Here is a 72,089-nt window from a genome sequence, read left to right as displayed (position 1 = left end):
AAGATAACATTGAATACAGTGTTTGATGAAATATGTCTCACATGGCTTCTGTTTTTTAAAGGTGGGGTTTCTAAGAAATTAGTCCTGTGGTGTCGTTCTAAGTGTATATTAAAGCCTACTGGACTGTCTTTCTTTATCATTTAATGGAAAATTTTAGCAAAATTTATCAACTTGTATTGATATAAATTTGTCGGGGATAGGTTGGAAGAGCTCTCATATTTTCTAAATTGTGGAAATAGGCACTCATTATTAGAAAAAAAGTGGTAAAATTACCTTAGCTGAAGAAATAGTTACAGTAAAAACTCTACTTCTTGTTTGACACCATAGAACCTACATGAAAGCAAAGCCTTAGGAAAGCTCTAAATGCACAAAATGGGGCACGAACTGGGGTACAGCTTCCTCCTCCTTAGGTGTCAAAGCCAACAAACCTTTAGACAAACAGCAGCAAGAAGCCAGACTTCCTCAGTTCCAACGTTCATCAACCACCTCAAGCTACTTCCCAGACATGAAAGAAAAAGAGAGGCCAAGAAGTCAGTGGAGGGAGTTACAAAATACTTGGTAGCATACAGCCTAAATTCTTTAATGACATTTTTAGTAAATGTTCTTGCTGCCAAATGCGGTTTGCTTCACCATCACATCTGTCTCCATTAATAATGCGTAACTCCACTTCAAAATTATTGCTATAAAGCACTTTCTTAATAGCAGGCATTAGCTCTGTGAATTGCTGCAAAAGTCAGTAGAACTTGGTTTTTGTGAATGTATGGAGTTCTTTATCTGAACATTTGCAATTTAAAACATTGCTAAGAACTACGAGAATTCCTGACAGAAATCCATCCCGAGAGAGGCTAAAGTCAAATCACTGGAGACACATTTCTATGATCCTGACCTGTGAAGAACATTGCCCAATCTAGTCTATGATGGGAAAATATTTGAAACAGGGACAAATTTCTCATTGACCTCCTCTTCCCCCACTGAGCTCACATTCTTCACCTCCACTTCATAATTTTTCATGGAACCAGAAGAACAACACGTATTTTCTCCATATGTTTCTGCTCAACCTCTAGTTGCATTCTCAGAGAGGTTAACTTTCCAAATAAGAAGGGGCAAGAGTATAAGCTCTACATTTGTGTAAGAAATAGGAAGAGGCAAGAGTATAAGCATTCAGATGCCTGCAGGAGTAGAAGGTCTGAAAAAAATTGAGATATTTTCAAGAACACACTTTTAATGAGATTTCCAGGAGATCCTTCAACTGCACCCCAAATAAAGTGAAATATTTTTGCCTATCAACTTAATCATGTGTCACTGGGTATCTACTTTCTGCTGAAATTATGTGAAGTTTTGGAAGTTAATATCTGGGAGGAAAAAAATAACGTGTGAGGAAAAAAACAGACAAAAGAATTTGTTTCACCCACTCATTAACATCCCAGGAATGGTCAGTGAACCACCTTTATTATCACTGCAAACTAATACTAATTATTATATATGTTGTTATAGATTAAATATCAGAAAATAAAACTTGGCTCCTACTGGGCGTTTTAGAAAAAGTTATATTTAAACGTCAGCTATCTCTCTCTCTCTTTTTGCATTTAATTTATCTGCTAAACACTAAAAACATTAATTATGTGGTTATTATAACATCATTATGTAAAAGGAACCAAGACGAGCACTAAGCTCATTCATGTATAAAGTAAACAAACCGCAAACAGGCAGATAGCACATTTGGGACCTGACTCTGCCCTGTGAAGTCACTTACTGTTTTAAAACTGAAAGAGCAATGTCTACATGGTCCTTGTCACTGGTTTCTCAAAATCATTTTTAAACTACCTTTTTGCTCAAACTGGTACAACCCTGCTTGCAATGGTCGTGCTTCACAAGCTCTGTACATAAATTTATGAACCACAGCTTTCAACTGATGCTGATTTAACATTCAGGTAACTCCTTTACCTTTAATGTGTTTCCTCCCAATTCCCGCCTGCAACTATAAGGAATAAGGAAGCCCATTGCGTTCATTTAATATTTTATTAATTGCATTTTAAGTCCACAGTATAACCACGCACTGCTACTGGGAGGACAAAAGGAAACACTGTATTAAGATAATATTGATTCATTTAACCAGCATAAAATGAAGAAAAGGTCAAATTGGGGCAAAGCTGGAGCAAGCAAATACATCCCTGGTAACTAACTGTTGTGATTTGGGAAGGGCAACTTCCTGAACAACAACTGCAGGAAGGGCATGGGAAGAGACTCTCCAATGCTCGCTAAAGTGTGCCATTAGTCTGTTCTTCAGAGTCATCAGACTGCCTCGAGTTGGTTTTTGCCCCCTAGGCAATCATCACAATTAATTGGGCATGCAATTTATCATAGACTAATTAAGTGGCTTCAACTGCATTTATCACTGCTTGTAAAGTGAAGGAACTCATTCGGGTTTTTTATTTGTCTCACTCGCAAGGCAATTTAAAGCACATGGATTCATCACTTCTAGATGGGTATTAGATTCCCAGCAACTGAGCACCCTTGCACCCAGGAGGGAATGGCAGTCCATCCAGTGGTCTGGGGCAGATGGGTTTGCATTTCCAAGAGTATTAGGGTGGTTTCTGCAGGAAAAGGCCTTGATACACTTACGGGTGTGTGGAGGTGCGCGTGTGCATGCAATTATCTCTACTCTCCACTGACTTTTGGTCAATTGCAATAAAAATTTGAGAGAAGGAGAAAGATCTCAAAAGAAAGAAAATCTGCTAAGGCTCCCACTGAAAAGGCAACTTTAGAGTGAGTTTAGCCTGGATTGGACATGAAGGGATCTTCTTGGGAACTCTATCTTGAGACACAAATCAATAGGACATCCTTGGTTCTTGTGCCCACAGAGTTGGGTGTACTCACCACTGCTCCTCTGTGATGTTATAGCTTTCTACTGCCAGAAGAATATTTGCTCATGCTGATCTGGGAGTCAATTTATAGCCATTAAAGAAGATGGAAATTTCAAAGGATATCTCCTTTGAACCAGACTCCATATTTACAACTATGTCACTTTTAAAGACAAGGCAGATCAGTGATACCTGTATAGTCATGGTGGGGTACAGTTGCTTCTGAAAGGTGTTTTTTTCACCCGAATGCTTTTGAGCAGAAGCTCTGATGGCTTATTCCTGCTGAAATTGCTAGTTAAGCCAAGAGCATTCACATTTGTCTGCCTTTGCTGGTGCAACACATCCTACAACATTGAGCCACTGTAGATATCACAGTCCCCCCACCATTGTCTAAGGAAATAAGACCTAAACCACTCCAAGGTCAATGTTGATGTAGCCAGTCAGACACCTGAAAAGCTCCAGGGAAGTGTATACAATATTTTTTATTATTCCAGAGTTTAGCTGTGTGGAATTGTCTATAGAGGAATGAATTATATAAGGTGATGAAGGATGGAAAAATTTGAATCTAAACGATAAGAAAAAAAAAAGTTCAGCATTGTTTCTGTAATTGGCATAAGAAAGCAATCTATTCTTCAGCAAGATAAGGCAGCTTAGCTACTTTATTTGATTATTAGGCCATTTTAGCAAATACTCCTGAGTCCTCATAACGACTACTCCCATATGCCTCAAAGGGCTGTGTGGTCTCTTCTCTTAGTCTGCGCACTGAAAAGTTGACTTTGCACACAGAAAATCAAGATTGCAAAAACATTCCTCAACAAGGAGACATTTCCCATTTGGTCTTCAGCTCCTCATTGTGTTTCCCACCCACTTAGCCACAACATTTATTTTTATAAACCAAACTGCCAGGAGCACGCCTGCACCACCCTTTTGCATTTTTAACATGGACTAAATAGAAGGAAACTGTCTTGTGCTATGCCAGCTTCAAATCTCTGCATTTACCTCCCTGATCAAATAGATTTTAAGTTATCATTAGGGGTGAAGGATGTATTTAATGGTATAGCTATACTGTGCACAGCTATACTGCTGAGTGGTGATAAGTTATCTTTAAGCCAAGTACATGTGGGCACTGGAAATTGTCTAACCATAGCTGCGTTGCGCTCTTCAAAGCATTTTTTCCCCTCACTTTTTGATGTGCCAAAAGTTTCTCCCTTTTGCAGCAGAAGAGGAGCTGAATGGGTACTAGCAGGAGCAAAGCAGAAGAGTCCTTGACCTTCACTCCACCCCAAGATGTGTCCCTAAAGAAATGTAAGACATAAAGATATCACACAGGCTAATGTGGCTGAAAAACTTTCTCACAGTCTAGGGGCCAATATGCAGTATCTGCTCCATGTCTGCTCTTTGCCAAAATCCAATAGTCCATTCCTACTCAAGAAAGCATTCAAACTTACATTCAATGAGGGGCAAGTGGCCAGTTCCCACCAGAGGGATTTCTGCATCGCAGTTTCTGAAAATTGTTCCTAGTCTCAGCAGTGGAGCTTAGCTTTCTTTAGGTAGTATACTACAACATCATCTTAATAAAGCAAAAAGCATTAAAACGTCTGCAAACTATGAAAATCACTGCCTCAGAGTCGAATTGAAACTAAGTACTTGACAAGAGTTTAACATAATGTTTGACATTGAGTAACTGATGAAGACATCCTATATATATATAAAAAATATTATATATAATTATTTATATATATATATAAAGAAATATATATTAAGGGGTTATTTTAAAGGAGATACTAGTTTTTATATGTCAGAACTGTATGCCTTTATATTAGCTCTCAAGTTAAGGTTTCTACCACTATCTATTACTGTATTTCTTCCTGTAATGGACAATTTCTGAGAAATCCCTGAGCAGAGAGGACTTTCAGAGGAATGAATGTAATGTATCATGTTGCTGTTTTTTCCCATCAATAAAGTAGGTAGAGGCTGGATGAGAGAAGGTGGAGGGAGAAGCAACACGGAAAGCACTGCAGAGCAGTGTGGACCTGCCTGGGAGCACACATACTGCGTGTGTGGTGTTACCCGACAGCAACGTTTAAGGAAGTCTCCCCTCCTACCTTAAAGACATTCAAGCAGCAGCAAAATACATTTGAAATTGGAATTCTCTTCTGGATTTTGTAGAAAGTTATATGGGTGTTCATGATTGTACTCACAAACTTAAAGGCTACGATCTTCTAAAGGGCAGACATTTTAGGCCAGATGATTGTCCCCATCCCTAACAGATTTATTTATCTATGTGATGTTTCAATCTACAATGGTCATCTTTCTGTAAAGAAAAGCTGAGCACAATAGCTGAAACACCTTCAGGATTCTGTTAAAGAGTATATGCAAAACCAGCAACCATTATACCTCTGCTAAATGAAAAATTGTCTGTACGGACACTAGCCATGCAAAGGAAAGATTGCATGCTCCTCACACAGCTCCTTCCCTTTCTCCTGAATATTCTTACCTGTCAAGTCTTACCCGTCAAGTCTTACCCAAAATGCTAATCTAATAAATCTTTTTAGGGTCCTTGTAAAAAATTTGGAAACACACTCCCTGACTTGTGAAATATTCTGGATTTAGACTACGTGCCAGTCTGCATGTTCATAAAAACCATCATGGTGAGTGACAGAGGTCCATTCTGGTTTTTCTTTTCATGATTGAACCAGACAGAGCTGTGCTCTCTTACCAGTGCATATATGCTTCATACTGGCAATTAGGTTTTGGTGGAATTCTTACATATAAACATATATTTCTACATGATGAAGTGATATAAAAAGGACATGAAATGGTCCTTAGTAGAATTTGCCAGTATGCTTTAAAAGATGAGATCCTCGAGTATCACCTAACCCCAGGGTATTTGAAGACTACAGATTTCTTAGTTTTGTTAGTAAAGTTCTCCTACACACCTTCTTCTGTCTATGCAAGAATTGTACCAAAAAATAGCCCCTATGTTGCAAATTGTTCTATTGCGCACTTGGGATCCAACTAGAGTTGGTATGAAGACGTTTGCATTTGAGGTAGTCATCTCATAGCTAATGGAGAGAAACACATGCAATTTTGGGACAATCTATCCTATTTCAAAGCAGCCGTGAAGCAGACCTCTAGTTTAGACGGATAATGACTTGAAAGTGCCTAATTTCCTGCATTAGCTATAAATTAGAGCTATTATCTTGGTTGCACATATTTACATTAAAGTCTAGTGATGAAGACCTCCACAGGTACTCCACCTCTTCACATGTCCAGTCAGGTAAGTGTATTCAACACACTTCACAGAATCACAGAACCAGAGAATTGTAGGGGTTGGAAGGGACCTTCAGAAATCATCTAGTCCACCCTCCCTGACAAAGCAGGTTCACCTAGAGCAGGTTGCACAGGAACGCATCCGGGCAGGTTTTGAATGTCTCCAGAGAAGGAGACTCCACAACCTCTCTGGGCAGCCTGTGCCAGTGCTCTGGCACCCTCAAAGTAAAGAAGTTTTTCCTCATGTTGAGATGGAATTTCCTGTGTTCCAGCTTGTGGCCGTTGCCCCTTGTCCTGTCACCAGGCATCACTGAAAAGAATCTGGCCCCATCTTCTTGTCACATACCCTTTAGATACTTACAACCATTGATGAGATCCCCTCTCAGTCTTCACTTGAATAAGAGTGAGCAAACCCCTGAAAACAGAAAGCATAGCCATGATATAACGTTCTATCTTTTGTCTTTTTTAATTGAAAACATATTTTTACAAAATGTGTAAGAAGTATCAAGTAGCTTACCCAGAATGGCTTAGTGATCAGAAAATGGTCCATTTAGAGGGGAATATGTGACCAAAGAACTTTTCATGGAGGAAAGAGCTGAACACGTAGCAGCTGTACTGTAAAAGTTGGGCCATTGAAGATAGGGCTCTGCCTTCTTTAGAGGGGTTTTCAATGCAAGTTGACACAGCCACTGGAGTTTTTCGGATAAGCAACATGATTGCTGACTGGAACAAGCCTTTCAGGGGAGGTAGTCAGAGGAAAATCCAATTTGTGAGTCCTAGCAGATACTGAAATAGGAGCCGTACCCCTGAGTATGCTAAGGCTGATGCTTTTGGGCACGCCAACAAGTAGACGTTTGAGTGAGCATTATTAACATCAGAAGCAAAGTAACCTGCATACTTTTGGTACACAGATTGGAGTAGCTGAGCAAGGGTTCTGAGATTTTAAAATTTGGATTTGTCCGGTTTTTGCCTGAGCTGGCTGATCAGAAGGGATGATAAAACCAGCCTTATCCATGTCTGATAATCCTTACCACTAATACTTCATACTAACTCCTGTGCAGTACAGTTTCTTAATTTCTCCTTGAAGTTTGTAGCATATTTTTGTTTAGACTGGGTATCACTTTCTTTGGACTGCACAGGAGATAAAGTATTCTCCAAGGCTGAGTAGCAGCCATACCGTCCAGTCCTCCAATAGAGAAGCTATTTGGTTTAAAAGTTACCTTCTCCCTGAATTATACTCATGTACAAAAATGTGTTGCCTGTATTCCTTTCTTTGTACATGTACATGATCTATCTCCCAGAGGTTTACTCTTTCTATAGTGTAAAGGTTTTTATTTGGCAGTTTGATTTTTTAGTAGATTTATGGACTATTTCATAACTACATTTGTGACTGACATTAAGGTTGACTGAGACATCCAAGGTATGACTTAATAATGTTCATTTGAATACTGGGTTACGTGGTTAAAATATATATTTAGCTGAAATATTATTACAGATATACAATGCTACTTAATGTCAGTGTAAGAGCTATGCCATCTTATTTTTGTTTTAGTTAGTGGTACGTTGCTTTCTACAATCTATTGCTGCATACTTGTCTGTGATTTTTATCTATGAAACTTTATTTTCTGATGACAAATGTTATCTTTATTCCTGTTAAAGATGAATAAAGCAGTGAATTCTGAAGTCATTTTTTATTAATCTGACTTACATGGGTTTCACCAGTCTACTCATCGTTAATCATGTATTATTGCTATCAGCTGCATTAGCTGTTACATGTGTAGCTTTAATAGAAATACTCATTTTAAAGTGGATCACTGCTATTGCACCTAAACTAATACCACTGTGCAACTGAGGGAGCAGGCTACAGTAAGCCATGGATGTACCTGAATGAAGAATAAGCAGAGGGCTTTTTCAGCTAGCCTACTAGTCACTGATAGCCAAGCGAAAGTTAATGGAAATACGTGCTAGAAGAAATCACATTGGTTTCCCTGTGGTTGAAGAAGCCAACCTCCATGCACAGCCTTAAAAATCCTTTAGCTGTTTCAGCAGCCAGTGTGCTGGAAGGACCACCAGCAAGTTGTTAGGAGGCACCTCACGCCCGCTTATGTAGATTCACAAGAAAACTTTATCCTCATCACTACAACATCTTTTTTTTTAACGCCCTGCTGCTTAGGGGAATTCAAAACTCATGTTAAATACCTGCTCACAATATAGAGGGCATGTCACTCAGTGCAAAATTCACTGGGACGTGCAGACACTATGTGGTGGGCTGGTTGCCAAGTGCCCACCGTGCCACTCTCTCGCTCTTCCTCCTCAGCAAGACGGGCAAAGAAAGGTAAGATGGAAAAGTTCGTGGGTCGAGATAAGGACATCAATTACCGTCACAGGCAAAACAGACTTAACTTGGGGACATTAATTTAATTTATTGCCAATTAAAAAAAGAGTAAGGTAGTAAGAAAGAAAAACCAAACCAAGAACACCTTCCCCCCCACCCTCCTTCCTCCTAGATTCAGCTTCACTCCTGACTCTTCTATCTCCTTCCCCTGAGCAGCGCAGGGAGACAGGGAATGGAGGTTGTGATTAGTCCATAACACTTAATCTCTGGTGTTTCTTCTCCTCACACTGTTCCCTTGCTCCAGAGCGGGGTCCCTCCCATGGGATACAGTCCATCAGGAACAGACTGCTCCAGTGTGGGTCCCCAGGTTCTGCCGTAGCTACTTGAGCTTTGCTGCTGGGCACGCACAGCGCTACTTGCTCTGCAGCAGGGCAAGCATCACAAACTTTTCATGCCCCATCACAGAACCCATCAAGCTCTGCCAGAAAACCTGATCCTGCGTGGACTCTCCATGGGCCACAGGTCCTGCTAAGAGCTGCTCCTGTGCAGGCTCTCCACGGAGTCAGAGCTTCCTTCAGGACACATCCACCTGCTCCAATGTGGGGTCCTCCATGGGCTGCAGATGGATATCTGCTCCGTCATGATCCTCCATTGTCTGCAGAGGGTCAACCTGTGTCACCATGGCCTTCACCATGGGCTGCTGGGGGATCTCTGTTCCAGTGCCTGGAGCACCTCCTCCCCTTCCTTTTTCACAGACCTTGGTGTCTGCAGGGCTGTTTCTTTCTCATATTCTCACTCATCTCTCTCACAGCTGCTGCACATTTTTTTAACCCTTTCTTAAATATGTTATCACAGAGGCACCACCAGCATTGCTTTATTGCAAGCAATCAAGAATAGCATTAAAATTAGGGAAGAGAGTTGCAGATGAGAAGTAGGTGCAGGTACACTCTCCTGCGGAGCTGAACTACCCATCTTTGAAGTCAATGGTGTAAAGGAGACCCCTGAGTGTGGGGCAGCCACTGCCCTGCATGGGTAATGCAGCACAGAGCCTGCCTTATCTACCTGGGCTCAGCAGCAGAAGGACACAATAAGCAAAACTAATTTGGGATGTTCACGTGATGGGGTGTGAAAGGGTCGTGATGCTTGCCCTGCTACAGAGCAAGTAGTGCTGTGTGTGTCCAGCAGCAAAGCTCAAGTAGCTACGGCACATCGCTGGCTGTAATTTAGCAAACACAAAGCCTTCAAAGTTAGGCAGCCTTTACTTACTGAATTTCCATGCCAAAAGTTACAGTTATGTTCTTAAAGTTTCTTGTAAATTTATCCCTTAAACTCTTCAAGGTTTAATTTCTAATTATTGCAACACTGCTGGTATTTTTATACATGTAGCTGTAGGACAAATGGTGGTACCCAGCATATATTGCATTGCATGTTTTACATTCAATAGTCTGAGGCTGCACAGTGACTTTTTAATGAGAAATTAGCCGTTTTGCATTATGGCAGGAAAAAACCTTTCCTTAAAACAGTAAAATAAATCTAATACTGTAATTTAAGACTTTTACCTGCTCATTCAAAATACTAATTACTAATGAGGTAGAGAAGATGAACAAGCCTGTTTTTCACACACTAAATCACAGTTCCTAAAAGGGAAAGAATAGAAATTAGAAAGATCTTCCTCAAAACATAACTGGGTACAAGGTGTAAAATTAAGTTTCCATCCTGCAGGATACTGATATTTCAGAATTGTGCTTCTGTGTGAATCCTGACTTAGACAGAAAGGAATGTTCCAGTCCCTCTTCCTTGTAAATTTCATTGAATTACTATTTTTTAAACAAAAAAATATAATCCTAAAAATGCTTAATCAGATTCAGCGTAGAGCAATGCCAGTACTAATTGCATGAAAATAAAGAATATGTATCTTGTGGCAGAGAGGGAAAACTGAAAGGTATGCATGTGCATTACATTACTGAGTGCACAAAAATATTCAAGTTACATTTTGAAAGAAGGAAATTAAAAACAATATCAGCATCCACAATCACTATTCTTTTAACTTTATTGTTGTAGATATAACCCCTTAGAGAAATATTTAACTTCCAGGTATCTTCTCACATTATTTAAAATAATCCCTGATAACAAAGATTAGTTACAGACATATACTGATAATTGTTGTGGTTTAACCCCAGCTGGCAACTAGGACCACGCAACCCCTCGCTCGCTCACTCCCCTAGTTGGCATAGGGGAGAGAATCAGAAAAGGGAGAAAACTCATGGGTTGAGATAAAGACAGTTTAATAAGTAAAGCAGAAGCCACACACGCAAGCAAAACAAAACAAGAAATTAATTCCCTGCTTCCTATCAGCAGGCGGGTGTTCAGCCATCTCCAGGAAAGCAGGGCTCCATCACGCGTAATGGCTACTTGGGAGAGAAAAAAAACAACCTCCATAACCCCAAACATCTCCCACTACCTTCTTCTTCCCCCAGCTTTATATATGGAGCATGACATCATATGGTATGGAATAGCCCCCTGGTCAGTTGGTGTCAGCTGTCCTGGCTGTGCCCCCTCCCAATTTTTTGTGCACTCCCGGCCTACCCTCTGTCAAGGTGATGTGAGGAGCAGAAAAGGCCTTGACTGCTTAGCAACAACAAAAACCACCTGTGTGCTGTCAATACCGTTCTCATCCCAAACCCAAAACACGGCACTACACCAGCTGCTAATAAGAAAGTCAAGTCTATCCCAGCTGAAACCATGACAATGACTTTTTTGTTGTTGTTCTTGCCTCCTTTTGAAGTTAGGACCTATATACAGAAATTACAGCTGTATTTCAAAGAGATATATATGTAAATTTAGAAAAATATTTTTAAAATGCTACAGCCCTTTCCATAATCCAGTTCCACATAGACACAGACACTGCAGTAGCAAGCACCTGCCAAGAATTCCTATATTTAAATAATTTGCCTATTCAGTGCTATGACCACACCTCGACAGCTGGCCTTATGTGCAATTAATATCTCTGAACAGGGTGGGAAAGCAGTGTTACGCTTCCAAGCTCTGCCTGTAAAGGCAGTCTGGGTCAGTCCTGCTGTTACAATGAAATGCTTACTGACGGTGTGCTGCAGAGACGCTCGGCCTCTTCCCTTATACCACCATGGCAACACTGACACTAGTGCTGATGTACCAGTGTGACACTGGTGGCCTCTGGGAGCCAGGTAGGAGCTGCCAAACTGGGAGGAAATCCCCCATTCATCACGCACTCATTTAAGCAGACCTGGGGCCGGAAATGACATGGGCACCAAAAAGCCCCTGCAGAGAAGCCCTTCGTCTGGTGTCCCCCTGCAAGTGACTGGACATTAGGAAAAAATTCTTCACAGAAAGAGTGGTCAGACACTGGAATAGGCTGCCCAGGGAGGTGGTGGAGTCACCATCCCTGGATGTGTTTAAGGCTCGTTTAGATGTGGTGTTAAGAGATATGGTGTAGGGGAGAACTTTGTAGAGTGGGGTCGATGGTTGGACTCAATGATCCCAAGGGTCTTTTCCAACCTAAATGATTCTATGATTCTATGAGTGGCTGGAAGCAGCACACCTCCTTGCTCATGCCCAGCTGCCCCATCAAGGAAGCTGATGCGAAGCCCTTTGGCAGCAGGATTTTAGCCTACACGATGTCAGAAAAGACAAGCGTCAAACAGGATCTCTCCTCTGACACACCGTGAAGACAAAGACAGCAGAGGAAGTACACTGCAACCTCGCCATCCACTCCTTTTACACTGTGGTAGCTTTAAAAGACAGATTGTACACAGTGAAGGAAGACAGCGTGAGAGTACCTCTGGCAGGGGCGTTGTAAAAAGGTGTATCAGCTTCGGCTCACATTTCCATCCGAGCCACTCGAATGGCTCCGTTCTCTGTTGTTCCTCATCTCCCGAAGGCTGAATCTTCAGTGCTTCAATGCTGCGGGGGGGGATGCCCACCCATCACAGAGATCTTCCAGTCTGTCTGCAGGCATCGTCACAGACACATACAGCCTTTCCTCATTTTGATGGCTGCTTTCGTAACAGCTAAAGACATCTCTGGCTTGTTTTTGAATTGCAGTGCAATACTAGAGTGATGGACACAAAGAAATGGCAGTGGCTTGGCAAACTCTGCTCGACAGCTGGTTCGCAGGACTTCAAAACAGACTGTAATATTGTTTTGGAGCGCTTCCCTTTAGCTGCTAAACTGAGGCATGAAAAGGAGAACTGTATAAACACTATGAAAAATGATCGCAGGAAGAGCTTCTATTAGTCAGGGATTTTGACACTTAAAGTTTTGTTTTCAGGCAATTAGCTTAAGACACTTTTCTTTTCTATCTTTAGGAAAATAAAGATGCGCCTTCCTATATGTGGGTGGCCCTAGACTGGAACCTCACTTTGTTACAGGAGACGAAGATGTCAACAGCTGCAAACTTTTCTGCCTTTGTTTATTATTGTTATTTTTGATCTAAAATTTCTTTATGAATGGAACAAACAGATCCAAAGCTTCTCTGCTATACTGCATGCATACAATTTGTACTTTATCTCCTGATATTTTTTGTATGTATTCTGGATTTTTTTCTGCGATGTGAATATAGAAGAAATTGTACATATGACATATCGTTACATATGAATTGTACCTATGAAATTGTACATAAGCAGACCTTTCTCTTTGCTCTCTATGCTTGTAATGTTAGTTAGATTTGCATGGTTTGACTTGTTGGCAAGATTCATTGCTGGCAGAGCGATGAGGTCTGGAGAGTTGGCAGGTCAGAACGTTTATTAATGGAATTGCTTTGCGTGGAAAAAGTTTGGCTCCATTGTAGAGAAGAATCCCTCTGAAATGAACATGGAGACTAGGAAATTAATTATTAAGGAAGATGTTACAAAAACATACGTCAATACCGTTCAATATGTGGTTGGAAGGTAATTGAAAAAAATTATGTAGACTCTGACTTAAAAGGAGAAGGAGTCTCATGAACACACACTGTAATTCCTGACGTCTGGCTGCTGAACCTGTCATGCTCCAAAGTAGCGCTGGAAAATGGCCAAGTCCAGTTTGTAAGGCACGGTTTAGGCATAATGGAGACTTACAGGGAACTTTGGTTGGTTTTCACTTGTTTCCTATGTTACTTGTACTTCAGCTGTAGGAGGGTATGTTTTGCTAAAGCATTCCGATCCCTCTTTCTATTCAGAAAATATTTAATATGCTCCTAACTTCATATTCCATTAAACCCACCACATGAGCATCTTCCAGAAAGGTGCATGAGAGAGCTCATCACGATGTTCATTTTTGCTTATTAATTACAGACCTGCATACAATTGCTTAAATTTCACCATCATTTGAAATCCTTTTAACCATATTATAGTTGTGGGGTGGGTTAGTTTTGTGTGGGTTTTTTTTTTAACAAAACTTTCTGATGTTAAACGCACATTTCTTGATTGAAAGAAATATTGAAGAAGATTTATGTAACTCAGTTAAGGACACAAATTCAATGCTTTCTCTCCCAGATAAATGTAGAACTGAGTCTATATTAATTTGAAATAAGAATGGAAAGGTGGTACTAATTTTGGTTGTATTGCTTTGGTTGGGTTTTGACCAATTCCTTCCTTCCTTCCTTCCTTCCTTCCTCAAAGCACCAATAAAGATATCCTAAATCTAATCTAAACTCAAAGGGATTTTTGAGAGCCACCCAGGCAATTCTGGCAGTCTTTTCCACCTCCAAGAAACTGAAAACTGAAGAGTTTATCTTATGAAAAAAGGAAGTAGTTCCAGAAGACTGGGGCATACCTTTTCCCAAGCCTCATAGTGGCTTCAATACACGTTAATACATCCCATCTATACAGGCTGTTGCATGTGAACTAGCAAAAGTCTGATCTTAACGTTCTCTCCTCTGGACACCTCTTCATGTGGATGAGGTAGAGAGACACAAGGAGGCCACTCTTGCTCCATTATACCCATTTCAAATTATTGGTATAGTAGTATAGAGTACTAGTTTTTCAAACTCTCTCAAGCATAACACATTTTCACAATCTTCCCAGAAAATCATCTTTCCCCGGCCTTGACTGCCATCTCCTATTTCAACTCAAGACTCAAGGAAAGAAGTGGATTTTCTGCACGGTCATTCTGTTTTGCATTTCAACTTGCTCAGGTGTACTATGATTACTTAACAAAACTCTAAATAGCCCTGTGAGAATCTAGGAAATACTTACAGAAAGCATCTTTCAAAGTGCGCAAGACATTATGTGTATAAAAAAAGCAGCTAATAGCTAGCAATTTTGGATATTGTTTTGATTTTTTTAGCTTTACCACTGTTTTCGCAGGATGGTGGCTTCAAAAAAATGACCACAGAAAGCAGCAGTAATACCTATTACTGGAAACAAAGCCTGGAGCTGCATCTCTTGCTTACTTATCTGACATATTTAGGATTCAGGGTTTCTTTAACTTGGCAAGCCTGGGCAAGGAACACTTATCCATGTGCATGCAGTACATTCACTCCCACATAATTACTTTTTGTTAATTTTATGAAACTGTTTTCTTTTATTTTTACAGAGTCTCCAGTCCTGCAGACGTTCAAACACATGAATAACAGACTCCTAACTTCAATCAGATTACAACTGGGAATAAGGTACTTAGGCATGTGCAGCATCTGGTTGCAGAATTAAGATCATTCATCTCTTGGGTCAGGCAATTATAGTATGAGATACGTGCACATGGACTATAGGATTCATGCAATGTGAGCTTCTTTACCTAAGATGAGCAAAAAGGTTTTTAGAAATCAGGGGGTAATCTAGACAGCCAGCACAGCTTCTGCAATAAGTATATCAGCTCCAAACAATCACCCTATTCACACACTGCAGCATCTAGGTGAGGAAATACTGTGAGTATATAGAGTTCATTAACCAGTTCCAGCCAAAAGGAAGTGTGGGCCTATGCGCTTCATCAAAATTAAGGACATTTTTTTGGATCCACCCCTAAAAAAACCGCTACATCTGATGTCTGAGAGAGGACAGCATCTTGCAAGACCGCCCTTCACCTAGCTTTACCCAACTATCTTGGAAAAAAGTTCATTATTTTTTTCATGTCTACAAATTCCGTTAACAACCACATGGACTCAAAAGAGTGCATGATGTTAAAACCTTAGTGTAATATGTCACATTTTAACCTAAATTCTGCAGGAATTATCTCATGTATTTTTCTACGTCATAGGATGTGTGTGCTTCCAGCAGTAATTGTAAAGATTGGATATTATGACTCGTTGCAACAGAGTTTACTTTCCAAACATTTTTCTTGATTTGATGGGCCTACTCACGGTGCAAGAGATTTCAAAAGAGTGAGGCTGTGTGATGCTTATGAGCAGCTCTTCCAACTTATTCAGATGCAGATTTATTTCCAAATTCCTAATGATTTTATTTTTCTGTCTGAAGTCAATGCTTGTATCACATAATGGATTTTAAAAAATCTTTGTGAGCTGTGTTAGGAGACTTAATGAACTGAACTTAATGTGCTAAAATAATGTAAAAAGGGGAAAGAAAATAGTTTTCTGAATGTTTATGAAAGTTTTTTTCGGTGTATAGTCATTAATGTGTTAAGACATGTACAAAAATGCATTAAAGGATCAGGAATATTTTCCTGCAGGTACTTAGAACCTAATAAATAATGAATGTGATGATTAACTACATGGGCAGAAGTACAGAGCATTAGCAAGAAAAAAAACTACATATAACATGGCCTTTGAATGGGTGTGCACCATTGTTTTTAATATATAAAACCACTTGGACATACTCAGTTGTGTGTGAAGAGAAAACAAAAGAAGTAAGCACGCCTGAATTAACATTTCAAATGAAACAGATTTAAATATCGCCAAGAGCAGCGAGGGCGTCTGGAGTCGGGTGGAAGGGCAGCAGAGCCAGGTGAGCAGAGCACCATGACGCCCTTCAGCGCTGCTTGAGCAGCCACAGGGGTTTGTGCAGGTCTAGAGAGCTGAAGTAAGACCACCACCAGGGCTTCTCCCTGCTCGGCGGTGACCCTCCTCGAGCCTCGGGCTGCCCGTGTTGGGCATGAGGGTCAAAAAGTTCCAGCGGGTCATATGGGTCGTACGTGTCTTCCATAGACCGGCGGAGGAGCTTGTTGGGCCAAGCCTCAACCGGTCGCAATACAAAGTCAACTCGCCCAGCCTGTTTCATCTTGGCAGGAAGGGTGACCCTCTTCATCACCCGGCTGTATCCCACCGCTTGGGCGCTGATTATGTATGTCCCCGGAGGCAAGAGTCGCCAGTAGTCTCCATCAGCAGCTTAGGAAAGGTAAAGGCACAACAAAACTGAGCTTAGATATACTCTTGCATCCTTTATAGTTAATGTACTCGTATACACATGTACGCACAGACAGCACAAGCACTTAGGGAGCAGGTTTTGAAAGGAGCTCAGATTTTGATTCAGATTTTGAAAAAACTTCACATGCAAACTCTTGAATGACAAAAAGAGACTCCTCCAAAATCTGACCTTTGGGAGCTAATGGAGTAAAATTCACCTACAAAATGTCAGTAACTGCTGTGCTTGTATCCCAGGGAAGGGAAGCTTTTCTTCATGATGCTTTCCCGGGGGTACAAGGAATAACTCCAAAGAAATCAAATGAATTTAAAACTATGTGAAACTTAAGAAAGTGAAAGCAGAATCCAGGCTGATATAGATAGATAGATAGATAGATAGATAGATAGATAGATAGATAGATAGATAGATAGATAGATAGATAGATATACACACATATATATATTCCATGTCTAAGGAGCTAAGAAATCCCTGCTTTTATTATATTACATTGAACTACTTCGCAGACATTATAGCACGTAAGACTATGGAGTCAGAGCTGCAGCTGGTATAAATTGCCATTAGTGTAAAATGGGTGTAAATTTCCTCCAGCTGAAGGTTATAGCCTGCAGGCAAAAGCAGGGAGTTTTAAAACAGAATATTTATTTTTCATTTTATATTCCCTTTATTTTGAATGGTAAGTTTCTCAACTCAGTAAATATTGCATTAATGCTATTTTCTCTGGGAATTTCTCAGTCTTTTTTAACACTGAAATTAAAAGACATTTTAATCATATGACATTCTTAACCCCACCTAACTCAAGAACAAATACTCCTTTTTCCTTCAATGTAAACACATTTTTTATTTAATTCTTAATTCTTTAAAGGTCCACTGCCAATGGAAAGCCATTGTCTGGGAAGAAGTTTGAAAAAGACCCTAATTCATGCCAGAGTCTCCCACCAGCCTCAAGAATCTGCATCATCTCCACTATTGTATCCCCTCTAATGTTAGTTTTTTTGAAGCTGGAAAGCATCCACTGCATTATAAACCATTCTGGCTTTCTGAATTGATTCAACAACTATCATTAGAGCAAAATGTTACCATTCATGCCTTCTATTTTGCACTCCTCTGGCCTACCCTGTTCTCACTGAAATCAATAATAAAATGAGAGCATTGATCTCAGTGAGAGCCTAAAAGCTCAGAACTTTATGACTGTGAAAATTAACAGTTGCATATGCCTCGATGCATGTTTACCAGCTGGAGACAGGTATAAAGTGAACATAATTCAGCGTTCCAGGGTTTTTTTTGCATTTGATATAACTATTGTCAAAAAATTGCATATATTTATGCTTTTCTAAATGAACAAAAAATGTTGCCCACCCTTCAGTCACTGCAGTTATTCCAGCTGTTAAAGTCAGTGTGGATCCTACTCTAATGTCTACATCTCACACTCACAATATTTCAACTCACTCATTCTACCAGGGCTCCAAGCCTCCACGTGCTGAGTTACAGCCCCTGAGCCAGGCTATTGCCATATTCCCCCAAAACATGAAACACAAAGATGGATTTCTGAATCTCATCAAAGACACATTGGCTTTGATGGACAGTAGACAGTTCCAGGTGGAAGTTTTTTTAGCAGCAAGGACTGCGTCATCCCAGAAACACGACAGACTCAACAGACATGTCTTCTCTCCTGTTATTCTAGAAACAAACCCACAGCTGAGCCTTCAGTTCTCCACTGAGGTGCCATTTCTATCAAATACGACAAGACTTTTGCAGGTTAAGCTCTCAGTGCTTTCACCCTGCCTCAGGAAAAAGCTCAAACTAAAAATATTACCTGTGGTGACATCATGCTGGATGCCCCTGACTGAAATACGTGCATTTTTTATTGGGTTTCCAAACTTATCAGACACGATTCCTTTTATCCCCCGATGAACCTGGCAAAGCAAAGCAAAGTTAGATGGGAGTCATGTACTACCGTACCACCTCCTCATCTTCTACAAGGAAACCCCTGTAAAGAGGAAACAACTTTCTAGAGGTTCAACCCATTATAGACGCTCTTGAGTGCTGATGCCCCTTCAAATCACATCCTCTGTTTTGGGAGCTCCAAGAGCACAGAGGGAAAAGGATAACTGAACAAGAGCTTTTTTGGGCTAAGTATGTGGCTCTGCATTGAGCGTCCCTTCTCTGCACAGATCACCGGCACCTTATGATCTGACCACAGTATTTAAAGACTGTTTCTGAATGTCTGCCCTAGATCCGGAACTAAAAAGAAATGAAAAGTTAAGGCTTTACAATACAATTTGATGCTCTATACACAATGAGAAGGCATCACTGGTCTTAAAAGTGAAGTTAATTTAGCACAAAGAAATGGCCCTTTAATCTATTCAAAGTGCAGCACTAAAAGATGTGTGAAATAAATCAGAATCAAGCACAATTATTAGCTTTCAGACAGTACCACCTACCAAAAAATATACTGCCATCCTGGCAGTAGAATCAATTCATGCAGGTTATACCAATAAACCAGGTCTTTAGTATTACTTGAAATATATAGTTTTCATTTTCTTTCACTGCATCTAAAAGGGTCCAAAGCTGCTTAGAGATAATGAACCACAACTGAACAACTGTTCTGTGATAGACACACTATTACTAATTTAAAGTAGAGCAGAAGCATATGAATAAAATGATAGATACTTCTATATTAGTATTATTTAATGTACAATCTTTAACACATTATTTCTTAATAATTCTCAAATACACTGATGCACATTAATCGGTATATGATATTAAATATAATTATCAATTTTTTAATATTCTTATTTAATATCAGGGAACAGGAATAGGTGAGGGAATTCTTTAGCTACTTGGGACTCATCATCGCTCTTCTGCCTACACTTCATTGCATGTCAGAATGTCATGATAGCAGTGTGTGTAATATCCCTTTTCCATTCTCCACAAGCACAGAACCCAGCTGCTTGCGCTGATGAGAAGCGAACGTGCTTGGTGACAAACTAAAGGGCGATGTGAATTCTGTCATACAAGGAGGTGCACAAACAGATCATTACATTTAAAGTTCAGTAAAAGAAAACAGGAAAAAATACAAGTATTTAAACATTAAACCTCTTAAGGTTCTTTTTTTGCAACATCCTGAAATGAAAACATTTTTTATTGGAAATTCTATATGACCATTTTAAATGAAAAGTAATGCCATTTTGATTTTTCCTCTAAACTCCTATCATCAACTTGAGCTGTTCTTTACTTCACTTCCCCCCACCCTTCTTTCTCTTCCTCTCATTTTCCCCTCCCCACTATCCTTTGTCACAAAATAAGAATAGAAATAAAGTACAAAGCATCAAAACAATGGAAAAAAATACATTTGCTTTTCTGTTGGAATATAGAGATGCTAAAAATAAACATGAAAATATCCAACTTTACAATAATTCTTAATACAAATCTGGAAAAAAAAAGTCTAGTCTAGCGACAGCAGTTTTTTATTTAAGGTGAGACTGGTTGTCACTGTTCTTGCTGTTAAATAGCTGTTCCGTACTGAGTGGAGCTATTCACTGGAGGGTTTAGGGACGACTCAGTATAAGGACTTGAAAACTGTCCCTTAAAAACTATTATGATGAAGCACTGCAATTTGCTTTTCAGCACGGACTTGAGGATTTATCATATGGATAGTGGGTAAATCTGGTCAGAAGAGTCATCTCAGACCCAAATTTAATTTACAATGTAGACATACTCAAAGCCGTATGACCTCATCCAACTTCAGTAATAATTTTGCAATTACAACATGACGGGATAGAAATGTCAAAATTGAAATGTCTTTAACCATGTTGATTTGTTTTGCTATACTAAATATACTGGTTTTGGTTTTGCCTCAAGTCTGTGCCACATAAGTTTGGGAGAGTGTTTTGATACCAATTCTGATGTGGAGAAGAGATTGGCGTTTATGAAAATGAATTCTACTTCTGCGTGTTAAGCCAAGTAGATTTGTACACACACCAAACAGCCTGGTATATATCAGAATAAGAAAAGTTTGAATTGGTTATGGCAGACTTAATCCTTATCGGGAGTAATTCAGTCATCCTTATCTACAAAGTTGTTTTGCTTACTGTCCTGCATTTACTCAAAAAGCTTTTCCAGCATAGACTTCTACAGTATCTCACACTATAAAAATCTTTACATCTTGAAGACTTCAACTGCAATATATATGGATTTAACCCAGCTCCATTTGGATTCACTAAAACTCATTTTCATCAGACAGCTGTAAAATGAAATGAGTTTGGTGGTCTGTACTGTAGACTTTATTGAATGATAATACTTACCACAAGTAGCAAGAGGTTGCTTAGAAAGGCCATAAAAACACTCCTAACAATTTTAAATTACTGCGTAATCTATCAAAATAAGGCATGACAGAAAGCTAATCTACTAATGGCTGAGTGAAAGATGAGCAACTTCTGCTTCTGTGTTCACTTACTTATTGTCAGGGAGGTATTTGTTTTTCTGAGCTTAAACTTATTATTAAAAATGACTTTTAAATGGCATGTTTTAATGCTCACAGACCTACAGTTGTTCCTTTAGAAGATCAGGCTTCAGATGTTTTTTAACTACTTTGACCATCAAATCAAGCTGAAAAGTGAGGAAACAGCATTTCTAGCAAGATACTTAGAATGTCCCCATTTCAGCTGAATCTAAATCTTCTGCTGCTGTAGGGTTTGTGCCACAAAAATGGAATATGGAAAGGAAGAAGTTCCAAGAAACTCTCTGGAAAGCAGAGCTTGTTGGTCTATTCTTCAAGAGAAAGGCTGATCTCAAAAGTCTTTTCCAACCTAAATGATTCTATGAGTCTATGATTCAATTTTTTTCTGAATATGCAGCTTTTCTCCAGCATTAAATTTTGGGCAGTTGATTTATAATGTTGCACAAATTATTTACAAACAATTCCCTTTTTCACTGTTTTCAAGGCCTTTACAGTCCTCAATCTCCATCCTTCCTGCAATACAGGCAAAATATTATGTGTGTGTCCTGCTGGACAAACTAAGGCATCGAGGCCCCTTGTGGAGTTTGATGGTTGATTTGGTGCCATCTCGACAACTAACTGGGGAAACAGTAAAGAAATTAATATTGACAAAGAATGAAGAAAAAACACTGTAAGCACACAAAGATCTGTAAAAGCAGAGCTGTACCATTTCCATGTAATTCAGAAGGGCGTCTCTGTTTTCATGCCAGATTGTAAACAGTTCTTCCTCCAAAGGAAACTTTTCGCATCCTACCTCCACAGTAACTTCAAAGCAATTTGTATGAAGATAATTAAAATCTGCCATACCTATAGGTTTAAAAAGAAGAGATCATGAACAAGCCATTTAAACCTTAACTGGAGTTTGCTGTTGCAGTCAGCTGAATGCAGTCCCTGTGGGTATGGATTAACATATTGTAAAGAGTGTGCACGGCCAATACATAAAAAGTATTCAACAAATTCAGAATTCTACAACTCGTTTCAACTACGAATTAACTAATGACAATGACACTTCTTTCAGGCAAAAAAACATCATTTAAAATTATTGTTCACCTGACCAAGAAGTAGCGATAGAGAGATAAGGATTGGTTAATCATGGTAATTGGATAATCGGCTGTATCAGAGGTGATTGCCAAGGGTCACCAGCAAAGAGATGACCTTTTGCCATTAGTATGTTCAAAACTGTTTCTGTACAAAAGACATTGGATATAATTTTCAGAAGAATGTGAGCCAAAGATACTCAAACCTAATTCTCACTCATGCCCCAGAGCTTTCTAGATGCCTAGTTTCAACATAATTATTTGGGGATCCAGCTGAGTCCTGTTTGATCACACAACTAAAGCACTGATGAAAATTTTATGAACACTGATATTTCATCCATGCCAGTATTTCAGGAATCCTGAAGAAAACTAAATACTATGATCGGGGAAATCAAATTAGCAACCTAAGCACAAATGAATGGGATGTTTGTCTCTGTTGTAGTTTTCCCTGAAAAAGAGTTTGTTTGAACTGCACTTGCATAGTCTGCGGGATGGATTCAAACTCATGCACTAAGGAATGAGAGCATAGCATTAAGCATTTATTTCTACATTTCAGATTTTAAAACTAGAAGGATTTTATGTGCAATAACAAATTTGACCCTTGTACAACTTGATAACTTTTCTCAGGTCATATCAGGGCTGAATGTGTCCCATGGCATCCGAATATAAATTTTACCAACATGCATTTTGTTACTTAAATCCCTCACAAGTTACTTTTTGCAGGGGTCTGACCTAACGCAAACTGAAATGAATAAAAATGTTTCTTTCAAACCCTTGTGTCTCATAAAGGTCATATAGAGGTTTTACCTCACTTGATATGATGGTAAAGTGGTTTTACCTCCAGTGAAGCTGTACCACTCAGCACCATTTATAATACCTCCGCGTTTTACAAAATTTCCACCGCATCGAAGTTCAGATCGGTCCGAGATGACTGGATGTGCATCTGCATAGGCTTTAGCCAGCATTTTAAACATCTGTAATGAAAGAGTTTGAAATACATTTGCTTTTACAAACTGTAAACACTGTCATTGCTGCTAGTAGCTAGTGGTGTTGTGAGCCCAGACAATGAGCCCTCTTGAATCCTCGAGGCTGATGGAGGATGCACCTCCGTGCAAGGATATTCTGCCAGGAAGTTTTCACTTGTCTTCTTCTCCAAGGCCCTTCTCTGCAATCCAATATATTTAGCCAGAGATAACATTAAATATCAGTGGATTTTGTGATACTTGACTTCAACCTATCATCTGGGGCAGAAGCAGAGGGCTTGTTTGGTTGTACTTCAAGTCCCAGGTTTGAAAGCTGAAATTAGCTCTCCCCATTGTGTTTTAGCTTATGCTATTTTTACCCTTTCAAAAATACCTACAGCAGCCTCAGCCCAACCAGATCTTTGCATTGGCTGCTGCAGTTTAAAATAGACAGTGTCGATTTGCTTTGCACTTATCACTCACACAGGACAACCTGCCAATTTGATCTCAATGACAGTTGCTTCTTTATGGGGCAGAAACCATTCCTAAAAAGTGAAGGATAGGATGTGGTGATGGTGGATGTCACCACTGATTTCCTAAGAGTGTTGATACTGATGAAGAGCAGAAGAGTCACCACTCAGAAAGGAAAAGTGACAGGTAGATGTAGTGAAGACAGAAGAAAAAGCAGTGATCTGCAGAAACCACTTCTTTGAATCGGGTTGCTGCCATTTTTCTCCAATGTTTATTCCAACTTTGTACAGAAATACCCCCTCTCCCTTTTGTTTATTTGATCCTTATCTAGAACAGCTATAGTTTCAGATTTCAACCTTGAAATGTCAGCAATTATCAGATGCTACTTGATCCTACTCTTGAGTTTCGTTGCATATTACTTAAGACAACACGTGCAAGAAGTTGCGTGGCTAAAATCCCGTTTTTAGAAGTGATCCTAAAACTACATCCTTGATGTTGTCACCAAGGATAAAGACCAAAATGACCAAGCACACAACTTTGATCTAATATTTACAAATGTTTCTAATAATCACAAAGCTGAGCCAATTATGGGATCAGGTAGCTGACTATGTAAAGGTGGAAAGAGAGTGTTATCTAAGTGTAAAGACAAATTACCAAAATACTTCCGATAAGCAGGTACTGAGAATCCTGACTTAATATAAAATGCTTTTGCATCTCCCTTGAGTTTCTATATGTCTAAGTATTGCTCAGCACGGACAGTTAAGTCTCCTTCAAAGTTCTGCTGGAAAGAAATGCACTGTCAATAGTCTTTAATTTCTACAGAAATTTGGGTCCCAGTTCTGAACCTTCTATGAAAGATATTTGCTAATAATTTACAAGGTGCCTATGTGACTTCTGACTATGTTCCTCGCCTTGCCCAAAGACATCTGCAGATGTTTTATTTCCCGTGACCAAGACTTTCTTCTCTTGTTTCTCATCAAGAAGCATAAGGCTTTTGCCTGGCCACTAGTGCACGTGAATGAATATGGGTGGTAGTGAGAAGAGAATGTGAGAAATCCAAAATCAAGTGAATTTGATTTAAAAAAAAAAAGTTAAACCTTTTTAATAAAAAACATTAAAATGTGCTCAGATAGCAATACATTTTTTGTCACATAGCAGATAATGCGTGACTAGTCATGGACCTCAAAAAAAACTTAGACATTTAAGTGTAATGCAGGTGGAACAAAAAGGGAAAAAACACAGAGGAACCCTTGTGACTTCGGAAGTGTCATGCTTCATTTGGTGAAACGAGGTCAGTGCTGTTACCTTGGCCAGCACTTGTACCCCACTGACTGCCACAGGTTGGGTTTTTCGGGAGGGAAGGGAGTGTTTCCATTCACCCAAGGGAGTGAATTTGACTTGGTGTGCACCTTTCTGCTCCAGTGAGCACAGGCATCAGTGCTACTTCTTGTGCAACACAAAGCAACAGGAGCCTGCAAAAAACATCCATCACCCCAAAAGCCAAAAAAATGGAAAAGTTCTGGATTAGGTGGGCTGAAACAGATGCAAGAATGTGAGTGTAAGGACATGGTCTCAGCAGGTACCAGCCCAGGCTGTGATGCAGGATAAAGAGGTTTGAAATCCGCTGTGTCTCAGAGCAGGTGCCAGGAGGATCCTTGGGCTACCACACAAAAAACATGAGGGACACAGGGAGGTGGTAGCACCCAGGCAACCTGGTCAGGGCAACCTGGTTTGAATATACTTCGCAGAATTTGACTTTTTAATCTCTGGCCATCATCTGCACTGCAGCATTTCACCCTGGGCTTGCGCCAAGGGTGCAAACTTGCCTTGTTTCCCCTTCCATGGCAAACTTGACAGGTCAGAACAAGGGTTATGGCTAATGTATGGCAGCTAAAACAAGCTGCTATATTTCAGGATGCAGATTCCCCAGCAGCAGCAGCTGCAGATGACATTACTTAAATGCAGGTCACTTCACAGGTACAGGTTTTATAACTTTCTGGGCAAAATTTAAAGTGATACTGGTAGTGTTGTTAAGGTTGCTGTGCTGATTCATTTGAAAAATTGATATTAATTGAGGACATCCCCAGCCCTCCCTTGTATGTTTGAAATTTCCAAGTCTGTAGCTATCTTCCCAGGCTTTGCAGCCGTTGACTATGCAGAAGCCACTGGTGTGAGGTCCTCTGTCGAACACTGTCGCAAATCAGGGATGCCAGTAGGGCTTGCCCAGCTGTGAACTGCATCGGGATGGAGTACTTTGTACGTGTGACTGCATCATTTCACTCAAAACTCACGTGCTGTCCCTGAGTGGAGATGATGGAGGGACTGCTGTCCTTCCAGCCCACAGGTGAACTGCTTGATAAGGCACACTTGGCCAATTCTCCACCATTCCTCCACCACCTACATGTAAATCAGGCTAGCCCTGGCCCAGGCGATAAGATATAAGTGCACAGATTTATGATTTCCTCTAATCCTCACCAAGAGCTTCTGTAGGTTTCATTACTACCCACCAGACATTTCTTACGTGGGCTTTTTACTGTGCAGTGCCTGATCTATTTTAATGCCAAATCATCATTGCACACGTGTAGTCAGTAGGTATGGTACAGCTCAGAAAAAATGGATTGATATAGAAAATGTTTAATAGTTATAAATATTTAAATATTTGACAGGTGCTGTTGAGAACTGTCACTTTAGAAGAAGTCAGCGCAGAGATATATTCTCAAAGATAACGGATGCTTCAAGTCAAAGATCAACTTCTGACTATTTTCAAGCTGTTCGTTATATAAAGAAGCGCTTTTTCTTAAGAGACCAGGGACATTTTTAACATACGCTGAAAGGCTGAAAAAATAGCTGTTCTCCTAGTGGGCATGTCGGCAATGAATACTAGATTGAGGAAACCAAAGGGAAATAGGAAAGATGGCAAAAAATTTCACAGAAGATTTACAGTGAGTCCCAGATGGGGAACTTTCCAGGGACAGAGAGGGAAAACCATTCCTGTTCATCTGACCTGGAATAAATGTTACAAGGCTGCCACCATATGGCAGCCAGCCTTTTGTTTTCCTACAGATTTCAAGAGAAAATAATGCTCAGGTCAGGCTTTTTTTTGGGAAATCAATCATAAAAATACCATAGCCTTCACCCTTTAAATAGTAAAAGCCTGGCTTTTCCTAACCTGTGCCTTGTGAAAGCATGTTTGGCCTAAAAAAACATGGGTAAATCTTTACAGATCAAGCTGACAGTGTGTAAATGATCCTGTATTTTAAAGCACATTAAATAAGTGTATAAATTATATTATATGTATGTATACATGCATTATATATAAACGTGATTTATTATATATTTCATTTACACATGCATATATGTACATGCATATATATACATGCACACAAGCTAAATAAACCAAAGTTTGATACTTGTTAAAAGAAAGCCTTCATAGTTCCGCACCTGGAAACTATACTGATATGCTCACCCTGCAAAACCAGTATTACCTTCTCATCAGGTGTAGGGGAGAACATTTTTTCTTCCATAGGATGCCTCGAATAGTCGTAAGGATAGGTCACAACCAGCTCACCCCCATGGAGGCTGGCAGAGAGCACGAACGGGATTGACCTCAACCACTTCATGACTGCTTTTGTCTCAGGGGCCACCTGAAATCCAGGAGAAAAACAACAACAAAAAAGAGCTGTGAATAGTCATGTAGCTCTGAAGAGATTTGGTCCTGAGCAGGATGAAGCCCAGCAGAGAAGGGAGTGTGTCAGACAGGAGAAACATGAGGCTCTTGGGCTCTTCCATCCCAAAGGTTAATGGGGGAAGAGCATCAATTTGCTCCAGGGAACAGACGAGGCACACTGTTCACTGTGGAAAACTGAAAAAAGAAAGATAAACTTTGACAGAAAAATAACTTTTTGTTACATTGATATTTTCAGTGGTTCAAAGTGATGATGGCAGCATTTTTGGCTTGAAAAATCGTGGCATTGTACCACTACTTGCAAACCAAACTTCTTATGTAATTGCATTTCTGAATTAGCAGGATTGAATTTGGATGAATAAACTGGAACACGGGGACCAATTTGTAACTCTCAGCACTTGCTGGAAATGCATTGTCCTATTTGCTATCCTTTGGTCCAGGTTCGTCTGCAAATAAATGAAAACTAACGTACAGAAAGCACAGCAATATCCGCAGCTTACCTGCAGTGAACTGCAGCAGACAAGTCACAAAACTCGTCTTTCTGACAGCCCATGCTCAGTGACAGCTGCCAAGGGAGTGGGCACCGGACTCCCAAAGATGCTCCCCCCGGCATGCTGGAGGCTCCTTCATCCCCTTTTTCTGAGGAGTAACTTCACGGACCTGTTCCTGCTGTTAGTTAATTCTTAGGGATAACAGTGTCATCTGGTGGCCGGTCTCTGCAAGCCCAGACACACGCCCAGGCTCACGCCGGTGACCTTGGAGGAGGTGAGGTTCTTTCCTTTGCAGCTTGTGAAGGGGAAAATTGGGTGAGGGCAGAGGCTGCTAAGCCAGACTCTGCTTTGCACAAGGGCAGATATGCAGGTTTTAAAAAAATAAGCAAGATCTCTTTTGATGGACTTCTATACAGGGTTGCTAACACTCCATATCGCCCTTTTCTTTAATTCCATCAGGCGTCAGAAAATCAGCCAGCCAGGATCCCAGAGTGGCTAATGACTAGGAACAGTGAATCAAGTTAGCAATGTGCAGGAAAAAAACACAAAACAAACAAAGGAATAAACCAACCAACCAACCTACAGACCTATACATTAGGGTTGCAATAACAGTAATTCCTGTCTTATTTGGATCTGCTATTGGTAAATCACAGCTTTGGGGATGCAGTCGGTAGCACAAACTTAGGTGGGGAGCAGAGAAAACCACTGTAAGGCAGAGGTGCACCATGGATGTATTACAGCTTCCAGCAATGAGGTAGAAAGCAAAGGGTCTCAGGAAAAAGCCATGTCTAAATACAGTTTTACCTGGCATGATTTAAGAAGAGATCACCCTGCCCATTCCTGACCTAGGCAGGAGGCTACCTCCCTTCAGATGCCATAGTTATTAGCTGAGTCATCCTAGTTTTCAGCTTTCCTTAAAATGCCATTCCGTAGTCATTGAGCTGAGCTAGTGCCTCCAGCCACTGCAGATATGCTATTTGAAAAGACTGTACCTTGTACTTGGGAAGAAATAGGAACCTGAGGGTTCCCACTGCTGTAAGGTGAATTATTAAATCAGAAGTCTGTGGTTAGCATATGGACACAAGTCAGATTGTGCCACGCCAGGTCCATTTTATCTATCAACCTAGTGGTAGCCTCTGAATCTCTATGTCGCAACCCTTTCAACCTCTGTATTATAAAGAGGAAACTTAAATGCAAGATGAGATGGAACGGGTGAAGTCTGATCAACTCAGGAGCACCCAGAATGCACTTTGCATGCCAGAAACCTAACCAAGGTTTTTTTGCATGATTGGGAAGATCAGACACAGAGTTTCCAGGAAAGGCATGACCTGAAAAACATTTTATTTTTTTTAAATGCAAATAAAGGACACTCCAAAAGGAAAGGAAAAATGCTCTGTACTTTTTGCAGTCTCACACGCCCACTCACACAACACAGAGGTGGGAGAAGAAAACAGCTCACCAGGCTTCATGACAAGGAATCTGGCAGTGTCCAAAGAACACTACTGGCAGCGGTCAAAGTATTTGCTTTTCTGGTCTTTGTACAGTGCCCTGGGATTGTCTGATAATGAGAATTATCCCATGGGAATTTGGGACTAAACCAGCCACTGTCACCTGAACCCTGAAAGTACTTCGTTCATCCTTTAAGCCCTTCTGAAGAGCAGAAGACCCCAGGTGGCTTGTAAGAGGCTGCGAGCGGCACTGCCTGCACCATGGATCCCTGCTTGGGGGCTCACGGGGTGGCTGAGGAGCTGGCACCAAGCCTGTGCCCTCCAAGCCCCGCAGCACCAGCACTTCCCAGGAGGATGCTGCCCCAAAAATCTCAGCAGCTCCCTGCCTGGCCTGCAGCTGCCCCAGCTCCTGCTGCCCAGCCAGAGAGACATCAGAATCAGCCCTGCTTTCAAACAGCAGTCTCGGGCCTCAGTAAGAAGATATTTAAGTTGCTTCTGTAATTCAGTGGTCAAGGATGAAATGCACAGTTTTACTTAGAGAACTCCTAAATTCAGTCTCCCTGATTAACCAACTTGCTCACTAGATACCTGCATAAGCCATGAGACACTGCTGTGTCACAGAGCCAACGTCTTATTGAAGCGAATGTTGTGGAAAATCAGGAGTTTCAATGTCACTGTTTTTATCCTAATAGCATTTCAGTGACATCACATACAGTGATTAAGGCTTTGAAATGTGCACATCCTGGTTCAGCTCCACTGGATGATATCAGATGCTATCTGAATCACTCTGGCCTTTGACTATTCATAGACTTTTCCTTTAATGTGGGTTTTGATTTTTTTTTTTTTTCACCAGGGCTCTTACTTTTCAGTCAGAGGAAATAAATTTTAAAACATCTATCTCACAAGAACAATTTGGGGCGCAATTAGAAAACAGCTAAATTATTTCTGCATGAGTACAGGGAACGGCCACTACCCTTTTAAAACTTGAATCTCATTTCTGTCAATTATACTGCAATTAGTCACTGTCTCCATGGCTTTCAAAGATTTCTTTTTTTCCTTTTAGAAGCAACCAGACTCATTTTCCTAAAGACTATGCCAGCCTCTGCTGGCACAGACTTCCAAATTCTGTTTGAACCAAGCCAATTTAACTGACTTCATTTCAGATGAAGCCTGAAGTCTCTCAGTCTGAGCCCTCAGACCACTTATTGCAATAATTCATAATAGCTGGGAACAAAACGCGCTGTACAGCAAGGGTTACGGGGAGGCAGGAGCTCTCCTGAGTTTATGGGATCAGCCGGGAGCTCACTTTCCATTTTCTGATCTTTATACAATGCCCTGCAATACTCAGATAATTACTTTAATAGGGCAGGTAATAAACACTATTAAGTAAATGAAAGCTGAGGGGCTGGTGTTGAAACATTCAATCTAATGCTTTCACATGGACAAGGCCGACTACTGTACGAGCCACGGGTTCACCGGCCTGACAAAACTGAAGCTTATTATGGGAGAGCTGATTTGGCTGTCCTGTGATACCACCAGTGGAGGAGAGGGATGCGAGGCTGCAAGACCGCTTACTGCCAGGTTTCTGAACCATGTGAAACTGCAGTCGTCAAGATTTTGTGGCGCCATCCAGGTCACAGGCAAATTAGTTCCCTCATTTTTTCTGCAAAGCACGCAGATTTGGAGATGCTCTGGATGTTGTTTAGGTCAGGAGCCACTTTGGGGTCAGGAGAGCATCTAGAGGTTCCCTGAGGTGCTCTGAGGAATGAATCATTGGACCACCACCACCTTATTTCAATTTCTTCTTCAAAAACAAGAAAAGTTTGCAGAAGGAGGGATGCATTTATAACCGTGTGTCTGCACCCACTGAGGCAGAGCTCAGACAGAGGGTGGTTGTGTGCCAAGGCTTCCTGGTCCCTTGTCTGTGGTGACAGACACCCCAGGGTGACCAGCATGCTGCAGCTGGGGCAGAGCTGGGCACAGCAGTGGGGGTAACTGTGCAAAAAATGTTAGGCTGTCTCCATCCAGCCCTCTATAAACTCCTATGATGTTACACAGCATCTAAGAAAGCTAAATACATGGTTGTAAAAATGACTTCTGCAAGTGGCTGCCTACCACCAACCATCCAAAGACCAGGGCAGAAGCAGGACTCGGGGAGCATGCGGGGAGGTTAGAGCCAGAAAATCCAGAGATTTTTAGGGCCTCTGGACTGCACAATGTGAGACAAGCTCACAACTTGTGTTGGGCACTAGCACAAAGAGGGGTCAAAGCCATGTTTGTCCTTCCTCAGTGGTGCTTGGTCCTTCAACCCTGCACTTCTGGATGCAGAGACAGGGTGAGCACACGGCTGAAGGGAGATCTCCATCCTTTCCTTCATACCTTAAACTCTGCTGTGCAGCCACTATGTCCGACCTGAAAGGGCAAAAGCAGCTTTCCTGAATACAGAAAACCAAGGGCATTTTCAATGACTTCTTTTAGGTGTGCCAGGCACTCTTGTAGCCTGTCTGCATATAGCCCAGGGGACAATACGGCCCAGGGGACAATACAGCCCATGAAAGAGCTCCCAGGAGACCGGCACCCTCACTACTGATTCTGCAAGGGGCCATGCAAAGAAAGGATTCTGGTAAGCGATTTGACTCAATTTGACTCATCAGCCATATCTTTGTGGACAGGCTGGTGGTAGTCCTTGGTGGCTGAGCAACACAACCTTGGCAAGAACTGAGAAAAGTGTCTGCAAGTTCATGTTCCTAAGACAGGGAACATCGCCCTGTAAGCGTCTCCCCCAGGAAAGCACATACATTGATGTGGGTCAAAAAGCCTGGCAAGTATCAGACCTGCAATTGCATGGAATGGCCAACCTCGACAAGGTTGGGAGCAAGACAACACTTGCTTTCAAATCAGGAACCCAGCGAGAAGCTGTGACCAAGAGCAATGGGCTCTGCAAGAGGGTCTGAAATAGCCCAGTGACTTCCAGTAAGGCAGAAACATATATATATATATATTTGTAATGAATGTTGTTTTATTATATTTTTTTGATTTAACGTGTTCTTCTGAGTAAACATTGAGTTATGTTACAAAAGCTGGCAGGTTCCTGACTAACCGAATAATCTTGTTTTGCCCTATGGGAACAGGATGACAGATACTGAACTGAAGTGAGCCATCTTCAGAGAATTGCTGTGAAACACAGGCATCCTCAGCCCAAGTCCTGGCTTTAGAGGATGAGGAAGAGGGTTACCTAAAAGGAGAACAGGGATGGCTCCAAGCCTCCGTCCTAAGTGGGAAAGCAAACCCACTGGGAGACCAGGTAAGACTCTGTAGCGCAGCCAGCTCAGAGCTCACACCTGCAGCGCTCAGGTCCCCTCTCAAACAACGTGGTTTCACACCAGGTATCTGCAAAGCTGGGCCTAATCCTGCTCCCGAGATTCTTCATATTCGTTCATACACCGTTCGTTTGTGGAAGAAAACTTTCAGTTTGATGTCTACACATGGTTCTTGGATGTACAGCTATGAAAACTACTATACACAAGTGGGGTGAATCAAAACCATTAGCTCTCTAGACTTTTCTCCCCATATCCCCTTTTTTTTAGCTGTTTTCCTTTGATCTCAGGCTCTGCTCCACATGCTCTCAACCCTTCTTTCGCATCTGAGGCTCTATACTCTACTTGCAGTTACCAGCTCACTGTTATCTGTCATTATTCAGTCAATAGTTGGAAACTATTAAGTTTGTGACCTTATATTTATGTAGAAATCCAGTGACGTGAGCTGGGACCTGTATGATTACATGCATGCAATAGAATAAACTTCTTGAGCTTAGTTATGGTGAAAATCAATGGTGTAATACAGTGTGTGTTACTGAGCTTCTCAGCCTCGCGTCTCCATAGGAAGTGCTTTTATCCAAATTTCACTACTGTGAAAAGGGGTGCCAAAACACTGGGCCAGCATCAGAGATGCCTTGGGGATTTCGACCTGGCCTCATATGAGATCACCTGCAGCAGAGTAGGAAACTGAAGTACGGTCTCTCAAATCTTCTGTTAATACACCAGCTGCTGAAACAGCCCTGTTCCCCATCTGTCTGAGGCTTTGTGCTAGCGATGAGAACTGAATTAGAACAAAATGACCTGAAGGGGGCCTACAAGAAAGCTGGGGAGGGGCTATTTGCAAGGGTATGTAGCGATAGGACGAGGGGCAATGGTTTTCAACTAGAGCAGGGTAGGTTTAGATTAGACATTAGGAAGAAGTTCTTTACAATGAGAGTGGTGAAACACTGGAACAGGTTGCTCAGAGAGGTGGTGGAGGCCCCATCCCTGGAGACATTCAAGGCCAGGCTTGATGAGACACTGAGCAACCTGATCTAGTTAAAGATGTCCCTGCTTACTGCAGGGGGGTTGGACTAGATGACCTTTAAATGTCCCTTCCAACCCAACACATTCTATGATTCTAAACGTGGAAGAAAAGCAGAGCTCCCAATATCTGAACCACTGATTTGGCTTCCTGTGTTTTTTCTTTCAAGGGGACCTAAGTTCCATTGTGAGTTGCTAGTGTTGGGGGCTATTGGGCTGCCAGTGACACAGGTAGGACTGAGCTTTGCATTCCTGGACATCACATAACATGAAGCTTAGTGACGATGAGTGCAAAGCCCTGCACTTGCTGCCTCCATCTTGCTCCCCTCTCCCTTCCAGCACCACTGCGGCTTGACCGGCTGTTTCCATTGCTCCAGCTGGTTACAGTCTTTTATAAACATCATTTTGTGGAAGCTGATGTCACACAACTTCACATGAAGCCTTTGTATGTTTTCCAAGGCAGAAACCACTATTGCATCAAATATGTGCAGAGCTTAGTGCAATGACAGCCAAATCCATAAAGCCTTTAATGTGTTACCACAGTTTAAATAACTAATGGTGAATCATTACACACTTGTGACCCCCTTCTAACAGTCATTATTCTTAATCTAAAATAGCAAAATCCACATTATCCGCAAATTTTCCCAATGATTTGTGACACCTGCTTCTTTGGCTAGACCTATAACATGATTTTTCATGCCAATTCTGAGCCTGTCCAGTTTAGTTCTACTTACAAAATCTAATTATCAGAAAATGACCTCAAACCAAACAATCTCAGTTTCTTAATTCCTGAGTTGCTCTTTAGTGTATGTAATTTATAAAGTCTGTAATTCATACCTTACCCCACCAGTAGGATTGTGGAATGGGGATGTGGTCAAGGCGGGCCCCACGAATCCCAGCTCTTCTGTAAGCCTCAGACGTCAAATCAGGGAAATTTCTGTTCAGGTCCAAGTTCTGAGCTGTCTGTCGTCCAATGACCCATCCATTGTAACCAGCTCCCTAATTTGTAACATAGAAGCCAACCTCAGAATAATTCCCTGTATGAAAATATCACTTTGTGGAAATTGTTTGAAATGCCATTTTAATCAAGGGCAAGTTTTAAAAGAAGTAAACTGAAAAGGTCTATACTGTTAAAAAAACCACACTTATTAATAATTTTTTATGCCCATAAACACTAACGCACTCACTAGCATGCAGGAAGCATTTCACTCACCAGTGATGTGACTCATGAGAGGAACACAGCAGCTTCTTACTCAGCACAGAGCAGCATGCAGAGTGGGTTAGAGAAGGAGAAAAAGAAAGTACAGCTGCCGCTCCAAGACGGGAGGAGGCAGAATGCAATAACCCCAGACTCATACCACAGACTGAGCTCACCACACGAGCGACGCAGAAGAGGAAAGGTTTAATTTTCACACTAATGGCGCTAGCGATAAAAGTGAGGTGAAAAGAAGAATATCAGGTAACATAAAACAGAAGTTTTGCTTTCACAGGTCTCCTCAGGCACCAGCTGATCTCTGAAAATTGCCACCCATTATGAAAGCATGACACTACAGAAAATATTCACATTTTATTATACCTGCTCTTCTAAAAGAGGAAGAACCTCTATTACACAGTATTAAACCACATTTCCTTATAAAATAATTTGACAGTCATTACAGTGAGTCAGTGGGCATTTTGTTCTAGAACGGATAGCAGAGAGTGCTAAATGTGTGAAAAAGTAACACAGTCATTCCCGCGTCATCGCATGCAGGCAGCAAAAATGACAAACACGGCTCTGGTTTCCTCTTAGCTCTGTTTACATCATCCTTGGAAAGCAATCTACCACCAAACCAGCCTGGGATTCTGACTGCCGGTTATTAACACTCCCTCCCATATGTGACACTCCCCTCCCAGTTTGTGCTTTCCCATGGGGAATTTTAGAAACATGAAGCCTTGAACTTTCCCTTATAAAAAGTCTTTTACCTCTTCTGCTGCCAGTTCATACCCATCAGGGTTGAGTGAAGGTAGGAGATGAATTCTGGTGTTATTAATCAAGGCCTGGATGCGAGGGTTCCCGAGGAGATACTCCGAACACAGATATTGTGCGAGGTATATGAGCAGTTCTTTCCCCACAACTTCGTTTCCATGCATATTGCCAATGTACTTAAATTCTGGCTTGACTGTGAAATATGAAGTAATGATGCTTTAATTTGATTATACCTAGAGGTCTTCCAAAAGCATAGTAACCCAAATAGCTTACTGATGAGTCAGAAAGTTTTATTTACACTCATTTAATGCACACATTCCTGTAAATAGCACACCAGTTCCAGGTGAATTTCCCTCCATTACAAGTCAGTCCAGCAGCAATTTAAATAGTGTGAAGTAAAGGGAGTCCATACTTTCAGGCTCCCAAACCATAAGAGGCAATCATTGCTCTAAGCTTTTGCTGGACTCATCATTAATTGTCAACAAAGAATGCTGCAAACAGAAATGTCAAGCCATGGTGGGGAAGGAACAAAATACACCCCTGGCACTCTTACTTACCTTGGGTGGCTTCAATGCCATCTATTGTCACAGATCCTAGAAACAGCCTGCAGATGTGTAATATATTACCCTTGTATTTGGAACAGAAATCAGGTCGTGCATAAAAAGTGGCTTTTAGGATAAATAGCCTTGGAATAAGACTATTAGAAACATACAACCTCATGATTCCCTGCGGTTATTCTCTCAGCTTCCATCCTTCCTTAGAGACTAATGGAAAGTAGAAAATAGATGCACGTTGGAAACACCCTTTCCTGTCTATCTCTTCATCTTCATCTTTGATCCTGGCCAGCCTCGAGCACTATGCACTGGAGGAGGGCTGCTACAGCGCTATTATGCCAGCTGGCTCAGGCTGGCAAAATCTCCAGCTCTAGAGCTATTTCCACTCTCCTTTATGCTGTCCTGCGCAGCATGAAGCAACAGTTTTAGCAGGAAATGCTAAGTAACCTGTTAAACTACCATCTTTTATCATGGCATATCACAGTTATAATTTAAAAGCCTGATTCACAGGCTTTGTGTTTTCCTGGCAAATGGAGTATCAGCTTAAAAAGGCACCTGCAACTCCTTTTCTTTACACAAGAGAGAAAGGACGATAGGCCAGGAAATAGTAAAGTAGGTCTTTGCTCTATTAAAGATGCCTACCAGGATCTTGATCAAGTTTAAAGGCATCTCAAAATATCTCTACACCATGAAGGCAGCATGGCTGAGAGTAAATAAAGTTCACACCAGTCTTCTCTGCCTCCTCTGTAGCATAACACACAGAAGACACAGTAGCTTGACCTGAGATGATAATCCCAATAAAGTATTAAGTCAGATGTAGTTCAGTTCTGCTACACTGCTGAGGCTGCTTTGATGCTGGAGCTAGTCGGATGAGTGGCAACCTGAGGCTCTTGGTATGCAGCAACAGCCATAGAAGTCCACCAGATCTAGTCAGGTATTATGTTTGAGCTGGGAGCTGGTAACTGGAAAATGATATCTAATACTCCCCAAGAAAATTATCTGCATTTTGAAGAATTTAGAACATTTAAAAATCTGGCCCTTGCTGTCTCAGTGATGGATCTACAAAATAGAGACCAGCACTAGCTCCCCTTTGCAGAAAAGTTGTGAGGACTCATATCCTGAAGGTATTCAGGTGCTATGATAACACAAATTCCTGGTATCATTCACCCGTTACAATGATAGATACTGTACTGACCTGAACCTCTGTTCAGGAGAATTGTTTTCTGTGCTGCATTGCCCTTTTTCGATGGCAATGTCCTTCTGCATCCGAGGCCTTCTCACAAATTGTATGTATTTTAGGATGTGAAGAACGATGTTTAGACTAGGGACAGGCATGACTTGTAGGAAGCGCGTAGGGTTTAATGGTACAGTGGTAAATAAAAGGAGACTAAGGAAGTGGTAGATGATGGAGAGGGCAGGTCAGTAACAGAAAACTATTCCAACTTCTTCATACGCTGGGCACAAATAAATAATAGCCATATCACTGCAGCCAAGTACATGGTCATACATCTAGGAACAAGGAATGTCAACTATGGTCATAAACTGAGGTCATAAAATTAGGAAATTGCTACAGTGAATCCTCGGCTATTGCTGTAATTCAGGAACGAAAAGGAGGACAAATGGTTTTGAATCAATGCTTTTTACAGTTTAACCTGTTAAAAGGACCTGTTTTCATTTGGACAATCCGGAATTCCCTCAAGGAACCTGATCAACACTGATATCACTCACGCAGTTCATGGTGTCCAGGCTTGGTTGAAAACTCAATCACAAAAAGATCCTTCCCTTCAAAGCTGCGACCTATGCTGTACGTTGTTGCAATATGGGAGCATTTAGAGGCAGTCTTCTTCAACGTGCTCACCATTTGGGAATATGAATGGTGTTTGAACTGAATAAAAGTTGCTGGCAAGTCTGAAGGCAAATCTTCCTCAATGTCTACTTCTCCTGCAAAGAAAAATTACAGCACAGTGTTTAAACCACGGTGCTCAGAGGACTGTATGAATGCCTGTACTTTTCCACAAAATATCTTATTCAGTAAAATAAAATTATAGAAAATACAGCCACAATCAAAATCTCAAATCTATGTAGTATATCCTACACTAGTTATTATGGCATATTTTGTCTGCAAAACCATCCTAATGCATATGCACACTGACAAATATTTTGTGCAACCTCCAGTTATAATTTGGCCTTTGACATGCTTAGCACATTTTATTCACAAAATGTACAGATTTTCCCCTTTGAATCTGGTGGATCAAACTACTTTTTTATGAGATTCAGCTGTCTTCAGCTATCTGGATCTTCTTCATCCAAAAAAATCCGTGACAATCACTAATGAGATTATTTTAATGAGCTGTTAAGCTTGTCAAGCAATCCTGAATTTATGAGTGCATTAAAGTTTCAGTTTTTAAATAAAATATTTCAAATATACAGACAGCTATCACACAGGGCAGGATTTATCTAAACGCACATTAGCAGTCCAAACATCTAGCTCTGAGCCGCCTGTCTTCATGCTCTTTGTATATAGGGGAGAGAAAGAGATGCCTCTTGTGCACGGTTTAATTAAGTGTTTAAAATAGGTGGAACAAAATGAATCACACCTTACAGGTGTCTATGAAGATGACAAGCTGAGATGACACGCGGAGAGGTTTTGTGCCATAGACACGTCAAGCTGAGCGAGATGAGACCTTCCCATCTAGACGAGTAAGATGTGTCAGCAGAGCTTCCTTCCTTACCTCGCAGCTTTGCCAGCGGGTCAAAACATCCCTCTTCTTCCCCAGCGAAAAAGCGGTCGCAGTCTAAGAAGTAGGGCCAAGCCATGTCTATTGCATCAAAGGCAGGGAGGCAATTTTTTTTCAGGTTTTCACAGACATGCCTGCAGGGCTTTATAACTTTGTCCTTTTCGCACTGCGGGGCCAGCACCGAGCAGCCCAGGAGCCTCAGGTCCGGATTGCATTCTCCCTGGAGCAAGTTGTGCAGCACGCTGATGAGAATGTACTCGGAGCTGTACTCAATCACCTCTCGAGACTTCTGATCCAGAAAATTAGGATACATCGTTTGAGTATAGGCAACATCAGTACAAGAACTTAAGGCGATGTCTACGCATTTTGCTACGAAAAGGAGATGAACATATGAAAAATAACTTGCTTCACTGACACCCTGAATTGTTCAAAGACAACATAACAAATAACACATTCAATGAACTTTTGTTCACAGATAGATTGGAGACAGTTTGAAAGACATTTATACGAATTTGATGTCTAAAACCACTTATAGAAAGATGACGGAAAGCATGCTTGGTCTGGAGATTGATTGCAAGTAGATGTCATTCAAAACTCAAACGGTATCTGACAATTTGAAGGGGTATCAGGGTTTATCTGATTGATAAGCACTGCTCCTAAAATAAGATTGATTTTGTTAATTCAATACCTGAACAGCAATGAAAGGGCAAATCCCTGGCCAGCAAACACTGGAGTACCTGGCCCACATGGGAGTTGATTTAGCAAATAGCTTGGAAACCAGCAAAATTAATAAAGCCTGGTTTCCAAAAGAAAGGCTGTCTCATACTCAATTAAATCTTATCCGATTTAAATTAAGAATACAGTTTGAGCTTATTAAATACCAGAGAATCCATAAGAGAGAAAAATCCCCTGTTGAGGTGGGAATTTGCTCATGTCTAACGTGGGAAAAACTCAGATTCCTGAATAAAGTATATTTGTGATATCACTCTCACCCCTGTCCTTGTCTTTTAGTGTGGATTCACGGATAAGGTGTGAGATCACACAGATTTTTTCTTTAGTGGGGAAGGTATCAGTAAGATATCTCCTTTGCTTGGCCACGCATAATTTGTAAGACTTTAATACCTCTGAAATGCAGCCTCTCTGTGAAGTTTGACTGAAATCGCCCAAAGAGTTGAAAAGTTATTCTGGGACTTGGCTCACAGGCAAGCAGTCCCATAAATGTGCTTACACGTGTGTTCTCATAAACCTGATACACTTTAAGAAATCAGATTAAGAGGTTTTAGGAAGGAAAGATGTTGGTAATACCTTCAATCCACTCAGAGGTGAAAAGGAAGTAATAGAGAGACGTCTCATCATAAAATTACTGGCTATTGCATTAATGGGCCTCTGTTTAAGCCTCCTGCTCTTGCTAATGTCTCTGACTGGTTACAAATACCATTGTCACAGCAGCAAAATCCTACTTTGTGTGAAAGAGATCATCTCTCCAGGAGATAGCATGAACATTAGAAAACTTGTCAGGAAATAATGAAGAAATACTTATGGTTTCGAGATTCTCCAAGGACAGCAAGCAAAGTCACATCATACCTTTCTGTACAGTTTGGCATTGACCTGAAAATAAAGAGAAATCTTTAAAATAAAGAGTATCTGTGGTACCTCCCTCATGTTCGGAATTGTCCAATCCGGTAGCCCCACCAAGGCTGCTGCAACTCTATGTCCTGAGGTCCAGCCATACCAGGGACAAGCATGTATTCCCAACAGGCATGTATTACATACATACACAAAGAAAAACCACAGTACAGGCAAACACAACCAGCACCAAAAGCGTCATCCCATTCCCCTTTCTGGCTAATCGGGATGAAAGACCACTGATGGAAAAGAAGTACAGGTGGACCCTTCCAGTAGCTCGGCTTAGATACACTGGAACACCAGTAGCTAGGCTCAGTTTACCCAGTATCTGGCCCTTGGATCCACTGATCTCCCAGTTGCCTCATGCGCTGACACACATGCTGGTCTCTGTGGTAGTTGGCCCAGACTTAAGGTCTCAATGGTAGCCAAGCCCCAGACACAGCGGTCTTCCCAATAGCTGGCTTGGACCTCCTGGTTGCTCCAGTAGCAAAACTCTGAGACCCTCCAGTCTCTTCAGTATCCAGCACAAGATCACAGCCGCTTAAATACCCAGCTCCCAAATCTTTTGTCCTGTCCACTGCTAGTCCAGTTTGGTGTTTGCTAGCGACTGCACACACTGACATACACTCACAAGGCACGTGCGCTCTGGTCCCTGCAGCTGCTACCGCCCAGAAACACAAACCCCTCTGACCCACGGTCTCACACCAGGTGCTGGCATATGGAGCCCACTACACCCCCATCCACACACACAAAAAAGAGAGACCCTCACCCAGGCAAAGTGCTGGAGGTGGAGTTTAAGAAGAAGACAGAACAGACTGCAGTGATCAGGTGCAGGGCATGGACAGACAAACACACCAATCAGCTGGTCTTTGATCCTCTTTAAAATTGACTTGACAATGTATGTGAAGTGTGCTCGTATAAGAAAACAGGCCTATGTTTGAAAAAGACGTTGAGCTGACCAGCCCTGACAGCTTGACAATATTTCTAGGCATGCTTAAAAACTGTAAGTTAGGTGCCTAGGAAATTTCACTAATGAAAATGTAGGTCTTCAGTAATCTGGTTTAATCTAAAAGTCCATATGAGTCCTTCTATACATACCAAGATGCCTTATGGATCTTCTCCTAACAAATCTATTTGTCCCACATAATGCTGTGCATGTCTTTTTTCTAAAGCAATTAAGCCTTTGGTGGATATGAGGGGACATATTTCTTCCCCATCCTACCTCATCCCAACTCTAGCAACTGCATTTTATAATCCTTTTAATAACATCTTAAAACTAATTATTTCCCTCACCAACTACTCTCATGGGAAAGCTTTTCCAAAAGCTCACTCCTCTAATGGCTAGAAATTGCCTTTTAATTTCCTGCCTAAAAGTATTCGTGGACAGTTTATACCCATGTGGTGTTGTGCCAGCATTGTCCTTTAGCTTAAATAGCTTTCTGCGCTCCCTGGTGCATGCCTTCATCATGCACTTGCAGAGAGCAATCAGATCCCCTTAGCTTTCTATTTACTAAGTCAAATAAATGAAGCTGTCTTGATTTTGAAGGAATGTGGTTTGATGACCCAAAATTGCTCCTGTAGCCAATGATTCTATATTGCCCCTCTCTGATACTGGCAACGAAAGAAAAATATTGCTACCGAGGTATGGAGCTGTTTTCACCAGTGCCTCGTAGGAGCTAAGCCACTACGTGCAAGCTTTTTAAACACCAACAGGTCTGCTTTCCTTGTGATGTATTGGGGATCCAGCTATGTTGCTGTTTCTTTTAATTCTCACTGGGGCGACAGGCATCTAGCACCTTGCTCAGTGAATTAAGCATTTGTCTTCGTAAGACCACATTCATTACCTTTTCTTTTTTTCCTGCTAAGGAAAGTTTAAACTTCTACTCCTGGCATATTTGTTTAAATGTAATCGTCCGCATATGTGTTGCTAATGAGTTGATCATGCTTTAGGCAAAGCAAAATCATTATAATGACAACAAAATTAACCCTGGAATTTTATCTTGGAGGGAGACATTTAACTGGAAATGAGTCTGGTTCTATATTATGAATTGTCATTGATCCACATTACCTCATAAAATAAATGAGGGATCAGAACTAGCAGAAATAGCCCGTCTCCACCAGCAAATTCTGGTAAGCAGCAAACTGGAAAAAATGATTTCCATAAAGACTCCTTTCCTGGCTCGGTACATTATGCTAATAGCAATAAACAATACCTGGTTCATCAGCAGTGCCTTCCATTATAGGATTTCAGTGTTTCCCTTAGTCAGGCACAATCCCCTCAGCGAGTTAGTTATTAAGGTTAAGGCATTTCTAAAAAAGCCTCATCTGAGCCAGATACTGCATGTAGTTTTACATCTGGGAATAATCAAAGAATAGCATTTTGTATAATGCTATCTGGGAAAGAGAAAGGAGTGATCTCTTGTTAGTAAGAGCTCCAGCAATTAATCCTGCTGATAAAATTGGATGTCGCTACCTCCCGGAATCTGGATAGTCTTATATCCTAATGCCGTCATACCCACAACAACTTCTGAGGCCTTGTACACAATTCTGGAGCCAGCCAAATGTTCCATACAGAGGGGAAAACTCGCTGTGGATGGGACTGGCTTGAGTCCAGCTACGTCCCAACGAGCAGAGTGACACTATCTCTGGTCGTCACCCAGGGTCATTAGCAACGAATGCCCTTCATTACCTTGAAGGGCAGTAAAGAACTCTCTGACACTTTATTTCTCCTCAGCATAAAATGACTGTAGTGTAGCTATTATTTTACACTAGAAGGTTACATGTGCTGAGAGAAATTCTTCATTGGGTTCATTTGGGGAGTACGAATGGTCCTTCTGCAGCTGCCCGTGTTTCCTCAAAGGTAAGAGGCATTTCGCCTCTGCTGGCTCTGTGACCAAGCTACAAACGTCCTTTTTGTTTGTCTCTCTGACACGCACTGATCAAATAACGAAACTGAGACACACACAACCTTCCACAGACAGCTCTCACTCTGCAGGAGTGCTATAGCCATCCGTCCGCTTGATACGTGGCACAAGCCTATTCTCAATGGTGTCTCAGTATTCTGCTTATTCAGCTGGAGCCAAAAGGTATTCTGGCAACAGGCTGGAACGAGCAGAGGAAACCAAAGGGAAAATGCAGCAGGCGGGGCCTGGGCATGGTGCTGCTGCTTCTGCGAGCAGCAGCAGTCCCGCTGCCTTCAGCAGATGCCTCTTGCTGCCCAGCTGGCCAGGAGGAGAGGTGTCGAGAAGCAATGGATAGCTGATGGAAGAGACATGCGACATTTCGCTAAGTCACATGCTGTAGCTAGGTTCACAAGAGGATTTTTATCGTTTTGTGAGCAGGAGTAGATGTTAGCACAGGAGAGGTAAAGACAGCTCTGGTTTCGGACTGTCTGCTAGCTAGCTTCTGCACTCTGTTATTTTTACCATTCTTACAGGGAGAGGAAACCAAGCAAGACCAATAGGGAGAGGAAACCAAGCAAAACTTAAGCAAGATGGCTATTACTCATTAACAAAAATGCCGACTGAAGAGTATACATTTATTTTTTACATGAGGAACTCAAATCCATATAAACCTTTCCCATGGCAACCAGAGGTATTCATCTCCGTACGTGATAAGCAGGGGTGATTCTTCAACACGGGATAAAGCTTTTCCACTACTTTTGGCCCAGGATGTCCTTCACAAACTCAGAGCTACCAAGGCTCACTCATTGACTAGCAGCAAAACAGATTCCTTCCTCCTGGGTCCTAAACGTAAGCCTCACATTTTTGCAGCACACTGTGCTGTTTTCTCCCTGTTTTCTCTCTGCCAGAGACATCGCTGCAGCTTCTGCCGCCTCAGAGGCCAGCTCTGCCCAAACTGCAGCGCCTCTCCCCACCACAGCCCCCTCCAAGCTGCCACATGAGCCATACGCCAGCCACAGCTCTGTCGTGTAAACACCCAGGAGTGAAGCAGCTTGAGCTTTCATGTTATCAGGAGTTAATACATACAGAAAAACAAGAGAGAAAAGGTCTGGTTTCTACCAGACCTTGCTTTACAGCAAGTCTTAAATGTGTATGTGTTCTGATGTGGTGTTTGGAGTTTTCCTGTTTCCTAATGCCAATGCTTGCATATGTTTTGGAGGGTGCGGCTCTGCAAGGGCCAAAGATAATTCTCCAGTGCGTGTACTTATATAAATAACTGTGGATGCACGTAACTGGGCCAGAGCCTGCCTGCCTGGAGAGCAGGCGGCAGGAAGCTCTCGGAGGCCAGCTACTGAGCTGCCTGCTCTGCTCCTGGAGCCCTGCACCCGCGGGCCTGGGTCTCTGCGCACACAAATGACTGGTAAATCTGCGCCCCACACCCGTTACAGCTCGCTTTGTCAAAGCTCCGGCAATGCCAGCTAGAAAAGTCCAGCCACTCCCTTTCTTTTTTTCATCAGAGGAGTGACAGGCAATGATAAACAGAGTTTCTCAGGTCTCCAGATTAACTTGGCAGGCTTCAGTCGCGGCTTCTTCTGTGCTTGAAAGAGCCTAAACCTCTTCAGTTTTTTGAGTAGAGGCTTCCCTGGGCCCAGAGGAAGACAGTGCCGCCTCCTCTTACAGTCCCATCCCCAGGCAGGTTGGTACAGAGAGACCTTTTTCCTCCTGACCCAGAACAGCCTTTTCAATTTTTTATGTTTATTTTTGTACTCTAGCTATTCCACCAGAGCTACAAAAGTCCTTTCAGTAGCACAGCTTCTATTTAAGATTATGGATAAAATAACTTATTGAAGAGGAGAAAAGCCATTTCAAGCTTTCTGAGCCCTCGCTATAATATACGCTTCTGGTTTTAATTTGCAAAGGCAAGCTTGAAAATCTACAATGCAGCACATACATATTTTACTGCCAAGCTTACATTTTTTCCCCTTGATGATTCAGCACTGAAAGAAGCAAGCTGCTGTGATTAACCCTAACCCAGACAATAGAGCTCAACAGCTCCTTCCAGTGCCATGGCTTGGCCAGTTGCCTTTTCAAGAGCAAAGCCAACAGGAGACTGGTGCACTTGAGGATATGGAATAAGCCCAAGGGCCAGTCTTACATTCAAAATATCTAAATCATTCAGTGAGGCTTACACAATTGCATTGTTATGACTGACAGATCGAACAAGATTAGATAATTTATCTTGCACAGACCAGCACACCCCCTACCAGCTTTCTGGGTTTCTTACAATACTGTTTTAAACTGGAAGACATATGTATTCATTTTAGTCTGTTTATAGTCAAAACCTCTGCTTTTCCAAACCAAGCTTTTCAGTTTCTGATCATATTGGTATTACTCTCCTTGCAGTTCTACACAGTTCATCGAGTCAGTCTTTGCAACGATAATCTGCCTCGTAATGCTAAAGAGACAAAACTTAATATCAGCGGTAATATGCAAACGCTGCCGGGCTGTACCGTTTTGCAAAACGTTGCAGCAGCACCTGCAAATGGCGAAGGACAGTCTGCCTCTAGAGCCAGCTCCTGGCTATGGCGTGAGGACAAGAGCGGGACAAGATCCATTATAGAACACTATAATGGGTCAGAATCACCAGGAGGAGGGTGCAAGTGGCGTGGAGCAGTAAGGGGACTAGTGGCAGAGGAATGTGGCAGTTGAGTAGCTTGGCTATGGGGAACATGGTTGAGCAGAAAGCCTGGGAGAGAAGGCAGTTCATATATCTAAGGCATACACACAGGGACAGAAGTGGAGGAGATCCCCAGCCACAGAGAAGGAATTCCAGGAAAACTGGAGGAGAGAGGAGTGTTTGCAAAAAGCAGCCCACGTGGTTAACTCCTTTTCCTGGATACATCAAAGCCTTTGTGAGTAGAGAACTGAATTCCTGTTACTAATCTTCGACTCCAGCAATTGCTGTCACCACCCCAGGGGAGGGATGTGTTGGCAAAGGTGCAGAAGCAGTATGGAGGAGCCCGATGTGCCGGCAGTGAGACGAGCCCTGTTTTAGCCCTGCTCCCTCACAGGAAGAAGCCTGAAATCGCATGAAAGAGATTAATGCTTAATCTGCCTTCACTTTGCGGAGCAAGACCGCAGCAGGAAGATGCAAGCCAGTATTCGTTATTAATTACCCTTCTTTCTAACGCACCTGCTGCCTGGCATTCACTTAAACACGCGTTTTTATTGAATTACTGAAGGTGTTCCCACAGCAATGACACTGTCGTTGGCTCTTCCAGGACTGTTTCTCTCACAGGACTGGTCTGGGGAAGCAAGAAGATGCTGAAGCTCCCCCATGGGTGATGGGAGTTCACGCAGACGACAGGCCAAAATCTGTGCCAATGCACAGGGAGACCTGTCACTCAGCAACGGCTCAAAGCCAACCTCAGTGGTGGCCAACAATTCTCCCTTGTTTCTAGTTGTCCAGATGCAGTTGTAGGAGCCTAAAAGAACTGAGGAAACGTATTGTTGTCTGCCCGTCTGTCCCCACCACCTGTCTCAGTGCCTCTAGTGACAGGATCCCCGGTGCCATCCCAGCTGTGTCTCTGGCCAGTAAGTCCCACTCCAGGGAGTCCTCCCAGCTGAAAATACTGAACTGAAGCATAATCCCAATGCAAAAAACTCTAGGTGCCCCTTTTTGGCCTCATCTGAAATGTTTTTTCCGGCTGGGGGGGAAAAACTACCAGTTAGGAAAACAAAACACAAGGAAACCACAACAACAACAGTGACAGCAAAATGGCCCAGGAGTTGCCAAATTGGCTGAAGTCTTGTTGGGCTGCACATGTGGCTGGGCTGCTGCTGAACATGCATTCGCTGTTCATCAAGATGATATAGAGACATATAGAGACCATCTCTCTGGCCAACAGAGGAAGGACAAATCAGCTCAGATCTGAGAAATGCTGGCATTAAAACAACAGATGGGGTAAGAAAGTGGAATAGATCAGGAAACCTCTACAATTGTCATGTAAAGGATTAAATATTTGTCAGGGAGACTGGAGAAGGGTGAAGCACTTGTTAGGGTGGTACTTTGGAGCTGTGATGCCTCCATAGTTTGACTTTGTGACCTCATACTCTCTGTAGTTCAGTTCCCACTGTCTAAGGACGCAGTACACTCTAAGTGCTTTGGCCAGCAGCTTACCACAGAGTCAGAAGCTTACCTTTGAGTAAGTTCAACTCTGTTGAATGCCACGGGACAAAGGATCATGTCTGAAAAATTGAGGTTTTTATCTTTGGTGCTACAGCCTTTCCAAAACATTTGCCAAAACATCATTCTGTCCTCTTTAAACACAGTCTATGCAGCCCCCTAACATAAGTCTGTCTTTTCATTAGTTTAGATGTGTGAGAACTATTGTAATTAACATCACATCTGGTTCTTCTGTAGGTAGTTGAGTTTTAGCCAAATGTGGTATTTTTATGTTACAAAAGATTGGCAGTTAATTCAACAGCCTTGACTAAAATCTTAATAACAGTGGAATTTTAAATCCGTGTCTTAATCTCACATTGTCTCATAGATAGGGTTGTCCTGTTATAACCCTGTAAAACTGAAATAGTGCCAATTAAATCAATGGAATTACAACAGGATAAACAAAGGGATTGAAATTTCAGTTTTATTTCTGCAATGGGCAGAGCAACTCCAAGTCCTTAAACTCCATTGACCTATGACAGCTGCGTTCAACTGAGAGGGTGACTCTGTTCAAACAAGATTCAGCAGTCATAAAAGCCCTGGGTCCTAAAAGCCCAGCAAAGAGACCAGGATGTGGCCCACCAGCCTCAAACACCGTGTTCACAACAAGATAGGTGACTTCTGCGTGGTACCTCCATGCTTAGTCCCTCCTCAGACAACGGCACCTATGACATTTACCCAACATTTGGTCCAGGCTTAAGGAGGGGTTGGCTCTTTTGTGGCCTGGGCAGCCCAAAGGGGAGGATGGTAGCTGTCAGCCAGCCAGCACCCCTAAACAACCACTCATTGACTGTGTGAAGGGAAAGTCAATGTCTAGAAATGTTAAAGGGGATCAACCATTAGTGTTACAAAATCTTGCTAAAAGCCTAGCTGTGCCTTAGGGCAATGGGGTTTTTATTCAAGTTGTGACTTCTATGTATTTACACAGCCTCACATTAAAAATGTCTGAACAAGGAAGAATTCTGAAGGAAATTTTGCCTTCAGATTAAAATCATGCATAAACTATTTCAGCAGTAAAAACGATATACCTGTGTATTATATTTTCAATATAAACTTACTTTCCCCACATAAGTGGTTGTTTCTGATCCCGTTTCCCATGTTAAATGTAGCTGAAAATCAATGTTGCTGAAATAATAATTGTGTAGAAATACTAGCGGCAGTAGTGGGAATCCAGAGCAGCTCACATGACTCTGTGATGAAAACCAGGCTTATGAGAACTGGAATTTCTCATCTTGTGAGTGTGCATGATGTAGACACTAGTTCTGCATTTTTTTGTTTTGACAAGACTTGGACACAGCCAACTCGGGTGCAGCAGGCGAGATTCTCACAGCTTGGGCTTTCCCACACGTGACGGCACAGTGCTGTGGCCATGATCCCTGTCTGCGCCCGCCCGTGACGGCCACGGCAGGGCAAGGGACCCAGCCGGCACCACTGGCCCTGGGGCAGAGGAGCAGAGCCCAGGCCACATCCAGGTCACCCAGTGCAGTCACACACATGAGAACAGCAGCAGCTGGAGAGGCTCTGCCTGTGTGCATGTGCACGTGCACGGACAGGGGTTTCACCAGGAAACAAGCATTAGAAATGTCCACAGCAAGTGAAGCAATGGTCCCATGAAGCTGGGGCCAATGTGAAGCTCCTGGAAGGCAATGGCTTTTCCTTTTGTCACTTAGCAATGAACCACGGCACACTCTGGAGATAGGAACGCCAGAGAAGGAGAGGGGAAAGGTGAAGCCAGTTTTTTAATCAGTCTGACTTTCCAGAAGACAATCAATCTTACTCGATGGCATAGCTTAGAGAGGAGCTAGTGACACAGAAGCTGTTCTGGGTCCCAGAAGAAATGCAGTACGTGTCTCCTGCCTCCCACCTTGGTGGTTTTCCCCTCCCCAGGTCTTTTCCTTATTACTCCCCCTGCCATGCCCAGAGGTTAGACTTAGAGACACTCAGGACGGGGCAATGTCTGGCCCAGGAGCAGAGCCAGCCAGGACGATGGGAAACACCAAAGTGCTTGGAAGCCCACAGGTGACAAGAGTGCCAGCCAGGGCTACCCTGAAAGCAGCGCTCCGGCTGCTCTCCCACCTCCTGTTCAGATCAGACAGCTCCGTCCTCAGCGGTGACATCTGACCGGCGACCCCGGGTACCCGAAACATCTTCCAAATGCTCAGACAGGGAGCGGGGGGGGTGGCAAAAGCCTTAGGCATCCCTTTTGCGTTTAAACTCGGCCCAGCTCCGGTGTGTCCCCAGAAGCCGTCTGTACAAGCCGAGGAGCCCACACGGTGGCACCACAGACGGCGGCGCGGAGCCGGGCGGGTGGCGGAGGCGGCGCTGAGCGGGCGGCCCGGCCGGGAGCGGTACCCGGGCAGTCGCCAGCGCCCGGCTGTTGCCTCCCCGCTCACCCCGTAAGCCCTGGGGCTTCGCACACGCCCTTGAGAGTACTTCTGCCCGAGAAGTCCCCAACAAAGCGCTCTCTGAACGTGAGTGATCAGGGAAGGTCTTATCGCTGTTATTTCGCATCCTTAGCCTGACCCCTGGTAGCATCTCAATGGTAGAGCTGGCCCCAGCTGCAAGGAAAGTCACCTGCTTTTAGTATTTTGAGGCACGTGACTTCAGCCTACTTCTACTTTGTTTTTATTTTTGTTGTCAGTGACGGTAAAGTGCTGCATTTAACTAATTACCGGTGGAATGTATCAGTCAGCAGGAGACATGCACAACTCAGATAAAACGGGAACCTGGACTATTAGCTCCCTCCACCAAAGGCTGGCCACCTTTCAGGGCAAACATGCTAAGCTGTGCTTTTCTCACCCAAACTAGAGGCTAAGAGGCCAGTAAAACTCATCAGGGTCTGGAAGTGCTGCCTCGCAATGGGGCAGTGTAGGATCTTATCACTGGGAGAGACAGTGGCTTACTGGCTCCCTAAGGATACAGGACACAGCTGAGGAGAAGGGATCTGCCCTTTCTCAGTGCCATGGTTCCCAGCTGCTGCTCAAAAAGCTCCCAACACAGTGTGTGATGCCTGTCTCATATTGTGGGGCTGGATGACAGTAATCACTTCCTTATTTTTCTAAACAGAAGAGCACAAAGCATTTCGTAAGGATCTTGGTATTGTTAACCATGTTTCATTTCGGTTTCTTATTAAAAAAAACAAAATGAGTCACAGCAGAGCAAATATCACCAGGAAGGCCAGGCAGTCTGCAGAAACCAGCTCCAGCCATGCTGTGAATTAGACAGGGGCACTGGGTCCTGCTGCCTTTCTCTCTGGCCCTCCTGTAGGGCACTGCAGGTCTGTCCACTGAGATCCACAGAGATTTGCACAAGGGATCCCAAAACAGGGGAGAAACTCCCACTGCTACAGCTAAAGGCATAACCTACTGCCCTGGATGCTGAGAGGATACCCCTGCAAGGTCTCCTCATGAATGTGTTCAGCATCGCAGTCCCCTTTCTTTTCCTGTGGCCTGACATGACCTTATCTCCCCATGAGAAATCCGGCAGGTCTCTCAGTGTCCAGGCTGCTAAGCTGATAGTTTATTTCCTGATCCAACATCCCTCCAGTGTGAAGCATGCCCCTTTCTCCCGTTGCATGCCGCATAGTGATGTTGGCAGCTCACCTTCCCTACCCGTAGCCATCCCTCTGGGGCCACGTTCAGCAGTGTAATCCCACCACGTGCAAGGTGTATTTCCATCGCCTGACTTTACTCAAGCCCTCCCCTAAAGACAGAAGAGTTGCTGACACACTCAAAACAGTCTGCCACAGCAGAGTTACCCCTCGATGATCCCTGTGTTTGTGGTCGCCAGGATTAATATCCCATGGTAAAACTTTGATCAGCTGGAACTAGAGCAGAATTGTACCTCACAGAGAAAGGCCATGCTGCAAACCACACAGCCTTTTCCTGTAATTGGCTGTAAATAGTCTACAACACTTCTCTTTGTGCAGCTTTATCCAAAAATAAAATCCCTTCAGGCTGCGGTAGCCCTCACTTTGATGTTCCTGGGAACAGCGCTCTCAAATTATATGCAGTACACGGCACATGGACTGCCTTGTGTAGCAGTTGAATGCCAGCGACAGTCTACAGCTTATATTTAAGCACTGAAATATAGCCGAACTTCCCAGGGTAACATTAAGGTCAGTTTCAGGTTAACTTATGCCTTCCTGTATTCCCATAAAATAAATATTTTTCTGAATCATTTTGAGTTTGAACCCTCTGAAAATAGTTTTCCTGGAGTAGACCTTGTCACTTCACTGGAATTCACCTCTCTGCTGTTCCCAAATAAATAAAATCTGAGTTAAACCCACTTGATTAAAAACATCAAACATTTTTAAGAGAGACTGTTAATATTTTTTATTAGTCAACTGATTACTGAACCGAAAGCTTTTAATCCATTTAGCAGCATGTTCCTATCTAACCTTTATTCTAATGTGTAAATCTGCTTTTCCAGCCAATCAACTCATACAAATTCCATATTGCTTATAGCAAGTTAAACACACCCTACAGCTGTCAGATCCTAATAAATCTTCTCATACTTTGGACTTGAAATAAGTGACCTAAAGCTAAATGTAAGGAGAAGATTTTTTTCTTAAGTAGAAAAGCATGCAGAAGGTCGAAAGTTCATCTTCTTGCGATCTGATTACCACGTTCCTAGAAGGCAAGGCCAGAGATGGGGTGAATCCTCTGTATTCCCCACAACAGCAAGGGGGATCCTATTGACTAGGAACTCCATACACTGACAGAAAGACACATCCACACGTGGCCTTAAAAGGCAGCGATGGGGAAACATTAGATGCCCTAACATCCCAGACTTGTTTTTCTGTTGCAGAGCCCCACCACTGCCTGCCTTCCCCATCCACATCCCCAGTTTCATCACTGGCAGTCTGCAGATTTCCAAAAAGCCGATCCCCTCCTAGGGGGGAGTGACAGTTCCTGCCTCCCTCACCTTGAAGCCGGAGCCCTTTTCTCTGTTTATCTCCAGGAGAAGGAAAGACAGAAGAAGGGGGGGCTTTTGGGGTGGTTCGCCTTACCTAGGGTCTCCTGGCCAGTTTCACAGCGGGGCGCCGGCTCGGCGGCCCTAATCAGCCCACCGAGGAGGAGCAGGAGCCTCAGGACCATGCTGGAGCCCCTTGTGCAGACACCACAGTGATGTGGCACTGGCTGCCTGCTGGAGCGGCTCCTCTTCTGGGAGCCTCAGCGCGGCTCTGTCTCTCCAAGCTGCTGAGGAAATCAGTGCACTGCAAGGGCATGCCCACGTCTCACAGTATATGCAGTCCAGGCGTCAGATTTCAGCGAGCATTTGAGCTTGGAAAGCAAAAGGCTTTGAGACAGAAAGGGAGGAGGAATGAGCTCCCCCTCCCCTCTGCCTCCAAACCGTCTCCCTCTTCCAGCCTGGTTTACAATTTCATAAACAGTTTGAGGGAAGGGGGGTCCCTGCAGGGATGCGCCTGCCTGCTCCTCAACCAGGGGTCCGACGCCTTTGGTCTTCATGCAACAGTTTTCCTAAGGGACATGGGACCTTCCTTAAAGTGTGTCTCGCTGAAGCCGAGAGCGGCTGCCTGGAGGGAGCAGGGGGAAAAGAGACAAGCAGAGAAAAGCAAACAATCGAAAGCAACTTTCTTCCCAAAGAATGGTATTTCATAACCCACTTAACTGCAAGTTTAAAACACAACGCGACAGCGAGGGGACTCCAAGCTGCGCCCCTTCCTGCACAGCAAGAATGTGAACCCACAAAAGAGCCAGTTGGATCCCCCTCCGCGTGCTGCTCCTGGGCATTTTACTTAAGATAAGCTCTTGTTTACAGAAGCAAACTCGGAGGGTTATCAGTCTTTTCTGTCTATTCTTAAAAAAATAACTTCACAAAAATGTAGATAAGATCCCAGAACAACAATACAAGCTTTAATTGGGTGGTAAATCTATATTAAGCTTATCTTAAAGTGATTTTTTTTTAGGTTTATTTTTTTTTCAGAGACATATGCATTGTACGTTTTTATCCCTATACAACAGGTTTGGTGGAGAAGCTTGCTTTAGGTAAGATGTGAACTCCTCGTTTCTTAACCTACACATCAAAAAAATACCCTCTATCAAAGGAAAAGGAATTTTTTCTTCAAAAGTCTAGACCAAAACAGACCAAAGCATCCTATCTTTCTGGGCAGTGCATGTACTTTTGAGGACAGATACCTGCTTATACATGAGAGCAGAGAATCTGTCCTTGTAGTCGGAGCCCACTGGCTCCTGCTGATCGCTATCAGAGAGATCAGTAGGGAGTTATGGTGCTATATGATAATGTAATCAAATAAACCCCCCTGTAGGGAAACACACTAAAGAGGCTGACAGGGCAGGAGAAAGCTGTATGTGTCTCGAAAAGCAATTGATGTCTGATCATATTTGGAAGAGGTTACACTGCTAGATGGATTGGGAAGCTCAGCAGTAAAATATGTCCTCCCCTGCCAGGCTCTGCAAAGGAGGGAGGATTTTCTTGCCTCCAGTATTTCCTACTAGATCTGGAAACTGCAGAGTCTGCCCTGGGACTAAACAGCACCAAAGCTCATCAGAGTTCAAACAAACTTGTAAGGAGAACAATATTTAGCTGCCTTTTTTTTTCTGCCCTAATCACACAGCAGCATGTCTGGACTCTCAAAAAGTAATAAAAAAAAAAGCACCAACACAGCTCTGAAAGTGTGGTCTCCGAGGACAGGAGTACTTCACCTTCTGCCCAGCAGCCTGCGGTCGGCTGCTCTGTATACCGGTCGTACCTGATGTGCCTAAGAAGAGCTGAGGGTGCATCCCAGCCCAGGGCTTGCTGTGTGTCTGGACCGTGCATTTTGTATTAAAGCTAAAGAATGAGGCTGCCCAGATCTAACCTGAGTGGTGAGGCTAAATTCCTTACAGCAAAAAAAGCTGCGGAGATTATACCTATAAAGAGCAGCTGACCCCTCAGTCCTTGGAAATGCTGATGTCTTTCTTGTCATTTCTGCAGCCCTTAAGAGCATGGAGTGACATCTCCTCCATACATCCCAGTGCTTTTCGAGGTGAGCTCTGCTGCAGAACTACTCCTTCAGTAGCTGTAATCCCATCAGCTTTACCCTTTTCTGTCTTTTTCTTGTTGGCATTTTTTTGTTTCTGCCTGTGATTTCTTACTTGATTTGTCATCCTTTAGCCTGGGCACTATATCTTCATGAGTGTCTCCCCCCACTCCACCGCACTTCAGACCACCAGCCCCAGTTTAGATGCCACATACTTTAGGACCACATATTTTAAAACACCAGCAAATGTAAGTCCACTTTACCTGGATCCCCCAAAACATTTTGCAAACCACTAACACCGGCCTTCACCAGTGCTATTAGCCCTACTGCACTACTCCACATTCATACTGTGCTCCATACTTTATCTCAAATACTAATGAGACAAAGTCCCTTCACTCTGGGAATACTGATTTGGCATCATTTGGAAATGTCCATTTGTTATTTCCCTGAATTAAATGATTATGGTACACTTTATATCATTTCTTGTTCTCATGATTATTGTATCCATCTGTTATTTGTAGCTTGTCTATGCATTGATTTCCACAGATGCCCCCAGTTCAACCAGCCTTTGGGTACTATATCATAGTCATCAGAATCAAACGGAGGCAGTATTTTCTCTGCCTTGCACAAGGCAGTACAACCTAGTGATTAACTTGGATGAGCTCTGGAACAAAAAGAACATTGTGTTTCATCATCATAGCAATATGCCCAGCCTGATTAGCCTTGCCAGGGGTCAGGACTCCTTGGCCTCAATGCAAGCTTTCCAGGACCAGAGCTACTGCCTTTACACACAACTGCAATGTGGCCGCATCCCTGGAAGTGTTCAACGCCTGAGAGTCACCTTGGGTTTCTTTATGACATTGTCTAGAGCTACAGAGCTACTTTAAAGAGCCACAGTCTCAGGTGACAGTAGCAGAGCTCTACCCACTCTTTGTGCTTCCAAGGCTATATTCTGCCCCATACCATAATCACGTACACTGTGCTGCCTGGGAGCCCTTTAAAGCTCTTGTCTTTCCATTTTGATTTTTCTTGACTTCTTTAAAGGATCAAGAGGAAGTATTGGGAGGAGGAGAGACAGGCTTTTGGCATTGCTGTCAGAGATTACCCATACCTGAGGTTTGCACATCCAGGTTTGTTCAAAACATGAGAATGGGAGAACTGGCTTGGCTCAGGGTTAGCTCATCCCCTGCAACACCTGAGGTGCAGTGTGCTGTATGGCTCCTATATACGCCAATGTACTGCCAAGTAAACTCTGCACAGGTACAGACAATGAAGGAGCACTCGGTTCAGTAAGTTGTTTGGTTAAGGACTATTTAGTATAACAGAATAAACAAGTGTCTATTCCAACGTCCAAGTGGAAACCAGTGATGAGTAGCGTTCCTCAGGGGTCAGTACCGGGACCAGTACTGTTTAACATCTTTGTCGGTGACATGGACAGTGGGATTGAGTGCACCCTCAGCGAGTTTGCCGATGACACCGAGCTGTGTGTCGCGGTCGACATGCTGGAGGGAAGGGATGCCATCCAGAGGGACCTTGACAGGCTTGAGAGGTGGGCCTGTGCAAACCTCATGAAGTTCAACCAGGCCAAGTGCAAGGTCCTGCACCTGGGCCATGGGAATCCCAAGCACAAATACAGTTTGGGTGGAGAATGGCTTGAGAGCAGCCCTGAGGAGAATGACTTGGGGGTGCTGGTGGAAAAGAAGCTCAACGTGAGCCAGCAATGTGCGCTCACAGCACAGAAAGCCAACTGCATCCTGGGCTGCATCAACAGAAGCGTGGCCAGCAGGTCGAGGGAGGTGATTCTGCCCCTCTACTCAGCTCTGGTGAGACCCCACCTGGAGTACTGTGTCCAGCTCTGGGGTCCCCGGCACAGGAAAGACACGAACCTGTTGGAACGGGTCCAGAGGAGGGCCACAAAGATGATCAGAGGGCTGGAGCACCTCTCCTATGAGGACAGGCTGAGAGATTTGGGATTGTTCAGCCTGGAGAAGAGCAGGATCTGGGGAGACCTTACAGCAGCTTTTCAGTACCTAAAGGGGGTCTATAGGAGAGATGGGGAGGGATTAGCTATTAGGAAGAAATTCTTTACTGTGAGGGTGGTGTGACAGTGAAACAGGTTGCCCAGAGAAGCTGTGGATGCCCCATCCCTGGAAGTGTTCAAGGCCAGGTGGGACAGGACTTTGAGCAGCCTGGTCTAGTGGGAGGTGTCCCTGCCCGGGGCAGAGGGGTTGGAACTAAATAATCTTTAAAATCCCTTCCAACCCAAACCATTCTATGATTATATGAATCTATAAGTAACAAGGAAAGTGATAAATTAAACCCACAGACACTCAGGAATTAACCTGAGTGATGGAGACATTAACAGGGACCAGAACATGTTGGTCACTAACTGATGGGCTGTAAAGCAATGACTTGGGCACAGCCTTGAAGAGTGTCAGCCTGAACTTTTTCACTGATAAGAAACATGGAATGTGATTATTATTAATATTATGGGATATTAAAAGTGACTTAAAAAAAAATTATTATGGCCTGCTTAGGGAAAGGAGCAAAGGGAAGGATCAGAGTGGATCAGGGAGGCACAAGAGAAGAAAAATCGGAAAGGAGAGGGATAAAGGGAAGGCCTGAATGCAGGCAGGCTGCCGGACACTATGCTCATCTGACACAGTCCTGCGCCTGGTCCCTGTAATCTAGTCTATTTTCATATGAAATCCTTTATTAAGTTTTTTTTTCCCCCATGTTATGTCCCCCTCTGACCTAGGTGTGAGTGCTGAAAGGTCAAAGTGCCAGCAGCTGGAGAGACCAAGGTGTAAGCTGAAAGGTCTAAGTGTCAGCTACCAGAGAGACTTGGATGTGTTTATATTTCCTGAGTGAATATACTCCTATGTCCGTATGTGTGCACGTGTAGTTCGCTAGCAAACTTCAGTCTGGATTAGCAGGCAAATAGGAGATCTGCATCTGGAAAGACTCAAGGTCTGAATGAGTGGCTGGGTAAGGGGCTCAGGGTGCAGACATGGCCTGAGAGCTTGTGCTGATATTTGAGGGACCTGTGAATGTAAGCGTACGCATGAACCCACCGAGTGGGAGCACGTGTGTTTTCCCTAGTGAACCTCAATCCTGAACAACCAGAGGGGCAACAGGATTGTGCTCTCTGTACTTAACATTTATGTGAGTGGTGCAGGTAAAGGCAGGGCTCTTCTGGCACACCCAGGAAGGGGGAATCCTCAGGTCCTGATTGCCTGGATCTGGCACCCACAAACATCACATCCTTAACAAGACACACTGCACCAACTAAACAAAACCATCAATTGCTGGCCTCCAAAAAGCTCCGAACTTCTTTGTTTCTCAGCTTCCACAAACCTTTTACATTCAAGCAGGATGTCTATTTGGTACCAAGACAAAAAACTTACAGCATAAGTAGGGTATACAGAGGCCTAAGAATGACATTAAATTAATTAGCAACAAAGGTAAATTTATCAGTTTGTCACCACCATCTATAAGTGTTTCCACGGTTGCATGCCGTAAGGCATAGAGAAGACCTGGAAGGGTAATTTCATTTACTCTTACCTTCGATTGCCTGTTCTTTTCCTCCTTTCCAAGGCATTTGAACCTAAGCTTTGTGGTGTGTCTTTCTGTGAAGCTTTGTCCATTCCCCTGTGCATGGTTCCCTCCTGTGGGGTGCCCTTGTGGACCTGCACTTTTCTGAGGTTCAGCTACTGCTCCTCCCACCCATACAATATTTCCATTCATCCAGCATTCCTACCTCGTTTGGCTATTTTTCAGCCCATTATTAATACTCTGTGTATGTCACTTGTCCTTCTCATAGTTTGTTGTGTGTTAACACTGACTATATCAAACAGGACTACTAGCAAGTATTGCACAGGTGTGCAATAAAATGCTTTTAAACCTAAAAGCATTAAAAAGCAGCCAGGGAAGGGATGGTTGGGAACAGAGGGAATTCCCCACCTCTACCTTTTCATTTCTGGGTTTTAGTAAACCTTGTAGGCTTTCCAGAGAGCTGACATCAAGTTGTGGCTTAGGCTTAAATATGATATATTCACTCAAATTCTAGAAGAATCTTAAAAATGAATAAAAAAATCTCAGAGTGATAAGCATCATCAACTGGGTTTAATCATTTGCACTTGAATCACTACAATAATGTTAAGTTAAATAATTTTACTCTCTCTTATCACAGACTACCTTTTTCCTGGTCAGACCTTCCTGTTAGCCTACAGTCCACAGTACAGCAGCAACCCAGAAATCCTCAGACAGGACTAAATACCAAAACTGGCTTATGTCTTTGGCAGGTACTCAAAATAGGATTAAATACAGCAGTTACTTGCTTTCAGTTCTCGTGGTTCTTGCTATTGTCAGAGAAATTTAGTAGAGGGATATATCAGACTCAGGCTGGTTTTCATTACCTGGTTCTTTTTATTTTGCCTCTGCTGATAGGAGGTTGAAGCATAAACAGAAGCAGTGCTGTCTAGATGACTGTTGTCTGAAGGACATAAATAGACTGAGAGCAGATCAAAATGCTACTTCATGGCTTGTTATTGTCTCCCCCACTAGACGCTAGTGAAGCTGGCGGAGCGGTGTGTGGCAGCACACCACATCTGCTCCAATACAAAGTCAGCAGGCATAGCTTTAGAACTTTACAGTAGTTTAAACTAATCCAGGAGATATCTTCATTTGCACAGCACAAACCAGTTCTCATCCTGCTTTTTTTTACCTCTTTCAGTTTCCGCAGGAGCAGGAGCTGCTTTCAGGACAGACAGGGAGTGAATTAGCAACTTCCTGCAAAGCAGTAGCAACTTCTTTTAAAAAAAAAACCCAAACTCTTCTACCTGTCTTTGCACGACCTCATCCCCCTGTGCCCTGATTGCGCTTTATGCAACAGCAGAGATCTGAGAAAGCCGCAGGAGGGCTTCTCTTTCAGCTTCTAGGTGCTAAATTAAAGGAGCAAAACACATTTGCTCTCTAAGCAAGTATCTATAATTCAAATTAACATGCACGTGGATAAGAGAAATGGGTACTTTACTGTGAAGATACGCAGACTATTCTGAGCTCTGCATTTGTTAAGAGGAGCAGATATTTTGGGATGTTTCCCTTCTGGGACCATCTACATTAAGCTTGTGGAGCCTTTAACTTTCTCACAGAGAATTTTTTCAACAATGCCTTTTATCTCAACTTTCAATTTGAACCCCATATGACCCACAAGATTAAACCAGCTTTAGAAACTACCAGACATAAACAATGCACCCCAGAAATTTGATGGAGAGACTTAGAGAGTAGAGAAAAAGACCACACCAGCAAGAGTTTTCCTGTTTTCCTACACTGTACCCTAAGAGTTTAACCTAGAATGAATCATGGACTGCAACTTTCTATATGTCTCAAATACTTCACAAATTCCTTGCAGCCTCTAGCAGTTATTTTTTATCATTATTGACCAAGTCCATATTTGCACCAGCTCACTAAGGGAGGAGGAGTAATGTTCTGGTAGATCTCCCCAGAGCGAACCAGTCTAGCCATACTCCAAAAATTAAATTTCCTGCAATGGCTCTAAAATTGGACTTTAATAATTTTCTTTTATTTTTATCATTTTGGCATGTTTTGCCAATTTATTTCCCCCAGTTTTTGCTCATATGCTGGAAACAAAAGCAAGCAATGAGTGCGTGGGGTTTTTTTTCCCCCATTGATATTAGTCTCACAGATATTTCTTTCCTCCCCATTTAAATATAATAAATGTAAAAAAAATAAAAATGCAGCTCTTGAAAAATATTTAAATCATTTAAATTCAGTACAAGTACTGCCAGTGATAATTAAATTCTGTTTTCATCTTCTGACTTGTCACAGATTAACTAAGTCAATGACCCACAAAATTAGCTCCTTATACTATTTCCAGGTGATCCACTGAACTGATCCTATCATAATGCAGAGGAAAGCAATTAAAGCAGGAGAAGGCCTTACAATCCCAGAAAGATTCAACTGGATACACATCTTTCTTTTAGCATACCCTCCATATGATCTCTCTGCTCGCTTGGGCTAATCAGTAAGAAATGAAGCCACTCAGAAAGTTTCTTTTGATGACAGGAGAAAATGATGTCTAGTTAAAATTCAGCCATGATCAAAGGCACAAGTGATACAAAAAACTGGAAGGGAACCTGGCACCAGATGGTAGAATGAGAGCACAAAGGGACAAAAGTAATAAATATGATTCTATATCCAGGAGGACATGTGCGAAATAACATTCACCGAAACCAAACCCTGCTATAAGAACACAATATTATTTAAATTCAATCATTAAAAAGATAGAACTGACATGAGGACCTTGTTATCATCCCAAAGGCTGCCTCTTATTACTCCCACATGTAAAGTAACAAAGCAGGATTACTGCTAGGGGTTACTGGTGATGCATTTTGCAGTTATAGTTCAAGATGAGGCCCAAAGGTGACTCTGCCTGACTCCCATAAAGCAAGAAAAATAATACAAATAAGTCAGTGAATCACAGAACTGAATATATAACAGCTACAAGGAAAAATAAGTGTGCTCAAAAAAAGATCTGTGCTGAGAACTAAAGGTCTTCCTTTTCTTCTGATCACAGATGGAGTATTAAAAATTAATGTAAGCTCTACCAGAAAAGAACTTGACAATCCTATTTTGAGACTCATTTCACTTCATCTCTTTTCCCTGTCTCACAGAACATTAATGCCATAACATTCAAAAGAAGTCCTCTAGGACTCGCTTTGCGCATTCACAGAGGTGCTGGGAAGCATTTTGAAAAAGTGACTTTGAGTGCTTTAGTTTGTAGATGCCTGATGGGGGAAACACTTAACAGACCCCAGTTCCTTAAAGGCAGATCCTTGGCATTTTCCAGGCCCTCCAAGGCTGACGCTCTCCAGAAAACTGGGTGTTAAACTCGGACAACAAGGACCAGTAGCCATTTCGGATGATATTGACATGAGAGGTCTGAGGATTTCATCTTCAGTTTCAGAAATAAACCCCCAATTCAAATCAAGACTCAAGTCTCAAAAAGTCAGGAGAAACAGGCTGTTAAACCAGTTAAAACTGAATGTTTTCAAAAGTATTTAGGCACTTTGAAATTACACATCAGTATACTGAGAATCTACGTCCAACTAACTATTTGGGCCATGATAAGTTTTAAATGTCTTGAGATTTGTTTTCTATATCGTTTTATCATATCAATTTTAGTTCAGTTTTTATTTTCTTATTTCATTCAAAGAATTTACAAGCCATCAGTGGAAACTACAGAGTCCAAATATAAGACAACTGTAAGGTCCATTTTTTCCGGACAACCTTTAGAAGACATTACCTCTAGCCTGTGGCATTCAGGCGAGCTCAACTTGCCACGGTCAGACTGTCCTTTGTGGACAATTCAGCACATCTTCAAAGACCAGAGGCGCAGGATAGGGATCGCAGAGGTGGAGAGACCAGGATGGAGACCATCCTTGGGATCATGCAGGATCCCACACAGCCAGCATATTCAGCAGCATGATACCCAGCCCCACAGAGGCATCATCACAAACAGCCTGCCTGCTCTATAGAGAGCAAGCTAACCTCAAGGCTGTTCTCCCAGCTTTATCAAAGTCTACATGGGCATGTAGACTACGTGGTCACACCAGACCCATGTGCAGCATCTCATCTTTCTGAGTTATTTGTAACAAAGTCATTAGTTCCTGGATTTAGATATCTATTTCAAACATAGTCTGTGTGGGGATCACTGGGTCAGGGCTGCCTCATGTAACTTGTTCCAGGATTCAGCTAGAGTCCCGCACAGCACTGCTACATGCCACTCTTCTGTCACCTTATTGTGCATCCAATGACATTAAAAGCATGAGTGTTTTCATTTCAGCAAAAGCATTAACAAATTGGAGGGGATTTGGAGAGTGGTAACAAATAAGATGAGGGCTTAGGCATTGATTCATCGTGAGAAATAATTTCAGCTACTGAATATGAGTTTTTCTTGGCCAAACAATGACTAATTGGATATTCAGGAGTTATCTACAAGCATTTCAAGTATGTAAGATGCTTCTGAAAATGTAAGTTGTATAGGACAGGCCAAGCCAAGCCACAGTTATGAAAGGTCAAGAGAGCAAAAATGGGGCAGTCAGGGAGAGTAAAAGAAAGGCTATAGGGTCTTAAATACCAGCCACAGGCTGAGCTCTGGGAGCAACACCAGCCATGGGCTGAACTCTGGGAACAGCTCCATCAATTAGTAAAATATTTCTCCCTGCTTTTCAAAAAGCCAATGTTTTGGATTAAAACCTCTGCCAGTGTAAATTCATCTGGTGCTACTGATATCATGATGTTGCTCTGGTTAAAGATCTGATACAGAACTGCGAAGTTTTGTACAGATGCAAGATATGCCATATCATCCACATATCAAAATAAACTCTATGTGAGAGGTTTCTCCTCCACTCCTTCAGCATACAAGGCTTCAGGAAAATAACCCTCAGCAGCTCAAAAGTTGTCATTAGTTGTCCTAGCCACACTATTAGCTACTGTGACAGTGGGCTCCCTATGACAACCGGGGATTTGTATTTTTCTAATTTCCCTCAACTGTTCATTTCACTTCCTCTACTCTTTTACTGAGATAAGGAAACAAAAAAGAACCCGTGTCTCATCAAAAGCATTAACTTTAAATATTCAATTTTGATTAGTCAGGGGCCTTCCTTTAAACCATTGCTAAAGAGAACACCTTCGGAGCACAGCCATCCAGAGAAATACCTACAAGACCTGAATTTTTCCATTTTCCTACAGATTATTGTGCTAGGCACAGCTCTCAACAGCTTCTTCTTTCTCCTTGAAGTAAACTACATTGCACCAGGAAGCAAGTCCAACCTCCAGCTTTCCTCTGCGAGGAAGTCAGGATGTCAAGAAACCTTGCTAGCTCAGAGCAAGCCATTTACATACTCCCCCTTATGTTGGACCTGTTTAGCTTCAAGTTGCCAAGCAACAGCTACCCTCAAGACTCATCAAATCCATGCAGCAGCAGCATAGGAAATTACAAGGCAAAAGGTGCTGGGATCCATTTACCTGTTTTTTTTGCAGGTTCATATCATGTACAATTGAAAGTCAAAAGGTGACTGACACTCTAAGGGCTGAACCTGAGGGCATCAGCATTGGAAGTAGAGGCTCTGAGCTGCCAGGGCAACAACAGACATTTAGCCATTGCAGAACTAGCCTGGAGAAAGCCACTATGCATCCACATTGGGTGGGTTCCATTTACAGCGAGCCTTTCCTTCCTGAGGCTTATTGGGACAATAGGTGGGAAATTTTCTTGAAGCTCCAAAATTTAGAACTTTAATTTTATGAGGAATTCATGCTGAACACCTTGATTCAGCCATAAATGGATATCTGGTTATTTTATCTGAACGTGAAAATGTGACAGTAGTCGTATTGCAACTCTCTGTGTGCCACTGACTGCAGAAATCGGTAGGCTGTAATCCCAAGGGACAAAATAGATTCAGTAAGATTCTTGGTTTGATTCCTTTGCCTGCTTTCTTTGTTGACCACAAAAAAAAAAGTGAGACACAAAGCTTTCTTTCTAGTTTATTTAATTTGCATGTTACAATCCTGCTCAGCTGCACAAAATTAAAAACTGAAAAGGCTGTCAGTGGAAAACTATTTAAAAAACAACAAAAAAAACCCCACAGAAAAACCAAAACCACAGGGAAAAAATGTGACAATGCCGCCACAATAGCCTGAGGGAATGCAGGTCTCAAAGGTGTAGGCAGTTGTCAGAGGACTGGAGTGGAGCTTCCCTTATAGCCATACCATCTGCATTTTCAGTCTGTTATCATTTGAAGAAAAACTTACACCTTCCAGGTTACATTTCCATTCAGTGCCATTAATGTGTTTTGCTAGGATATACAAGAATCCAATTATTTTATTTTATTTTTTTTTAAATGTGATTAGTTCGGTGACTGGTCTTCTTAACTGAGCTGCTCTTAAAGGTCTTTTGGAAAGATTTCTGCAAATTCAGACTTGGACTCTACTGACGAAAACCTTCAAGTAAGGTCCTGGTTTACCTCTACCTGAAGGCAGTGAAGCCAGGATCTTACCCTTAACATATTTCCTCCTTCAGTTATGCCTCTGCCCACTAACAAAATGAGTGGGATGTAACACAAATATGGAATATAAGCAGCCCTCACAAGAGGAGCAGGAGCATCATCCTCCCCTTCGTAACAAGTGTCCTACCCACAAAACTTCAGCAGAGTCTGTACTGTTTCATAAACAGCAGCTCAAACTCTCGTTTGTACGGAGGGAGAGAAGGACCACTTTCTACCCAGCCTTCAGCCTGGCCAAAGCGACATTCTCCAAGAAGAGAGATCCCAGCCTGAGCTCTCACACCAAGACAAGCTCCATCTAGAAGCACATAAAGGGGAGCTGTGGCTTAAACACATGCAGCTGTGTTTTATGAGTAAGGGATGTCTGTCACTCCTTTTTACATGGTGATGGTTTGGAAGCACCTCAGGATGACAGGAGGAACATCTTGTGCTTGTATCCTAAAAAGTTTTCTCCCAGAAATTCGGCTCCACTGTCAACTCTGAGGTATCCCCAGCTATCATGAGAAGCACATTTTTAAATGCCTGAGAAGCTTTGAGCAAAAGATCAGCAGACAGATTCAGGATGAAAGTGTTTGTCTTCCCTTCCTAGGTATCTCCTAAACCCTGTTTCATGCAATTTGATCATTTCTTGGCTGTGTCATCTTCCATCTGTCTGTGCCTCAGGTCTCCTGAGAAAAGCAGTTCTAGTACTTCCCTGGCTTCCAGCAAGGTACTAAGAATACAAAGATAATGAAGTATTCAGACTACTGTGTGGGGAACCCAAAAGATATTTTAAATGCCTAAATCAGGCTTCATTAGCAATGACAACAATACGAGTCTGATGAGCTGAAAAGCTAGTTTTCAAGCTGAAAGCCAGTCTGAGCTGTACACCTGTAAGGAGTGATCAGCTGTCATTTGTAAAACAAGGGTCACATATCACCAATCAACATTTTGTGTTACCGTGAATAAGGACAAATATGAAACAGAAGACCTAAAACACGCTTAAATATTCTCCTGCAGATGCGCCCACAAGCCCAATCTCTGGTCCCATGCCATGGAGCAAGGGCATTGAGTAATTTATTGGGTTTTGATACAACATTCTGAAAATGTGCCTCAGGGCTGGCAGCTGCAAGCAAAGAGAACAGAGTAGCTAGATATGTAAAGACAGGCATTATAAAAGTGAAAAGAAGGTGGTAATGAGTCTGCCACTTAAGGTCAAGCTCCACTGAAATACAGTTATAGTGATAAGCCTTCGGTTGAAAAAAAAAAAAGTTCACACTGAGAAAGTGAGTTAAGTAAAGCTACTCTAGGGTTCGGCATGAAGAACAGGGGTATTCTTGGAAAGCATTTCAAGATTTCAATCCATTTGGTTTAGGAAAGGAAACTTGGAAACTTAAACACATGCTGGATAGTTCGCTCCATATTTTCTGATACAAACTTGTATACGTCATATGCAAACAGCAGGATGCAGGAAAACCGATGAAACATGCACAACATAACTTAGATTATGCCCCAAAGGGGTTGGGTTTGGGTTTTGTTTGGGGAGTCTTTACAGTCCATAGTGAGCTGCTCAGCAAGTTGCACAAGCAATATGTGGTAGCGGATTGGACTCGGAAATGAAGATGCTTCAGTTGTGGTTTATAACATTTCTGAAGGCACCTGGTTAAAGAAGTGGTGTGAGTGGACTGGAATGATCTGTAGTTCTCAACACTCAAAAATACCTTTAACCATATGGACCCTATGACATTTAACATACATGCTTTACAAGATGTTTCATTTGCATAGAGAACGTATGAGAAGCCTGGCTGGGAGCAGCTCATGGCTCATGCATTGCTCACTCACAAAAAAGAGCAGAAGTACCTAGTTCGCATCATGCACCCTCCTGTCCCGGCAAGAAAAACCTGCTGGTAAAGGGAGAAGAGCCAGAGATGTGCAGAAATGGGACCAGTCATTTGCCCATGTCACATCCATAAGCCACAGGGAAAAGCAGCTCCAGCTCAGAGAAGGAGCTGGTTGCATTATATTGTGCCAGGTGACATTTTGCTCTCCTAAGCTTCTGGCACCAAAAGATATTCATATATTTACAACCTTTCTTAAGGTCATCTCTGCTGTGTCTCCAGCTGAGCCATTAAATATTAATTGGACCTGCTTTCCAAAAATAAAAAGCAGAACCTCTAATTTACTTGTGTAATTAACACCTCCCACAAACCAGGTGTCCTCCTGAACCAGACCGAGCAAGCCATTTGTTGCTTGTTCGTTCTGCATGCACAAGTGCACATAATTATTTTGGGGAAAAAAAGCCTTAAATACAACAGAAAATATGCCCTCCAGGTGATGTAGTAAAACCTTCCCACTCACAGAGGATAGTTCTCTTCAGTTTGAATTATTGGGTTTTTTTAAGCATTTTACCTAGATGAATTTGAACATCTTGTCACAGGTCATTTTATTCAACAAGACGCAATGCTGCTAAATTTCTCAAAGAGCTCAAATTTTAACCCATAGTGGTAAAGAGCACGATTGCTCTCTGGTCACCTAAGAGCACACGCATTAAAGAACTTTGGTTCCCAAATGCCTTACCATGTAGTAAGCCTAACATTGCAATTAGCTCTGAAACGTTAAGTTCAGTACCACCATTATTCATGTTAAGACAAGGTAAATACATATTCAGCAGTCACTGAGCTGCACAGATTATTTGCAAAAGTTTGTTAGGTCCTGATTTGCCCGGATGAATAACAAGCCCGCTCTTCAGGGAGGCTAACAAATTTGTGGCATGACACGGAACCTGAGGTCCTCACTGCTCAGCTGCCATTTAAGCTCAGAGGCACATAAGCTTTCAGTGTCCCACAACCCAAAAAACCCCTACTTTTGGTTTTGCACTTGGCCTGAAGCACATCCATCTTGTCAGGATTTAGCAGGCTGGGATCCAGCTCGTACCTAAACCTTTTGGGAATTTGTAGTCTAAGCACCTTGATTGCCTCAAACTCAGTCTGACTGTCAGTCTCTGAGCTTACCTGCAATATAGGTGCTAAGCAAAAAAAAAAAAAAGTTGTTTCTATTTTCTTTGGCAGAGGTGACTCTGATAAATAAACGTCAGAGCACTCACCTAGGAAATGGAGCATGTAGACACCCTTCTTCTGTAAGGGCAGATTGAAAACTCCATCCTGGATCTCGACAGAAAATATCCAAATCGTCAGGCTCGGCAACGCTTTGGCAGACGTGTATTAAGAAACAAATATTGAAGTTTAATGTCGTCTCAGTGGCGTGGACTAATTCAAGGTTTGTTGTGCTGCAGCATTTGTACTCTGACTGCCGTTAGGATGAGGGGGGTCACCCAGGGAAGGTCCAGGCCTCCACTCTAGGCTCTGCAGCCAAAATAAAAGTTTGGAGAATGGGAGAGGACTTTCTTGCCGATTCAGATTGCAACCAGGAGCTTTTTGGATCCTGCTGCTACTGCTCTGAGGAAATGACGCTTCTCTCACATACTCTTTCAACAACTCACCATCATTTTTCCTAATCGGCCACAGGTGGGTGACAGCTTATTCTGCTCGGGAAATCATCTTACCAGGTAGTTCCTGCTGACCCCTGTGGCATTTCCAACTCCACAACACACCTGCCAGGTATTTGCCACTCCCTTGTCTCCTAGGAAAAGCCACTCCAGGCCATTGGGCAGGAAATCCAGATAAATTTTCCTGGAGGGCTACCTTTGATTTGGCAAGAATGCGTCAATGGCAAGATGCCATTTTTGTTATCACGCTTCAGCTTTTTTGGAATCTTCTGATCTAAACTAAACCATACTGTCAGGACTGTGTATCCGATGTTTGTTTTATCTAAAATGTCAGTAAAAGGGAATCCACAACCTTGACACCTCTGGTGAATGCTCCTATCGTGTAAGATATATGTTCTTACCTCCAGTATAGCAATAAATCCTTTGATCCTTTTTGCAGCATCCCCAAAAATGAGGGCAAAATGCGGTTTCCCCCTACCTCCTCCTGTCACTGAATAACTCAGAGCATGGTGAATGAAGCACCAAGTGAACGGGAGTTTTTCCTGCCTCAGGAAGCTGGGGGAATGAAACCGAGACCTCTCACCGAACGCTTCCTGCTCAGTTAGAAGAGCAGCACAAGCCCTTCGCTGGTGGGGAGAGGGTAGTGAGAAGAAGGGAGGAAGAAAAATTTACCTGCAGAACCGTCTGTCCATACTGAGCAGAGGAAGATGCCTTCTGGTAATGCTAAACCAGGCACTTAAACTTCATTGCAAATCAAGACCGAGAGGACTACAGCTGTCCTCGTCCTTCCTTAGTTTCTGCTGTCTTTACGTTTGGAGCATACTGTAGACTTTGGCTTCCTAATTCTCTATGGAAATTAAATCTAAAAGACGTTCTGGAACACCCAGCACAGGCTCAAAATATTTTTTTTTTTTTACTTTGCCCCCTTTCCTGCATCTAGGCCTAAGCACCTCTAGACATGTTCAATGCATTGTGAGGCTGGTGACTGGTATTGTAAACTGTGTGCGTAAGAACACCCTCAGCTGGCACGAATAAGCTCCATTAGTTAACTTAATAGCAGGTGTAGAGGTGTAGCAGTTTGACTAGGTCCTGTATTATACCTTTAAAAGGTGGCTTATAGTCTAATAATTCTAGACGTTTATTACTGTAATAGCTCTAAAGCTTATTATTTTTTTTTCTCCTCTACTATTTTCTTCGTACTAAGATAGAAAAAATCAAGGTAAAGCTTTATTTCATTTGTATGTCTTAGAGGTGACAATTCAATACACTCAACTGTGTGTAACATATTCCTCTTTAAAGTGAGCACCATTTTGTTTCGGAAACCAAAGGTAAGCTAACAATTGTAGGTATCATTAAACTCATCTTTATTCAGGGATAAATGCTGTGGTCTATCAAAACCTTTTGTCACAAAAATGACTAAAAATAACTGAAAAATTTAGCATCTCTCTCACCCCCTGCAGAGATATCTGGTCCTTATGTTGCAGCTGAAATGAAAGACTGAAGCATCATGTTTTGTAGTGGCACGGCGGAGGGGGGAGGCATGTGGAGGCAGACAGGAAGACAGTAAAACTGGAAAGATTCCATAGACAACTTTTTTTTTTCTGAAATACTGTATTTACACAAAATTGGAGAGAGTACAAATACTTTACTAAGAAGACAAAACCATTATAGTACATTCATTTTAAACACAGGCAGAACTATAGATGCAAAACACAGAGGCCTAAGGTACTTGCATGGCAAAAAAAAAAAAAAAAAGCATCAGAAAGGCCTCAGAGATTAAAAGCAGGAAATAAGGAACATTGTATTTGTTACGCAGCATCACCTTTCCTTGACTTCAATGGGATTGCAATAAGGTGCTCTCCTTCTTCCTCATTTTGGACGGCAGGAAAAAACCTCTCAGTGTGCTGACCGCTCAACGCTGATTTTACAAAACAGTTAAGTGCGTACTTAATTTTCAGCACAGGAATAGAGCCATTAACTTCAAAGGAAATTATATTTGTGCCTAATCACATGCTTATATGCTTAGTTTGACCAGGAAGAGCCTTCTCAATGCTTAATAGGTTCAAGTCCATTGTTACATAAAAAATAAGTGTTCTTTACTGTCTTCTTTCTTCTTTTTTCACGTAAAATATATTTTAGAATTGCTTTAATTTTCCCCCTATGTACTTGATTAGAAAATAGTAGTTTACTGAATGCCATAGAATACTTTGAATCATGTCTTATACAATCAAAGGCATATTGTTCAAAAATAATTCCCACATTTTCCCAAAGCCAGTTTAGATTTAAAAATAAATAAAAGAGAAAAATACATATAATAATAAATCAGCTTTGGGTTTCTGGGCATTTGGCAGCACGTCTGTTATAACATCTTTCAGACATCTCTTGGTATCGGTTAAAATCACCAGATCAATTGATCATTATAAAAGAAAAGATTGTACAATATTATTACAATCCACCAAATATAGCCAATGCATGAAATATTTTACACCTTATATATCCCTTAAAAAGAATTAATATATTTTAGCCTGTTCTTCAAAAACAGATAGCTTCGGAAGTAATATATCTTAAACACAGTGGTATCTGTCACTTCTACTCTTTAACTGATTTTTTTTTTTCTGAATAAAAGCTTGTTTGAATAGGACTACTAGCTCAGTGATGAAACTACAGTGCTATTTAACTAAATTCCATATATGTCTTCATTACTGTTGCTGCAATTATTGTAATCACATACCACTGAAGTGCTAAATATTAGTAACTCAGATATGTTGACTTTGGTTATGCTTAATAGAATACTGGCATATCAAATATATGTACCACTTCCTAAAGGCTATGTTACAATCATGATGCCTAGTAATAAATAATAACAATCTCAGATTCAAAGTGCTGACCCATATCACTCACTTGAGGCACCAATACAATTAATCGATCAATTAAAAGACTTATTTGTAATGTTTGAAACTAACAGAGCTGATCCAGGGCTGCCAAGTTACATGCGCAGCACAGAGGACTCTGAACATCTCCTTCCAACCTGGGGATTCCTGCGGTCCCAGAAGACGCTGGAATATCACGTCTGATGTGGGACGCTCCAAAATATACCAAGTCTTCAGACATGGAACATTAATAGCTCTCTAAGCTTCTCTAAAGCCTCCGAAGGCTCTCTTAAAACCCCTCAAGCCTACTCCATTCGCTCAGGGACAAGGCTTTGCCATGTATTGTACTTGGCTGCAGACCAGGGAAGAGCGTTTCCTGAAAGTCCACAATGAAATGCATCACATTAACGCAGCTTTCACACCCTGGAGACACTGTCACCACTGTCAGCACAAGAGGGAAAAGGCAGCTTTCCAGCAGCAGCAAATGCCTGTCTCACTCGAAGGGGATGCGTTTCCTGTTGTTAGTTTGTTCTGTGCAAGCAGTAATCGTTTTCAGTGTCGAGAGAGCTGTTGTACCCCGATGATGGATACAGGTCCCTCTTAAGTATCCTATTGAGGATGTTGATCAGAACTTTTTTGTACTGTTGACGTAAAAGTGAGTAAACAAATGGATCTGATGCAGCCTTGCTGTAGGTCAGGCACTTGCTTATAATTCCCCAGTAGTAATTTATGGTAACAAAAGGAAGGAGCTCTATCAACCTGTTAAACATTAAAGAGAGATGGAAACACTTGAGTGTTATATTCACACTGAGCCTGGTGCTAAACTCAAGCTTCATGAAACATTAATGTATCACTTATTTTCTTACAGCACACGGTCCCTGCAGGAGAAGGGCCCTGACTC

The 72,089-nt window shown here is 42.3% G+C and overlaps 2 protein-coding genes across 2 annotated transcripts in view; both read right to left on the bottom strand.

Annotated features, from left to right (window-relative positions):
• Positions 1 to 16,204: 16,204 nt before the first annotated feature.
• CPZ (carboxypeptidase Z) lies at positions 16,205 to 52,970 on the bottom strand. Its single transcript, XM_054203019.1, has 11 exons — positions 52,755 to 52,970; positions 40,574 to 40,597; positions 38,984 to 39,358; positions 37,980 to 38,192; positions 35,694 to 35,890; positions 34,569 to 34,730; positions 27,253 to 27,411; positions 23,173 to 23,308; positions 21,965 to 22,104; positions 18,613 to 18,712; positions 16,205 to 16,762 (listed from the first exon to the last, which is right to left on the bottom strand). Exons 1-11 carry the CDS (start codon positions 52,840 to 52,842, stop codon positions 16,407 to 16,409), a joined length of 1,950 nt encoding a protein of 649 aa, XP_054058994.1. The 5' UTR covers positions 52,843 to 52,970; the 3' UTR covers positions 16,205 to 16,406.
• Positions 52,971 to 71,709: 18,739 nt separating this feature from the next.
• GPR78 (G protein-coupled receptor 78) overlaps positions 71,710 to 72,089 on the bottom strand; it is a 5,406-nt gene continuing 5,026 nt past the window's right edge. Inside the window, exon 3 of the mRNA XM_054203597.1 lies at positions 71,710 to 71,947. Within this exon, the coding sequence (XP_054059572.1) occupies positions 71,710 to 71,947 (238 nt within the window). The remainder of the gene's footprint in view (positions 71,948 to 72,089) is intronic.

The sequence above is a fragment of the Rissa tridactyla genome, chromosome 5, assembly GCF_028500815.1.
Source record: "Rissa tridactyla isolate bRisTri1 chromosome 5, bRisTri1.patW.cur.20221130, whole genome shotgun sequence".
NCBI lineage: Eukaryota > Metazoa > Chordata > Aves > Charadriiformes > Laridae > Rissa > Rissa tridactyla.
The sequence above is the reverse complement of the archived record's forward strand: the minus strand, read 5'-3'. Positions and strand labels throughout refer to the sequence as shown.

What these genes read in the sequence shown, in the direction of transcription:
- CPZ (XM_054203019.1), bottom strand. Translation starts at nt 52,842, where the DNA reads ATGGTCCTGAGGCTCCTGCTCCTCCTCGGTGGGCTGATTAGGGCCGCC. An exon ending in AACTGGCCAGGAGACCCTAG is followed by an intron (nt 40,598 to 52,754) that starts GTAAGGCGAACC and finishes CTTTATTTTCAG; the next exon opens with GTCAATGCCAAACTGTACAG. An exon ending in CCCGCTGGCAAAGCTGCGAG is followed by an intron (nt 38,193 to 38,983) that starts GTAAGGAAGGAA and finishes TTTTCTTTGCAG; the next exon opens with GAGAAGTAGACATTGAGGAA.